Here is a 72,089-nt window from a genome sequence, read left to right as displayed (position 1 = left end):
TATTAGCTGCCTAAAGTTGCCCAAAGAATGAGATGGTATTTAATAGGTAAATAATATTGGGGGGGGGGGGAGTATCTCCAGAGTGGCTGGAGCTGGCAACTCTATGTTGATAGCATAGGGAAGTTGGGCATTATACAGCATTTTTTTAATTTATTCCTTTTTGTTGAGCTCATTTAATAGTCACAGGTTTTTTCTTTGGGGAAATAAGGTTATGCTTTCTGCAAAATGCAGTCTGTCTATAATGGCTCTTTCATATAGTCAGCAAATAAATGTCAACACGCAAGTATTTTTCTAGATAGCTTCTGACTTTCAGATTGTTTTTAAATTGTCTGGGTGATGTGATGTTTCCATTATTGTTTTAACTTGTTTAATGAATAGTTATGTTTTCTCTCTCAATAAGTATTCTTTGATTAATTTGAAATGTACACATTTAGGGGGTGCTTGGCCTCTTTCCTGCGCTGTAATTGAAAATCTTTTATACCTTCTAATTGACAGAATGTCATTAAGTGGACTAGTGATTTTTCTTGCCTCCTGATTTAATCAAAGAGGAGCTGACACTGCTACTTATTTGTAAAGAGCATTGCTTTTAATTTCATCATCTTATCCATTTTCTCAACTTGAAAATACAGTATTATAAGATCCGGGTGGGGTCAGTTGTGTTCCTTCTAAAGCACAACAAATTGTATGTGGTAAAAGCTCCATAATTAGATAAACACATTCCCATTTCCTGTTTGTAATTTTCCCTTCAATTGCAGAGGCACAATATGCATTCAGGGTTTTAAAATACAGGTAGTCCTTACAACCATAATTGAGCCCCAAATTTTTGTTCCTAAGTGAGACATTTGTTAATTGAATTTTGCCCCATTTTACGACCTGGCTTTCCCATTTACTTCGCTTGTCAGAAAGTCGCAGAAATTGATCACATGATCCCAGGAAACTGCAATGATCGTAAATGTGAATCAGTTTCCAAGTCTTAATTTTGATCATGGGGATTGTGCAGTGGTCGTAAGTGTGAAAAACTCATCTTTTTAGTGTCATTGAAATGTCAAACAACTGTTGTAAGTTGAGGACTAACTGTAATCAGAATAATGTGGGGAAAATATAAAAATCAGTTGAATACCAGTTCTATTTAAACATGCTTGCATCTATCTGCTGACATTGCTTATTTTGTGGCCCACTAGTTCTAAAAAGAATTATAACACATTGTGCAAATTCTCAACTTTCCCTCCTTATCTTTGTCTTCTAGTTTTACTTGTCAACACCAGTCATTTCCAAGTCACTCTAACATTCAAGAGGACTGCTTTATTAATTTTAATGGATATATAAAAAGATGAGTTGCAAACTATCTGTAAGCAAAATATGAATGGCTCAAATACTTTCTAACTTTATAGAATCAGTGCAGATTTGCATGGACTTGCTTATTTTATTTACCTATCCTTATTTCACAAATTAAGTTTGCTAAGAAGTGGGGAGTATTTTAGCAAGGGCTGTGGAAAAGGAACAAAATGTTATGTAAAACAAAAAAAATAACATTTTAGAAACTAGAAAAAATGAATAGGATATTCATTTCTCCAGCTTCTTTTCTTTTTCGAGGTTTCCTATTTAGCCCATCAAGAATAGGGTTGAGTTTCTTTTTACTGGCCTACATAAGCTTAACATGTATAATTACCATTGTCAGTAACATTTGCAGTATGGTTCTATTAATGTTTAGATGCAGTGAAAGCAATCCAGTTCAAAGTCTGTGTGCATCACAGAGTTATTGTAATGTAAAATGTACAAAGGTCTTCTGCAGCTGAGCTCAGAAAGCAAATAATTGACTTGCAACTGCGCAGCAGAAAATTAGGCAGGATATAGCAATTCAAAGGGGTCCAGATCCCTAGGGAATATGGTATTTTCTAAGATAGTTACCATAGCATTTTCTAAGATACTTACTCAATAGTTTGAGCCCTACATAACATGAGCCAAAGATAGCCATCTTTGGCCAAATGTTGCATCTTGCTCTGCTTAAAATTTCAAATCCCCCCCACAAAAAACAGGAATAGAAAAAATGGGTGGGATTGTAAGTAAAGACATGTAGATAATTCTGCCTCTAGCCATTGCTAGTCAAATACTTGTCAGAGGTCTAAAGGAGATATAGCAACACTTTAGCAGACAAACAGCACATTTTGTTAGATATCTTAGTAACTTTTACCTCATCCTACCCCCACTTTTTTCTTAAAATTGAAAGTAGCCTATTCTGAGATTATATGTTTTTAAAAGTCTCAATATATTTGATCAAGTAATACAGGTTAGCCTTCTCCACTTCCCTTCCCAGGCCTTCAATAACCTATATGTGTTCCATAATGCCATATGTGGCACCCACATTCTCCCAAGGCACCCATACACTATTTGTCTTTGACTCCTGTGTTTCCTGCTTAATCTGAGGTTATAACAGCAGCTGGGATTGTCATTGCTAAGCGATGTAGTTATGTGATGTCATGCTGTATTATCATATCACCCTAATTGCTATCATAATCTGAGGATTACTTCTAAGGAATATTTTAAGGCCATGTCTGTTCTTTCCCAAGAAAATCAAGGCAGCCTATGTAGTAGACCTTGCCTTAGAATTTTCCCATAACAACTCTGTGGTATAAGCTGGGCTGAGACGGTACACTTAGCCCAAAGATATGCAGTGATTTTTCATTATTATTCATCAAATTTATTGTGGTCATCCATCCCAAATGACTGGACAGCTCATAACATCCAAATATAGACTTAAAATTGTTAAAAACCTGACAGTAAAAAAACAACTAGCTGAGATCCAGCTTTTTGGTGGTTGCCTCAAATCGAAAAAAATTATGTCCAAGCAAGAATATGTTTTCTTTAATAAAATACATTGAGAGATGAAAGAATTAGGGTTACAAACATTTTAGCATTTGTTGCAACTCTTTTCAAATATTTGTACTAATTTCAATTTAGCACTAATACTAAAGCAACCATTTTTAGCTTTTTCCCACCTTGATGCAGCACAGATAGATCTTTTCATTGGTAACAGAAAGGACTGCAGCTAGCTGCTCACAAAATGGTCTTCTGGACTAACCACTGTAGAGGATGGATTTAAACCAGGTTTTTTCCCCCAACCTCATCAAGAATGACTGTATTTTGAATGGTTACATTATATTTAACAATACTTTAAAAAATTTCTTAAATGTTGCTTCTCTAATCTCTTTCAAGGAAGGAGGGCAGCTAATGCCAGTTATAGAGCAGATCCAAAAGGCATTTGCTTTTTGTCCACCCTATCCTACATCACATTTGGTACCGTGCATGCAGACAATTGGATGGAGAACAAATCGAACAGTAGAAAATGAGAAAAGTGCAGACAACAGATACAGCCTGCAGAGAAAAATGAAGACTAGAGGTTGTTTAGACAAGCAGATCTTCAAAGATACCAAATTTTAAGAAAATGTTGCAACTGTAGTCCAAGGGACAATTAGGTACTTGAGGCCAGCTATGGAGGACAACAGTTTGCCCTGGAAAGTGACAGAAAGAGCTCATTCATTCTGTAAGTTTCAGGAAACCAAATAGCAAACTGGAAGTAGGAATGGAAATTCCCGCAAAGACCTTCTGCCTGCAAGAGTCTCTGTTTTTCTTTCCTCAGCAAGCCAGGCATAAAAAAGAATAAAACTGTCTGAAGTCTTCTGGCTGAGCTGAGTGGAAATTTAGTGTGAATTCAAAGAAGAAATAGAAAATGCTTTATGAAAGAGGGAACCTTTCAAACTTCATAGCCTTTAGATTTCCTGAAGCATGACACAAGATCATGTCTCAATCCAGAGAAAGATAAAGCCACAGACATTCACTTATGCCTGTTGTTCGTACCCTTCTATTTGGCAGACCCATGGAGGCAGGCAATGCAATTCCTAAGTCCTAACTTCGCTCGCTGCCTTGCCTGGCTGCGGGACAAATTTGCTCAGCATTCATTTTCAAAGAACTATAAGGTATGGCAAAGCATATACCCTTCTAACATGTGAATATATCTCGATAAAAATGTTGCCTTTCTATGAGTTAGTGTCATACTCTGCATCGATTCTGATGAACCAATCAAAGCAATATTCATAGCGTGTGTTGTTTGGCTATTAAGGTATTTTGTTAATTGTTGGCATCAATCCTATGTATTTAGATTGCTGTAGCCATCATGAATCCTTCAAGGAGCAGTTGCATTTAATCATTGTAATGAATGTTCTTTGCTATCCAAGGAGGAGATAGCTTTTTTGTTTTCCAAAGCATGCTGAAGCTATCACACATTCTAGTATCTATTTGCCATTCCTTGGAAAATGAGTGGAGGAGCAAACTGAAATAAGTGGTTTATGATTTATCCTGTGACTCAACATTATTTTCTCTAGCCCCAGGATGTATGTGCAACAGCACAAACATCTCCACAGGCATAAAGAGGAGAGTCATATTCCTTTGCTGACCTTTGACAAACCTCTCCTTTCAGATTTCTCCCTCCTTCTAGTCTGTCTTTCATTCTAGCTAGTTATAATTCCAGAGAGCGGTTTGGAAGGCTCCACTATTTCAGCTGCTGCAAAGATGAATCAGAAAGTTCTTTTTCTCATGCTCTTTCTAGCCTTTCTAGCAATTTTTGCTTTAGTGTGTATCTTGTTGACCAGAGGCGGGAAGTATGAGAGCTGTGCTTCCCAATCTCGAGCTTTAACTGAGCATCTAAATAACAAATGGAGCTGGCTCTTTGCTGATGTATCACAAGAGGAATTAGTCCATGTAGTACAGTATATGAAATCCAACCTTGGAGCCACGTTGGAAGATGCTTCTCATGCAAAGCCTTCTGATAACTGCATTCATTCTGTTGATTTGGAGTTGCCCTCTAAAGCAGACACTTTGTCATGTCTGGATCAAGGAGGAAGATGCCCACCTAGGCAGGCTTTGGTTGTAGTGTATTTTGGAAATCAGCCAGATCCAAATGTTACTGAATATGTGGTGGGTCCCCTCCCACAGCCTTTGTATCACCGGGATGTGACAGTGCAAAAGTATGGAGGACAGCTGCCATATTATCGCAGACCTTCACTGATTGCTGAACACAAGCAGATGGCCCACTTTCTTCAGAGTACAGTGTTCCCCACAGCCCCAAGCTTCATGCATGAAGTATTGAACTACGATGGAGCCAACCTAGCAGCAATGACTACATCACCAAAGGGAATGAAATCTGGGGATCGTGCAACTTGGTTGATCTTGTACCAGAATGTAACTGGTTTCTTTTTACATCCTGTTGGGCTTGAAGTGCTTATAGACCACAAAAACCTGGATATTACCCATTGGATTGTCAAGAAAGTATTTTATGGTGGCCAATACTATAGGGACATGGCACAATTGGAAAGAGAATTCATAGAGCGGCACGTGCATGTGGAAACGGTGAACAGAGTTCCAGTTGATGGGGGATTCTCCTCAATGAAACCAAGGGTGCATCATGCCAAACTGAGTTCCCTGAATTATGAACCTTTTGGACCACGTTACATTGTGAAAAACAACCAAGTCCACTCTGAATCCTGGAGTTTTGCCTACCGAATGGATTTGCATAGAGGACCACAACTTTTTGACATTAGGTTCAAAAATGAAAGGGTTGTGTATGAGCTCAGTGTGCAAGACGCTATGTCCGTCTATGGCTCCAACAACCCTGGTGGGATGTCTATTAGATACATGGATGGAAGTTTTGGAATTGGAAAGTTCTCATCTCCTCTTATGCGAGGCCTTGACTGCCCTTATTCTGCTACTTATCTTAACGTTACCTTCCTAGCAGAAGTAGAAAGACCTCTCATTATTCGTGATGCTATTTGTGTTTTTGAACAGGATATGGGAGTTCCATTTCGGCGTCACTTTTCCAATTTTCATTCTCTGTATTATGGAGGGCTACGAAGCACAGCATTGGTCTTCCGCTCTGTGTCCACTATTGGCAATTATGACTATATCTGGGACTTTGTATTTAATCCAAATGGAGCAATTGAAAGCAAAGTCCGTGCCACTGGTTATATAAGTTCATCTTACCTCCATAATGATGGTCTAGAATATGGAAACAGAGTTGGAGACTACACTCTGGGAACAATTCATACACACTTTGTTGGCTTCAAGCTGGATCTAGATGTCGCTGGTAAGTATGCAGATTTTCTATTTCCATCAAGTAAATCCTGAATCCTATCTATTTCTATTGTGTGCATTTAGATAGGTCTTTATCTTTGACAGAAATGTGAATGTACAGTATATCCTTTGTTATTTAAGCACACTGGATGAAGATACAGATTGATTCCAAGAGTATCAGCCTCTCTTATGTTTATACTCTCCCTGTAAATGGCAAAAGTAAAGGTTCCCCTCGCACATATGTACTAGTCGTTCCCAACTCTAGGGATGGTGCTCATCTCCGTTTCAAAGCCTAAGAACCAGCACTGTCCGAAAACATCTCCATGATCATGTGGCCAGCATGACTAAATGCCAAAGGCACACGGAACACTGTTACCTTCCTATTTTTCTACTTGCATTTTTACATGCTTTCGAACTGCTAGATTGGCAAAAGCTGGGACAAGTAACGGTAACTCACTTTGTTATGCGGCACTATGGATTCGAACTGCCAACCTTTCTGATCAACAAGTTCAGCGTCTTAGCCACCTCTTCCCTTGGCTCTCCCTGTAGCCTATTAATGATTCGATGTCCTTTTCAGATTCCTATATTAGCAAATCCTCTAAGTTCAGGCTTTGTACTGTTTGTAATTGCAGAGTAAGAAGCAAGGTTCTGCTGAGTATTGGTTCTAACCTACTCCAGAATACTCAGCATACCTTAACCCTATATTTTCAGAAATGATCTCTTATTAATATATAATCCTTTTATGAGATCCCAATGCAATTTGTAATTTGATTTCCAGGTGATAATGCCTTTGTCCTCTGAAGATGGCTTTCTTTTGAGGTTTTTTTGTGTTTAATAAGCAGAAGATACAAACATGTCAGTTTTATCCCAAGTGGCAACCTCAAGTAAATTTTTCTTGATCCTTCTGAGCAAAAAAGCATTATGTCCTTTCAGTCAGATGATCCAAATTCCAAATTATCATTCTCCATTAGACCATTTTAACTTCCTTTTTGGCAAGATGTTGTGAGAGAAAGACAGGATGGTTACCCATCTGTATTCTTCTCTCCCCTTCCTCCTATTATAGCAGTTCAGTGAAAAGCAACCTTGTTTTTCCGAAAGTTGCCTTGAATTTTTATTTACTTGCATGTTTATATTGTTTGCAAGTCTTTTTGAAGGTTTTTTTAATTCCAAAAGGCAGTTTATAAATAATTGTAACATATAAAGAAACAGAATGTAAAAACAGCTAAATCAATGTTGTCACTTAAGTTATTTCTCTCTCTAGGAGCTTCCAGCCAGAAATCTTACAAGCACAAGAAACTGTTATTTACTTATTTGGTTTGGGGAACAGTCATCATCACAGCAGTTTTAGAAGTACTAAAGTTACAAAATATTATTTTATCAGATTGTATTGCATAGTGCAGGCTGGATATTGAAATGGCAGTATTGTTCTCCTTCCCCACTATAATGAGAGTAATAATCAGTAAGGAATTTTTAAAAAACCTACTGCTTTTTCCTTCCTTCCTTCCTTCCTTCCTTCCTTCCTTCCTTCCTTCCTTCCTTCCTTCCTTCCTTCCTTCCTTCCTTCCTTCCTTTCCTCTCTCTCTCCTAGAGGGCTGTCCAAATTCATTAGCACACTACATTAAATACAATAGAAATATATAGAATTTAAAAGAGCCTTACCATCCATCCTAATCCTGGAGGAAAAGCCAGGTTTTCCAAAACTTTTAAAAAGCTTTTGAGGATTGAAACATACAATATGAGAGGAGGATGTTCTAGAAGGCAGGAGCTCTTCCAGAAAAGGCCTATTTTCTGGATCCATGAGATGATATTTAATTAATAGAAACAAGAGTGTGCCCGCTCTATTTGATAATATAGAAAGACAGAAACCATTGGAGAAAGGCAGCCCCTTCAAACAGGCAAAACCTATGCCATGAAGGGAGGTGGTATTCAGCAGGATGGAGATTTTACCGTATCCTTCCCCTGCCACGCCCACCAAATCATGCCACACCCACAGAACCAATAGTAAATAATTTGAACATCACAACTGATGTACAGGTAATAACAATGATCTTGAATTACATCCAGAATCTGTCTTGTAGCCAATGCCATTCATGGAGTAGCAATTATATATGGGCGTACTGAGGAATGCCCATCTCTGCTTCCATTCTCATATTCTGAACTAGTTGTTACTTTCAAGTGGTCTTCAAGGGCTGTCCCATTTAGATGACACTGCAATAGTCCACATGCAAGGTGACTGGGATGGGATTGTTTGCAGAGGGCCCTGGTTCAGTAACAGGTGCATATATTAATATCAGTAAATGTCTTCCTGATTACAGTTGCTGAATATTCTTCAGGCAGGAACTGTGAATCCAGAAAATACTCTCAAATTGCATGCCATTTCTGAATGTGGAAGGGTTATCTCATCTAGGATTTAATATGGAAAAATTCCAGGGCTGGGCAGTCTACCTGCTCAGAGAAATTTAGTCTTGTTGGGGTTTTTACATCATCATGGCTAAATTCCTGACCCATTGGAGTTTTAGCTGGTTTAAACAATTCCATCCCAAACGTTCTGAGTAGCTGGTTAATCTTCTCGGTTTGTGAGATTTTGTATCCTCCCCTGGTTTTATCTATTTGTAAACCAAGATATTGCCTAATTTCACTGAGATGTTTTATATTGAACTGCTCCTTTACAGTGTTATAATCCTCATAGCTTCTTGCTCAGTTTTAGTGATTAATGCTATGTTATCAGTGAACAATAGCAACAATGAAATCACACCATCACTTTCTTTCTTAAACAAACATGGATCAACCATGCCAGCTCTTAGTTCTTTAACTATACATTGATTCCATTCATATCCTGATTGCTTCAAGCCATAAAGACACTCTTTCAACCTCCAGCAATCAGTTTTTCTATCAGTTTTAAATCCCGCAGGCTTCTGTAAATATATAGTATGTTGCAATGGTGCATGCAGATATGCTGTCTCTACATCTAAATGATTAACTATATATTCATTCTTAGCTGCCCACACTAATGCTGCACGTAACCTTATAGCCTTTAAACTAGGCGCAAAGACTTCATCATAGTCATTGGCTGACTGAGCAAACCCTTGTGCAACTAACCTGGCTTTATGAGTTACAGTCCTATCTAAACTATTTTTATGTTTGAAAATCCATTTAAATGCTTACTCTAAATGCATCTTCCAAAGATTTAGAACCATTTTACTTTTTATCTTGTGTGCTATTGATAAGGAAGTCAATAGTTCACCATTTTGAGATTATTTTATTGTTAAATTAAATTAAATCTCTAATTTATATAATTTATTTGACATCCGGCTCTTTTATATCCTTTGCTTCCTTTCTCTCAGGAAAAAGATCAGAACTGCTCAAATAGATCAATAATGGCTTCTGATGGTTTTAGGTCAACTGCTTGCATTGTGTCTCTTCTTCCTGTTCGATACCTTGAATCCAATAGATCAGTAAACATAATAAAATAGATCTTTAAAAGAATTCTGATCCTTAATTAACTATTTATGGGAAGTTAAAATGATACTAAGAAATACTACTGGCATGTTAAGAATTCAGCCTAATAGTTGATGTACTCTTCAAGTGGAGCCCTGTTTCTGCTGACCAGTAGTCCCATCTTTGGCAAAAGTATAGAGATAACTTTTCATTGCCTTCTTCCAAGATATTTCAGCTGTCCAATCTATGTTACAACCTTACTAGTTCTTAGTGGTCTTCTAAGTATGTACTACATTTGGGAGATCAGCCACGAGCAGTTCAATGCTGCCACCTATCTCGGTTAAATGGCCAGTGATCAAAAAGCAAAAGAAAGTAAAGGGTTAAGCAACTCAATGAAAACATAGCATAGAACACAATAATCAAAAACTTCTTTCTCTAGTTGGAAGCACATGGACAAAGTTGCCAAAGATAAATTTGGCTTACTGAGGGGGGTTGGGGCAGTCTCCAGTTTGGCACACTAGTTTGGGAACTTTAATTCTCACAATTTCCAGCAAGATGAGAAGTAGGGACATTTGGAAGGGGATTCAAAATTCTCAAAAATGTTCAAGGACTGATATTTTGGCAGTAGGGCTAATAGAATACCTATAACTGAAAATCAGTTAATGATATCTATTCATTTTATGCTGCAAGGTTTACCACATTTCTGAGTAGACAAGTCTTGATTCTGATCTTTGATGGAGAAAGTCTCTGCAGAATTACTCACTTGAGTTGTGTTTATTCTGGACAGAGAAGAAAATTCCAATAACACAAACATAGATGTGCCTTACAAGAGGAAGTGGTTTTAAGAGAAAGTTGGGGAAAATTGCCTTTACTGTGATTAGTTTTGGAAAACAACAATGAAAAAGGGGTTTCCCTATTCTGCATAGAGTTTTCCATTTCTGGTGACTGCTTTTACCATTAACAAAAGGTCAGTTTTAGGGCACTTTCAGCTGAAATGAATGCTAGATAGATTAACTAATTGTTGCCCATCTTTGCTATTCTTAATTAGCTAGCCTGAACATAGTGAAATGCATGATAAAAATGCAGATCCATGTACACAATAGATTTCCTATATGAATATTTGTGTTTCACACGTGATTTTTTTTTATTGTACAGAAGATAATAACATCTTAATAGAAGAATAAGTAGGGTCTAAACAAGGTAGATGTACATTTGATTGAGCAATAATTTTATCCTACCTAGCAGAAAAATATGCCCAGTCTTAAGTTCCATTGTATGCAGCTGTCACAAACAAAAAATCAGCTTTTTATAACATACAAGAGAAATTGTATGGAAGAAATTATTGCCTAATATTATAAATTAAAGACTTATTTTATTAATAATATCTACAGTTATATTGTCCTGAGAGCTACGCACAGTGCTCCGGGTCAATGCACTGATTCAATTCCCCTAACCTTGGATGTTTAACAAGGATTTCTCTTTGCTCCATTATTAAATTTTGCTAACAATTTTATTGTCTCCTATTTTAATCACTGGTGATTTCATCTGCCTAACTTAACTGAGAGGAATATCCCAATCCACTTTTATGTGGATAAGGTTATCCTTTCACCATTCCTGTGGAGAGCACTTATACATTATTGTGAAGACTGGGAAATATGAACTACCAGAAAACAAATGTCATAATCATCCTAGCATTTTTCTTGCAGGTGAAAAATCTGTTTTTCGGGTCAACAATCATCATCTTACACAATCAAATGCAGCATCTGGGTTTAACACGACATTTTTTATGCCCACATTTATTGTATTTTGCCATCTTCTCTGTTGTCTTCCATGGGGCACTTGCCATCTATATTAAAGTGGAAGGTGATGTAACGCAACTGTGTGAGGTGCTGCTGATTGAACATAGCCATATCACACTAAGTGTTTCTCCTGCATTTTCTCTGATATTGACACAGTGCCCATTTGCTTCTAAACTGTGTGGTGGCTTACAAGGTCAAGGAGAGAAACACCTAAAAACCAAGAAAGTGTGCTCATCTCACCGGCATGTAAAGTACACTCAATTAACATTTGGTCACTGTCCAGCACTCAGCAACATATAGAACTGCTGGGTGCACCATGTTTCATATAACTTTGATTTTATATGGATTGGCATGAGTCAATCATAGAGCACACCAGTGATCGCTTTCCACCGTAACCATACTTTGTTTACTCTTGCACACACTTTGTTTTTGATGCTGCCATCACTTTGTAGATGGGATCCTAGGTGACAAAAGGAGTTGGTCTTCACTAGATTCTCACTGCTGACTTGTATGATGGCATTGCTTGGACTGCTCTCTAAATATTCAGTCTTTCTGATATTGAGGCACAAGCTAAATTGGTTAAGATGGTTGTTCCACATCTGCACTTCTCTAGTGGTAACTACACTTCAACAAGAGAATAATTATGGAAGCTATCGAAATAGAGAAACACCCCCACAACATGAATAAATGTGATGATACCTCCCACCTACCAGACATCTAGAAACCAGCCCTAGTCAACAAACGAGCCCCATTCACCACCCAGGCTGTTACAACAGAAAACAACAACGGACACACAGCCAGCACCAATCAGCATCAATCTACCACTCATGATACAATCACACAGCCAATCAATCCACTTATTGAAACAAAGCCAGCACTCCACACACCCCCACCAAGATTTACAGAAAGACGGCAGCTCCAACCACACTTTAAGCCAAAAACACCAGCCTGAAGTTGGGGAGTCGGACCTCGCTGAAACGTTGCCAAGACAATCTATATATATAACAGTGGGGCAAAAAAGTATTTAGTCAGCCACCAGTTGTGCAAGTTCTCCCACTTAAAAAGATGAGAGAGGCCTGTAATTGACATCAGAGGTAGACCTCAACTATGAGATACAAAATGAGAAAACAAATCCAGACAATCACATCAATCACAAGATTTTTTTTGCAGATTATGGTGGAAAATAAGTATTTGGTCACCTACAAACAAGCAAGATTTCTGGCTCTCACAGACCTGTAACTTCTTCTTTAAGAGGCTCCTCTGTCCTCCACTCATTACCTGTATTAATGGCACCTGTTTTAACTTGTTAGCAGTATAAAAGATACCTGTCCACAACCTCAAACAGTCACACTCCAAACTCCACTATGGTGAAGACCAAAGAGCTGTTGAAGGATACCAGAAACAAAATTGTAGACCTGCACCAGGCTGGGAAGACAAACAGCTTCCATTATCTGTCAATCAGCTCGTCACAAGAGTCCATCACGACAGAAACCCAATATTTTTACTGTTGCCTTTGTTATATTTGTATTTATGCTGATAAATAAATAAAGGGAGACTAGTATAGATCTCTTTCAAGCTATTTAGCTCTCATCAGCTAGCCATACCCTTACTGGGATTCGAACCTGTGCTGATAATGGAAGCAGTTAGCTTCCTCCCATAATTGGGGCATACCAGGGGTTGTGACACTAAATATATACCTTCTTCCCTGGCTTCAGCTGATAAGAAAGAGACCTGTGGCTTAATGGCTAAGACGTTTGCCTAAGATGCAATACAGCACAGGTTTGAATCCCAGTAAGGGTATGGCTAGCTGATGAGAGCTAAATAGCTTGAAATAGATCTATACTAGTCTCCCTTTATTTATCAGCACAAATACAACACACACACGCACACACACGTACATACATACATACATACATAATACATATACATATACATATACATATACATATACATATACATATACATATACATATACATATACATATACATATACATATACATATACATATATATATATATATATATATATATATATATATATATATATATATATATATATATCTCCTGACCACCCAGTCAATTCCCCTCCCCTTGAGCCTCTCCCCCTAGCAACGGCCACTTATCTGCCTGCAGAAAGGGGAGGAGAAGGGAGGAAGGTTTCAAATTCTTAATCTTAATCTGACATTACTCAGGTGTAGCCTTGAGGTGTATAATATTTCTGGGAACTTTCATTTAGGCAGGATGTCAGACTGGAGGCAGTAGAACTAAGATAGCAACCAGCGATGAAGATAACTTAAATCTTACTGGTATGTTTTCTGCCATTCATAGGCATCTAGTTGGAACTGTATAGTAATGAAAACATGATGAAGCATACTTTGAAAAAATCAAGATGGCAGCAAAGACTACCTAATTGAAATCCCACCTTAAACATGTCTGACACATATAAAAAAGGGGAAGTACCTCACATGATTTTGGCCATTATCCTGACTTATTTGACACCCCACCCCACTCCCACCCCATGAGAGCATATCTTAGTCAATCTTCTGGCTAATTAGTTTCCCTCTTCTGCATTGTCAAGTCTCCCAATTTTATTTCTGCCCCACATCCGGTATATTAGCAATTGCCACTTGTGCTGGCTTAGCCATAGATTCTTTTGTGAACTAGTCATCTGGATCTGGTATAGTTTTCTTTATTTTTCCATTAATTCCTTTTTTCCCCGGGGGATTATTTTCCTCTATTTCAGTCACAGAACTATGAGATTAAAAAAAAAACTATGCATGAAATATGCATGGGAGTATGACTCCTGGCCAAATACAGGTAGTCCTCGACTTACAACCACAATTGAGCCCCCAAATTCCTCTTAAGGAAGACAGTTGTTAAGAGAAGTTTACCCCATTTTACAACTTGTTTGTCACAGTTGTTAAGGGAACGACTGCAGTTGTTCAGTTAGTAACATGGTTGTTAAGTGAATCTGGCTTCCACATTGACTTTGCTTGTCAAAAGATCCTGGAGCACTGCAACCGCCATGTATTCAGTTGCCAAGTGTCTGAATTTTGATCCCATGATCACAAGGATATTACAAAGATTGTACGTGTGGAAAACGATCATGTTACTTTTTTAGTGCTGTTGTAACTTCGAACGCCCACCAAACGAACTGTTATAACTTTAGGACTACCCATAATGACAGACTTCCTGGAACATGAATGATCTTTAACAATTACAATTCTAGTACTCAGCAGAAATGCAGCGTTTACAGTAGTTAAGAGCTACTATATGGAAGCCCTCTTCCTTTTTTAAAAAGCCCTTTCACAGACAGATGCTTCCTGACAGCCTTGTTCACATAAAGATAATAGGCTTTTATCTTCATGGAAAATATATTGCATTGCAGTAAAAACCAGAATTTCCTGAACTTCATGTATCATTCTAATCACAAAAATTCCAAGAACATATTTATTCTAACTATCTATTATTATTCTAAGTATGTAGTTATCCTATTGCTGCCTGATACACTCAGTATGTCACAACTATTCTTGCTGCCTGGACAAAGAACTGATGAAAGTTACACTTTCTTTGGCAAATAATGATATAGACTTGTTTGTTCATTTGTTCTCTACACCTTGAAAACTGATTCCTGTAACTGATTAATAAAAATATTCAATCTAAATATCCTAAATCCTTACATTATTATAATATGGTTTTTATCTTCATTTCCTCTGTGCAGTATGCTGAGACAGTCTCAAATCCTTATCTCAAAAAAATTTCCAATTGCTCCAGTAGGAGAAACTTGATTTAGGGTCACAGCAGTCTTAGTAACCTGCCTCCACCACTGCATGGTGTAATGGTACTTTTTCTCCACATATTCTGAATTTCATTACCTTCTATTGCTTGCTTACAATGATTCTAAGGCTGTTTCTTCACTAATGACCTACATCATCTTCAGTGCACTACTCTAAGCTGATGTAAAGCACATCCTCATTAATATAATTTTGACACAGCCATTGCCGAAAGACTACAAAATGCAATAGGTTGCTAGTGCAAAAGTGACCTAAATAATTTATTTCTAACACTGGCTGCAATTTCTCAAGCTGCACCACTTGCAGTTCTCCCATATATTTCATTTGTGCAGCTTTCCTCTAACTTTCTGTGATCAGATAAACTTAATCTCTGAAGATAACGCCAAACTCTACTATTGCAGTCCATCAGCTGTTCTTAGTTATTCTAACTTATGCTACATCCTAAGCATTCTAGTCCAACTTCAGTTCTTTGCAGCAGTAGATCAACTGATCCTCCAATTTACTTCTATGCACTTTTGAGATTTATCTCAGGTTTTATACCAATAACAGTTGTGCTATGTACTTAATAGAGCAACATTACTCTTATTAAGAGTAATACACAGCCTATTAATTTGTTTGGGGAATAGTAAAAATGCATCAATGAGCAATGTAGCAATAGGTTCAGGAATCTTTTCAAAATGAGGTAATCTGTTGTTTTCAATTTAATATTTAGCTCCTTTCCTGTTATCCATAGTCTTTTAGTACATGCATTATTCATTTTTGGCATCCTGAAGAGATTAAAGCTCAGTGAAAGGGCGTTTACTTTTTAACCGAAGCCATGAATTCTAAGCCTCCACTTTTTGGACCCAATCCAGTAAAGTCCCATTTCCTGCAGAAAATAGATAAAGTCTCTTGCCATCTAGCAGCTATTGAATTGTCTTTGGAACTGCCTTCATTTAAACATCTGGTGAGTCTTCAAGGCATATCTTTGCAGCAATGAACCCAAAAGCTCTCCTTGTTCTTCTTATACTTGCTTTGGTTACGATTTTTGCTTTGGTATGTGTGTTGGTGACCAGGAAGGAGAAGTCTAGTCATTGTGGTGCTAAGTCACCTATTTCCTTGGATAGAAGTAAGAAGAACAAGAATATGATATTTGCTGCCCTGTCAGCAGAAGAGATGGTGCAGGTGGTGAAATATCTGCAACTAAGGTTACCCTTGGTAGATGCTTCTCAGGCTGTATCTTCCAATAATTTTATTCATTATGTTGATGTCAATATCCCCCGCAAAGAAGAGGTGTTGAAATTCCTTGATCATGATGGACCACGCCCTCCTCGACAAGCATTGGCTGTGGTGTATTTTGGAAATCAACTAGAACCAAATGTCACTGAGTATGTTGTAGGGCCACTTCCAGTGCCCGCTTATCATTGGGATGTGACGGTGCAAAAATATGGAAAGAAAATATCCTATCATGGCAGGACTCTAATACTAAGTGAATTTGGAGATATTGAAACATTCCTAGTGGAGAAGAAATTTATAGAGGCACCCACTTTTATGGATCAAGTATTTGGACATAATGGAAGCAATTTTGAAGGTATCCTTGCATTACCTGGGGGGTTTCAGTCTGGGGGTCGCTATTCCTGGATTACCTTGTTTCAGAATGTAAAAGGCTTTTTCTTGCATCCATTGGGACTAGAGGTGCTTGTTGACCACAGCAGTTTGAATGTCTCTGATTGGAAAGTTCCAAAAGTATTTTATAATGGCCAATATTTTAACAGTTTTGCAGAACTGGAAGAAGAATTCAAAGCCAAGAGGGTGATTGTAACAAAAGTTAAGCCGGTTTCTTCTGATGGGGGCTTTTCCTCACTTCATCCAAGGACACCCCCTCTAAGATCTGGATCCTTCTATCATGAGTCCTTTGGGCCTCACTACAATGTGAGAAACAACCAAGTAACTACCTCAACCTGGAGTTTTGCCTTTCGGATGGGTGTACATAGAGGACTCCATCTCTATGATATCCGATTCAAGGATCAAAGAATTGTATATGAACTTAGTGTGCAGGATGCCATTTCTATCTATGGCTCTAATAGTCCTGGTGGAATGTTAACCCGATACATGGATGCAAGTTTTGGAATGGGAAGATTTGCACATTCATTAGTTCGTGGAGTTGATTGTCCTTACTCTGCCACTTACCTTGATGCTGTTTATTTAATTGAAAACCTCAAGCCAGAGGTACACAAGAACTCAATCTGTGTGTTTGAGCAGAATACAGGGACCCCTTTCCGACGTCATTTTTCCAATTTTCAGTCTGTCTATTATGGGGGACTCGCTAGCTCTGCACTAGTAATGCGTTTTATAGTTACCATTGGTAACTATGACTATGTCTGGAATTTTATTTTTCATCCAAATGGTGCCATTGAAAGCAAAGTCCAAGCAACTGGATACATAATCTCATCTTTCCTCCATAGTGATGGGCTGGATTATGGTAATAGAGTTGCGGATCACACACTTGGTACAATCCATACTCATGTCATCAACTACAGAGTTGATTTAGATGTTGGAGGTAAGTCCTTGGGAGTCTTAAATAATTTTGATTGTTGCAGTTTTGCACTATTTTCTGCTGCTGTTGGCAACTCTATGCCCTACTGCTTCTTCTTATTGTATCTATCTCAATTTGGGTTTCTTATGGAAAAGCCAAAGAGTGATTTGATGGTTAGTAGAATCAGGGACCAGACTTGGTCAGATAGTTAATATTGATGAGCTGCAGAATTATTTAATATTTCAATATTTCCTACTGAACCTCCAAATTAAAAGTTTGCAACTCAATTTCTAGAGCAAAGTAACTCTGCACCTGAAGAGGGCACCATTTGAACAATGAAAACATTTTCTTTCCTCCCTCCCTCCCCCCTCTCTTTTTCTCCCTCCTTCCTCCCTCTTCAATTGAGCTCAAAATTTGCATTGCTAAGCAAGGCAATTGTTAATAAGTTGTGCCCCATTTTACAACCTTTCTTGCTGCCGTTGTTAATTGAATCATGGCAGTTGTTAAGTTAGCAATATAGTTGTTAAGTGAATCTGGCTTCCCCATTGACTTTGCTTAAAAGAAGGTCGCAAAAGGTGATCATGGGACCCTGGAACACTGGAAACGGCCCAAATATGAGTCAGTTGCCAAGCGGCTGACCTTTGATCATGTGATCATGGGGATACGACGCACAGTCATATGTGTGAAAAATGGTCATAAGTCATTTGTTTCAGTGCCATTGTAATTTCAAACAGTCCCTAAACAAGAAATGGGATATACAAATAGCCTGTTGTAAGTCCAGGACTACCTGTATCTCATTCTTTCAGCTTCAGTCTGTCATAACTTTGTTTGTTCAAGAGCTGAAGGCTCTATGCATAGAGCCTCTTCCTCCATTTCCCTCCTCCCTACCCCAAAAACCCAGTCCTGTGAGGTAGGTTTTCATAATTTGAGGTGAACTTATCTTAAGCTTATTCATCTCTAGTTCAACATTTTAATCACTAAACCACACTAGTTCCATCATTCATTAATATCAAAATAAATCAAACTATTTAGGCTGAATGAAAATAATTTGAATTTCTAAATCCTATATGATTAGTTTTTTCTAGCCTCTTGCCTACTCACACTAATATACAATCTTGTACTGTATAAGCGCACATAGTCCATACTTGTTCTTTAATCCTAAAGTTTAAATATATGTAATGAATGCCTGCATGCATGTATCCTCCCCCCCCCTCTTCCCCAAATTCTTATCTTGCACTGATCAGTTACTACAAGAATAGGAATGTCAATGATAAGCAATCATTTACAATTTATTAGGTTCAGCTTTCTAAAGTCCTTAGGGAAAGAGCAGTTAGGATTAGGTAACAAGTTAGAGAAGTTTCTCAATTTAAGTATATATAAACTTTGTTGTGTCAGTCCTGGATTTAGTGTATTTGGGTGTTTACACATATTCCAACATTTTATAATCATATACACATATCTACCATTTTCGTGGCTGTAAAGCCTAGAGAGGCAATTCAGTTTGTGCCTTCAGCTATGCTTAAAAACCCACAATTTTTATAAAACACAGATGTTTTCTATGATTTATGCCAGTGATTCAGATCACTGTTAGTCATGCCATAGTTGTTCTCCAGGGAGTGATTTGGAAATATAAGAACTTTGCTGGTCCAGATCAAGGTTAATCTAGTCTAACATCTGGTAAAACCTTGAAGCAGGATATTTATGCAATAAGAATTCCTTCCTCCCCCTGTTCCACAACTTGCATATAGAAACATTAATTTTCTTTAATAATTCTTTAGTACCAAAGCAATAGATTATAGCACCACTATAACTATTTTTACAAGTTAATTGCTTTACTGTATTGTGAAATACTAATATAATTTGGGTACATTAAACTGAAACACTAAAATACATTATAGAAAATAACTGAGTTCTGTGATATTTATACAGAAGAAACTGAAAAATGTTAATATAGTAAAGATCAAGATAAACGGAATCTTTAAAGATGAGAAAACAAATTTATATCAAGATTAAAAATTATTTGTAGGGTGTCAATGAACAAAAATTGACATTAATAGAAAGTTGTAAAATGCATTGAAAAATATTTTGATTTTTTTAGTTTAATAAGTAGTACAACTATTATAATATAGCATAATAATGCTATATTCTACTAGTATTTTAACTTTCTCTGATCTTATAGATAATAAGGCTGTAAATGGTTATAGCCTAGTGATGATAGTAATATATAGCCAATTAGCCATTATCTCTGGTAACCATTTTCAGCCTTGTTTTATATAAGCCTGAAAGCTCCTTTTTAAAACCACCCATTTGTTATTATCACTATATCTTTGCATACTTTCCACAGTTTGCTTGTATGCATTATGAGCATCTGTAGAGAAAAGATTTTAGAGGCATCAGAAATAGTGTAATGAGAATTAGTAATGTAAATATATAGCAATAGCACTTAGACTTATACACCACTTTGCATGCTTTGCAGCCCTCTCTAAGCTGTTTACAGAGTCAGCATATTGCCTCCAACAACTTGGGTCCTCATTTTACGCACCTCGGAAAGATGGAAGGCTGAATGAACCAGATTTGAACTGCCAAATTGCAGTCAGCTGGCAGTCAGCAGTAGCCTGCAGTACTGCACTCTAACCACTGTGCCACTGCAGCATATAGTACAATTATGAAATGAATAACCATATATATTGTTTTCATTCTGATTTGTTTTTCCGTGCCCCTTTGATTAAACTGTTGAAATATATACTCAGCTGCAGTTTTTGTACTTAAATATACAAACATTTGTTTAATGACTGTTCAAAGTTACAATAGCACTGAAAAAAGTGACATATGTTTGTTTTTCACATGGCGGTTGCATCATCCCTGTGATCATATGATCAAAATATGAATGTTTGGCAACTGGCATGTATTTAGGTCATGTAATCATCTTTTGCAACCTGATAGGCAAAGTGAATAGGCAAGGTAGATTCATTTAACAACTGCAGTAATTCACTTAACAAAAGTAGTAAGAAAAGTCATAACATTGGGTAAAATTCACTTAACAACTGTCTTGCATAGCAACAGAAATTTTTGGCTCCATTGTGGTTATAAATTGATAACTATCTGTATATATACATATTAAGTATATGTCTGATGGCTATATTCCCTAATCCAACATCCAAATTGTGATGAATTTCTGAGTTTAGTATAAATAAATAGATAGATAAATAAATAGATAGATAGATTAAATAAATAAATAAATAAATAAATAAATAAATAAATAAATAAATAAATAAATAAAGACTTATACAGACTGCATAAGTTTCAAACTTGCCCAAATCGAGTGGCATATACATTTAATAAATAGGTAGATAATACCTGGCCTGTAAAAATTCAGTAATGCTAGTTACTTTGTTGCCCATGATGGTACAGATAGTTTAAGAAAATTAACAACTGTTCAAAGTTACGATGCTGAATAATGGGACTTATGTCTGGTTCTTATAATTGTGACTATCACAGCATCCCAACAGTTATGTGATTACAATTTGGCCCTTGGTAATAGCTTGCAAGTATGATATAGCATTCCGTATTCATGACATCATCATTGGTGACCTTCACTATAGGCTTCCAACAAGGAAAGTCAGTACAGAAGCTGGCAAGAGATCAGAAATGGCAATTGTGTGATATCACACTTAATGACCGCACAGGATTTGCTTAATGAAGGCAGCCGGAAGTGCCGGAATTTCCATTGTAAGTTGGCAAAATCACATGATGTCATCCTTTGCAACTATGTTATTTGCTGATAGAATAACCAGTCCCAATTACCATTATTAATCTATGACTACCTGTACTTACCCTGAGTTTTTTTTTTTTTTTTTTGTAACTGAATCCATATATACCTCTTTTTGTTTATCGATTGAAATCTGTTGCAGTAATTTAATTGTTAAGAAAAATGAAGTAGAAGATTATTGGTTGCTGCAGTGTCATTTCTATCCAATGGTGTTCTGTGACCCAGTGCTTCCCCCTTTTTTGCCCCCTCACATGAATGAGGGATTGCTTAAACAAGCAATCTCTTCCTGAGCCACTTTTTTCCACAGAGCCGCATAACTCTAAAAAATGTTAACAACTGCAAGTTGAACAAACTCAGCTGTATGACCTTAAATTAGTTGATTAAATTCCTCCAGACAGCTGCCTGAAACTGACTAGAACTTCATCAGTCTCACACTGAAGTCTTTTGTTGTCAAGTATCCAAAATTTAGTCCGAAATGCATACATTGGCTGAAAAATAAATTATTTTAATTATCATTTATTACAGTTTTATTTTCAAACGGGCACTAACCAAGGTAGTTGCTAACTGAGGATTAGCTGTATTGATTTTGATAAACCCTATATGAGAAGATTTCTTTGTGATTGAAATATCTCCACAAGTAACAGCTCAAGACTCAGGGCTCTTCCACACAACCACATTAAAGTTCTGTTTGCTATACTAGTCCTTGAACTAGGAGCAAAGTGTGTTGACATTAATTGTGCTCCTATTGCTGATTTCTATTCTACCAACAGAGACTGGCCAATGGTACTGTTTTTACTTACATCATGTAAGTCAATTCCAGGAAAGTAATTAAGGTACTCCCTGGGCATCATTTCTCTTTCTACTAAACTCACCCATTGCAGGGGCAACCACTACCAAATGCTTTCCTTTTTGTCCAGAGTGGAGTGGTGCTAACCTCACTGAAGGGGGTATAATCAGTTGAAGTTGCTTAGGCAAAAGATGCTTGGTGCACTTCCTCCTCTATGTCTGTACCATATCAATGTATTTAGTTTTCTGAAACAGCACTGAAAGTATATTCAAAAATAGCCTGGCTGAAGTTGGTAAGTGAAGCACAAAAGAAGCAACAGTTAATTATGAAGATTTTCCCTTGCTTTACTGAACTGAAAAGGTTGTAAATGCGAGGATTAGTCATACCTGCAAATAGTTATTCTATGAACCGGTTGCTAAATGAGAAGTATTTGTATTTCAAGGAATGGAAGGAAGTGTTAGCAGCAATTGAGAAAAGAATCCAATTCTGGCAGTATTCAAATATAGTTAATGGCCGTACAGAAAGCGCTACTGTGACCATATATAACAGCATTTGTCACCACAGTGCATAATGCTATCAAAGTTAGACTACAGTAAATAAATGGCATCACTCCCCCACCAGGACAGGATAAATAACCATGGTATATCACATAAGCAGTTATAGGAACTGCAGCCCCATGAAACAGAATGAGCATTAGGAGTGGTAAGTTCTAAGGCCAATGTCTATGGAGATTCTCAGCCATCCAGGTCATGGTTGTTCCAAAGGTTGAACATTAGAGTTGAAGAAACATCTTGGATGAGAAGCTAAAAGTCTTCAAAAGAAAAAGCAATTGCCTCTTCTTGAAAAAGCACCTTTGGGATTCTAAGGTTTATGTTCAAGTTTCCTAAAATAATAAAAATGTACTGAAACACTAAACTCTAAAAAAAATGGTCACATAAAACCCTATTGTCAATATCAATATCTATAAATATCTATATATGTCTGTCTGTCTGTCTCTGTCTCTGTCTCTGTCTTTTCATAGATTTTCACGGGTGTAGGTATGCTGGTCTTATTGTATTCGGGTCTTTTCCTATGTGAGATTGAGATTGTCTTGGCAACATTTCAGCGAGGTCTCACTCGCCACCTTCAGGCTGGGTTTGGGGCTTTTGGGTTTATATATCTTTTGGACATATATATGTGTGTGTGTGTATGTATGTATGTGTATGTATATATGTATATATGTATATATATGTGTGTGTGTGTGTGTGTATATATATATATATATATATATATATATATATATATATATATATATATATATATATATATATATATATATAATCATCCAAATGGTGACATGCAGCTTTCAAAAGAGCACTACAGCTATGTTGATAAGGAAACCACAAAAGACCTTGCAAGTGATACGGAAAGCTTTGGATGACTTTTATGTGGGCTGATGCCTCTGTGGAATTCAGGTGTCCCTTCATTATGCATCCCAAGCCAAAATTGGAAAGCATTCAGCAACTGGAGGAAAGGAGCGATGTTTACAGCAGCCTAAAGTACTGTGGTTTATAGAAACTGGACATAACACAATTCCTGAGCGCATCATTTCCTAAATTGTCAATATACTGGGAGGGAAATGTGTTAGGATAAGGAGGAAACTGTCTCAGCTATGGACTGGAGATGGGCTGAAGGAAACATGAGAACAAGGCAAAAATAATTGGTTATTGAAGCATGATTGTATTGTGATTTGGGTAGATGAGAAAAATCCCACATCTCTGCCTCTTGTTTTCTTTTCCCTTTTCTTTCTATCAATAGGTATAAAAAATTCTTTGGTTGCCAATGATATGACTTTTGAGACAGTGAATACTCCCTGGAATCCAAACCATAAGATTCGGAGAATGAAGCTGGTGAAAAAGGTCTTGGATACCGAAGATAAGGCTGCCTTCCGCCATAATGATAAGATGCCAAGATACATATATTTTGCAGCAAACAGTACAAACAAGTGGGGCCATAAGCGTGGCTACCTAATCCAGATGATCAGCTATGCTGGGGATCATCTCCCAGAGGAGGATCCAATGGAGAGAGCTATCAGTTGGGGCAGGTAAGCAGTCCTTTTCTAAGCACCAAAATCCAATGCTTTCATTTATTAATTAATTTGAATAGGCTTCTCCTACAGATTTTAAGGTCTGAGGAGGTGTCTGACAGGAAGAGCAGTTCCTCAGGCAGGCTCTAAATGTCAAAGGATAAAGTTATAACCACTTGGGCCCAATAAACAAGCCTGTCAGGGGAAAAGATACTATTTTTAAAATTTATTTATTTGTATCCTGTCTTCATTACTTTAATAAATATAGGTGGTGAACATTCCTAATACTTCTTCCTCCTCCTATTTTGCCCACAACAGCAATTCTGTGAAGTGACTTGGGCTGGAAGAGTGTGGCTGGCTCATAGTTACTCAGCCAGCCATCATGGTTAAGGAGGGACTTGACCACTAGATTTATTCAGTCTAGCTATGCTGAATGCTTTCAACAAGCTGATGCAGTATTTTCAGAAGAGGCTTTCTTTAAATTTGGTTACATTAAACAATAACCAAAACATTGCCAGTGTTCCCTTTTTAGGGAAGGTTATTGAGAAGCTGTGCTACAGAGCAGCAACAGAGTGTTCTAGATGATGATTATTTAATCCCTTTCTATGCAGAGTTGAAGCCTAGGATAGCTATAAATTGCTCTAGGGCAGTGTTTTTCCAACTTGGCAACTGTAAGGAACCCCCCAGCATCCTTTTATACAGCTGCCAAGACAAAGCAGTCCCATAGGTTCTTTGGGAGTTTATGTCACAGGATTGTTGGGTTAGTGCCAATAGTTACTTATTGTTTTATTACTATAGAGCTATAATTGTTCAAATATAATCTATATTTATCTATATTTATTGCTTTAATGGCTATATTATAAACCACCAATTGAGAGAATTGACAGTTTACAAGTGTAATTAATATATAAATAATGAACTGAGGGTCCTTGAAAAGTCTTAATGGAAAAAGAATTGTTGGGCATTAAGATTAGATTAATTAAATAATAGTATCTAGAGGTTTTTTTTTAAATTTGGCAACATGAAGATGGATGGATTTCAATTGTGGGAACTGAAGCCCACTCATCAAGCTTGAGATACACCGTCTTGTACTCCTTTGTAAAATGGAAAACCATGTGCCAGTGTGTGACGTGTTTTTTCTTTCATATCTTTGTTCTGCTTTTGTCTTCAACTTAATTTTAAATTGTTGGATTGAATCCATTTATTTGTATAATTTTATTCAGTGTTTTATGGACTGACACATTTATTTTATCTTGGCACTAGGGTAATTTTGTTACAGTTTTACAAAACCACAAATGGAACCAGAATTTCAGTTGCTAAATTATGTGGTCAGTAAGTGAATTCAATGTGCAGCATCAGTTTTATCACAATTATTAAGTGAATCATTCAATTACTAAGTGAATCACACAATTCATTTATCATTAAGTGTCTTTAAATAAACCTAGTTTCCCCCATTGACTTTGATTGTTGGAAATCGGCTAGGAAGGTTGCAATCACGTGACTGAAGTAGTAGTGCAACTGTTATAGCAATAGCAATAGCAGTAGACTTATATACCGCTTCATAGGGCTTTCAGCCCTCTCTAAGCGGTTTACAGAGTCAGCATATTGCCCCCAACAACAATCCGGGTCCTCATTTTACCCACCTCGGAAGGATGGAAGGCTGAGTCAACCCTGAGCCGGTGAGATTTGAACCGCTGAACTGCTGATCTAGCAGTCAGCTGAAGTAGCCTGCAGTGCTGCATTTAACCACCGCGCCACCTCGGCTCTTTGAGGACAGGTCGTAAGTCATTGTAACTTTGAACTGTCATTAAACAAAAAGTCGTAAGTCAAGTACTACCTGTACAATAGTTTTAGTAATATGTTTATTGCTATAAGGGGAGCTTGACTTATGACCACAATTAGGACTAGATTTCTGTCACTAAGCTATGTAGTCATTAAGTGAATCATGTCCCATTTTACATCCTTTTTGTAACTCATTAAATTAATCCTACAGTCATTCAGCAAACCCAGCTTCTCAGAAGAACCCTGGAAAGATTGCAAATGGCAATCAAGTGACCCTGAGGCATTGCAGTCGTTAAAATGATTGCCAGCTGCTGAGTGTCTGAATTTTGATCATCTGACTGTTGGGTTGGGTAGGTGCTGCAACAGTTGTAAATGCAAAGTCTGGCTATAAATCATATTTTTCAGCACCCATATAATTTTGAATGGTCATTAAATGAATGGTCATAAGTCAAGGATTATTTGTACATGTGTTACATTGTGAGCAACTGTGGAAAGGCACCTATTCAGATAAGGCACATATTCAGACCATTTAATGACCATTTGCCAATTTTTGTAGAGTATCCATAGTCTTTGGAACTACTATTGCCCATAAGCATTAAAGGTAAAGGTAAAGGTTCCCCTCACACATCTGTGCTACTCATTCCCGACTCTAGGGGGCGGTGTTCATCTCCATTTCAAAGCTGAAGACCCAGCGCTGTCCAAAGATGTCTCCGTGGTCATGTGGCCAGCATGACTAAATGTCGAAGGTGCACGGAATGCTGCTACCTTCCCACCAAAGGTGGTTTTCTATTTTTCTACTTGCATTTTTACATGTAACAAGTAACAGGACCTCACTCCATTATGCCGCACTAGGGATTCAAACTGGCAAACTGCCGACCTTTGTGATCAGCAAGTTCAGTGTCTTAGCCACTGAGCCATCGCATCCCTTTCTATAACCATTAGGGAAACTTATTTCATGCCTACAAAAGTGATGAAATATCCAGCTCAACAATACTTTGTTTCTGTTATTGCAATTCTGCTTCTTAGGTACAAACTGGCTGTCACCAGGAGAAAGGAGGAAGAACCTTGCAGTACCAGCATCTATAATCAGAATGACCCATGGACACCTACTGTTGCCTTTGCAGACTTTATAGACAATGAGACCATTGTTGATGAGGTGAGTTTTTAGATCCTGAGGGAGACAAGAGGGGATATTTCCCCTTTTTTACAAACAAACCCACAGAGAGGTTGGATAGGTGTAAATCCTAACTCTTGGCTGGATACTAGACAAATATATTGTCCCCTCCAGTGGGTGTGGCTAGGGGGGCATGTGACTGAGTGGGTGTGGCCAACTTGATGTCACTCACGTCAGTTGCAGCGGCGCCTCCTCCAGCCGGGTGCATGCCTTTGAGACAAAGCTTTGGGGCTCCCGGAACGGCCCATGTGGCTCAGGCTGTACCCGGGCTGGAGGAACACCCACAACTACCTGCCTATCACCAAGGATACTGCTGGTGCCACCACATCCCTCCAAGCACAGGTGAGCCGTGCTTGGCTGGGTGGGGGCATTGTGAGGCTTCGGGCCCAGAGTCAGCAAGTATGGCCGCCCACCGAGAGGAATGCTTGCCTCTGTTGCCTCCAAAGGCAGTGGGGAATGACAGGCCTGCAGGTGCGAGTGGAAGGTCCTGGAAATTGGGGGGGCAGGCATTCAACCGGCCCTCACAATCATTTTCTGGCAGACGTCGTTGAAGCTTCTTTCCGATTGGCTCCTGCAGGTGTCTTGTGGCATGCACGTGGCGCACTGCCTGGCTCACTTCTCAGCCTCTGTGGACGCCCTAGTTAAGTAGGCTTTCTGCCGCCATCTTCTTGCATGTATATGAGCATGCCTTGGACTTGCAAGTCTAAAGCATGCATATGTGTGAAGATGGCAGCGATGGCAGCTCTTTCTTTTTGCTGCCAAAAAGTGCTTTGTCTTCACATTGTTGTCCAGCTCCTGGAGAGCAAGCTAAGGAATGAGAGAGGCCAGAGAAAGAAAGGAGGCATGTAATAGCAGAGACAAGAGGATGCTTGCCCTTGGTGGTGGAGGCTGCTTTATCATGTGGGTGAAGACTGGCTTCCCTCTGCAACACGTGGGAGGCTCCTTTCTTTCTCCGGCCCCTCTCCTTCCCTAGCTTGCCCTTGTGGCACAAACTGGTTGCCCACATTCAAGCCAGCCTGCCTCCTCTCTCACCGTATCAGCTCTCTTGTCTCTCCCAAGATCAGCTTCTTTCCTGACCTCTTGCAGCATCAGTCCACATCCAGAGGTAGCCAGGGGTTGCTGTTGTTCTCAGGCAACAGCTCCGTTTTCCCCCTCCTCAGGCCCAGCAAGGAAGCCCGCTCCTCCGACCCTCCTGTCAGATCAGTGGTGGGTTCCAGATCCCAGTGCAACCAATATGGTACAACGGGGTTGTGCATCCACCACATGCACACGTGCAGCATGCCCAAGCATACTTACTGCCTGTAACACTCCATGAAGTCTCCACGATGCTCCAGCTGCTCAGCGGAGCGTCGCACAGGCACCGTACGGTCCTGCACAAAAGCCACAATCGGCCCAAATACAGGTGGGCAGGCAGAGCTAGCCCCGATTTTTACTACCAGTTCGTCCAAAACAGGCCAAACTGGTACAATTTCAAGAAATCTTGTTCATTTTGCTGCCTGCTGTAGCATATTTTGAAAATTAAGAATGAATTTGATAACCACGTAAGGATTATATTTAACTTGATTTGATATGTACAGTGAAGCATTTGTTCTGGGTGATTTAAAATTTTCGCATGTGGTTTTCCTCCATATTCCACTTTTAGAAAGTCTATTGTTTATCATTAGGGCTGCTGAAAAACAGGGTTCTTAATTTTTGCTTTTCTAGTCTCTATAGTATTGTTATCTTCTGCTATGTTACCTGCACTGGAAGGAACAAATCTAGAGAACCTCTAATAGTTAAAAATATTTTGTTAGCAAATCAGATTTTTTACATTTTAAAAATGCTGATACAGCAAGAAATCTCTAGTTGCTAAATACATTAAACGGAAATAAGTAAACTCCACAGAATCCCTCTGTGGGTTGTGGGTAAGTATTTTAAATGATAGTGGGTGGGAATTAAGAACAGTCAATTTTTCATGTAGCTAATGTTTGTTCTGGCTAGATTTCCTTTCTGACAAAAATCCTACGTCTGATCACACAGGAAATCTTTCACATTCTACATAGGACCAAAAAAATATATAACTTTCATATCTTTTCAGAGAGAAAATGCACATTATGAAGCAAAACTGTATGTTTTCAGACAATGCACAATAGCAAGAGGTGTATTTTCAAGGCAGAATAAATTTCCTATTATGAACGCCATTCCTTTCCACAATTTTTATATCTTATATCTTAATTTGTTATATTTTATATCTAGTTTTTCCCTGCAATGAGATCCCAGGACTGGAAATATGTAATTTCAGAGAGGAATCTACATTTATGAAAGGGTTAAAGAAACATTTCTGTTCTGCCTGCTTATTTTCCTACATAAATACCTCATTCCTCTCATACAACAGCCTTCTTTGGCTGAATCCAGCACACTTATATGAGCACACTAGATAGCCTCCCCTACTCCACCAAGATCATTAGATGGCTTCCCTAAAGGCATTTGAGCTTTCAGTAGAAATGTCAATGAAGACTCTGATTCATGTGGAAACTAATACAGCTGCTCTTTTACAGAAAAGCAGTGGTAGGATTCAATTTCTTTTACTACTGGTTCTGTGGGCAAGGCTTGGTGGGTGTGGCTTGGTGGTGTGGCAGGGGAAGTATACTACAAAATCTCCATTCCCTCCCTGATGTATAGGATGCCATAGAGTTTGACACTGTCGTCCTTTTTGATTAATATCAGTGATGGGATTCATTTTTTTTTACTACCGGTTCTGTGGGCGTAGCTTGATGGGCATGGCAGAGGAATAAAACTGTAAAATCTCCATTCACTCCCTACTCCAGGGGAAGGTTATTGCAAAATCCCCATTCCCTCCCGATCAGCTGGGACTCGGGAGGCAGAGAATAGATGGGGGCGAGGCCATCCAGAGGTGGTATTTACCGGTTCTCGAAACTACTCAAAATTTCCATTATCAGTTCTCCAGAACTGGTCAGAACCTGCTGAATACCACCTCTGCAGAGAAGCTGCATTAGTTTCTACCGATAGGTAAACTACAGTTATCCTTCAAACATCACACATATTTTCAAATTGAATATAACACTCCTGAAATTCAGTCACTAGAAAGTATCTTTCAAATTTTAAGCGGGCTATGTTCCAAAATAAGAGCATAAAACAAAGCTCATATCTTTTAACTTTTATGTCACAGTCATGAAAATAAGTGGGGTACCAGTAGTAGTTCACAATTAAATGCTACATGCCATGCGACTTACAAAGATAATGAAAAAGTTTGCTTTAAAAGAAAGCGAACAATAGAATCAACAGTTAAGCATGCTTTTTGCAGCCCAGAACTGCCACAGAACTGAGCCAAACAAAAAAGCAAGTAACAGCCATAAATTCATTTCAGTACACCCCACAAACAATGCAACAGCAGAAAAGCAGAAAGGGCATGCTTTTCTGACTAGACAACCTACCTGCAAAAAAACAAAAACAAAAACCACAAAAACTTGACCAAAAGTTTAAGCACACAAATAAAGCTCAGAAGGTTTCTCTTTCTGTACTATTTAACATTCTTTGCAGACAGTAATAGGCCTACAAAACACAGCACAGCTACAGGAACGATCTGTTTATGCACATGAACATTATGTACTTTTGAATTGGCAAGCTTCCTGAAAAAGAAATATTATACACATACACTGCACAAGAACAGCTATGTCACATTTCAACTCATAAAGTACTATCTACACTGCTTAACTAATCAGTATTACAACACTACTGAATTAGATACAGGAAATGAGATAGGAGGAGAGGTGGCCAAATTAATTTGGCAGCTAAACTTCATTAATGTAATCAATTATTTACATTAATGAAAGTAGTGTAAACTGATTGATTATACTAATGAAGTTCAGCTTCCAAATTAATCTGTGATTTCTCATGTATCTTCCTGAAGCAGCAATCCAAAGTATGGATTGAATTGGTTGTTCTTTATCCAGTTGTTCTTCTTTTCCTCTAAATTCTTCTGATCACAATCTTCAAATCTCCATAGCTTGGAAAGAGGGTTGTTTTTTTTTTTTTTTTTTTAAAAAGGACAGTGCAATTTTGAAAATAATAGAGAAAAAGCAGTTTTATTCCAAATTAGGACAAATTCTAGGTGGGGGGAAGCCAGTTCAAACTTGGAACATTTTGAACTCAGAATGATTTGTAGCCAAAATTCAGTGTTTTCCTAGAAAGTTCTATTTCATTAGAACTTTAAAATAATTAAAATTAAATAATTTGACCATAGCTTCTGAAGCGTGTTGTATTATTAGGGAACTGGGAAGACTTCTATTTTATCTCAGGCAACCTATCTTGTGCTGGCTGCCCTATTTCAGACTGAGGAAACGTGTATCATCTTAATTTACGCGGCTCACTCTATCTTCCCAGCATACTCATTCATGCAGTACACGCGTGCACACACACAAAATGTGTTATTTCAGTAACAGAAGAAAATACAGTGTATGGTGTCCACAGTTTTTAAGAAGTTAGAAACAATTCCAGAAGCCATGCTTGGATTTTTTTTCCTACTGAAACATCTGTACAGTAGTCAGGCATGGGGCAAATGGAAAAAAAAGTGCTTTGGAACACAAACAGGAAAGGGTGGGTTTCTCAACATGATGTCTCAATAGTTGCTTTATTCATTTTATGCATTTAGTTGCAGAAATGAATACTCAGTGGGATGTTAAAAAAAAAATGGGGCTGAAAATTCTGTCAGCACAACTACGCTCCAAAAGTGAAGTCAAAAGTGAAGAGAGGGACTAAATTTGATACAATGGGAGAAACTTAAAAAAAAAAAGTGGACTTCCAAAGTGGGCCAGATCAATCTGGGACCTCTGCAGGAAACAAACAAGCAAACAGGAATAATTTCCCCAAAGCTTCCCTTTGTAAAAGGCAGTTGGCAGAGTTTTGGCATATTGCTAAGTGCTCCATTCCTAAGCTCCTTCCCTCCTAATCACAATCGCGTGAGCGATTGTGGGTGCACCTCGGTACACCCACGTTACACCTATCCTCCGCAAGCTGCAATGGCTACCGATCGGTCTCCGGATACGCTTCAAAGTGCTAGTCGTAACTTATAAAGCCCTTCATGGTATTGGACCTGGGTACTTGAGAGACCGCCTGCTGCCAATTACCTCCCAAAGACCCGTCAGATCTCACAGGGTCGGCCTCCTCCGGGTTCTGTCCACCAGCCAATGCCATCTGGCTACTACCCGGGGGAGGGCCTTCTCTGTAGCAGCTCCGGCCCTTTGGAATGAACTCCCCGCGGAGATCCGGACCCTCATCTCTCTCCAGGCCTTCCGGAAAGCCGTCAAAACCTGGCTGTACCGGCAGGCCTGGGGTTGATGAGTTCCCCTCCCCTCTCGACTGGTATGGCTGTGTGATTTTCGTGTATTTTAATTATGTGTACTGTTGTTTATGTTCCCTTTCCCCTTTGAGTTGTTCGCCGCCCTGAGTCCCTCCTGGAGAAGGGTGGCATACAAATAAACCAAATACAATACAATACAATACAATACATGACTGGAGTGACTAAAAAAAAAATGGAAGGGAAATTTTGGAATAATCAGATTACCCTGTTTTCATTTGCCCCTTTCAATAGGATCTGGTTGCTTGGATCACCACTGGATTTCTACATATTCCCCATGCTGAGGATATTCCTAACACCGTGACACTTGCAAATGCTGTTGGTTTCCTTTTAAGACCTTATAATTATTTTGACAATGATCCCTCCATTGACTCGCCTGATAGTGTGTTCTTCACTGACAAGGATGACTTCAACTCCTGTGAGATCAACCATATTGCTTGCCTCCCTAAAACTGCTGCATGTGTACCCAATCTTCCTCCTTTCACTTATGAAGGTTTCCAAAATCTAAGTATCCTCTGATACTGTCCAGGCTTTGAGTCAATGCTGATGTTTATATTTGAGTGAATACAGTTGTGGAAATCAGCCAAGCACAAAATCTGTGTGTAAGATAACAGTCTTGAGACCTTTATTGTTGACTGTGTTTCACCTAAATTTTAGCTGTGTTGGCATTGTACTCACTTGTGTTTGCAACTTATCTGCATCAGCCAGATTGCTTTAGCTTTTTTACCCAACTGCTTCTCCTATTAATTTTTAATTTGTGTGTGTGTGTGTATGTGAGTAAATGAAATAAAATATAAATTTTGAAAGAGAAAATTAAGAAAAAAAAGTGAAAAAAGTACCAAGAAAAGAAAAGGCTTCTGATTTTCTTAATAGTATTTACAAGTACATTTATATTTTATTCTCTACATTTTCTCTATGATCTGATTTTTAAAAAATTTAAAATGCCATGAAACTACGTTTTCCAGGATTCTTTGTCAGAACTCATAATTAAGTTCCTCTGACTGTTAATCAGCAACACAAGCATTTTCTCTTGTTACCACAGGTGACGATAAATATACTGCATCTAGGCAGATCGCAGTGACACCGTAGATACATTGTGTAAAGAAATCTATAAGAAATGTTTGTTTTAATAAACACATGTTATGCTAAGATGTGATTTGTTAAACTATAATTAGTCTTCCAAATGATCATATTAGTTGTTTTGCCAATTTCTAACATTTTTTTCCTGCCTGCTTAGTTGCTATTGTTTTGTATTCCTGGATTCCTTGGAAGCGTATATGTGGCAATAAAAATGAATAAGCAAGCTCTACAAATAAATTATGCGTGGTGTCATCTTTTGCATATAAAATAAAGCTAACTCATGATCACAGTAAAGTCACAGCAAAACTATGAGCTTTTGCCCTAGCACAAGCCACTAGGATATTTAAACCGCTTTTCCAAAACTGGCAACTAGCTAACTTCAGGTTGGATTATGTCCCAATTGTAAACATACCTAGGATTAATCCTAGAGTTAAATATCTCTTACTTAGTGACTGCTGTCCAAACCTAGGAGAGAGATTAACGTTGTTTTCCAGATGGATGTGATAAATGGGAACTTAATAACCCTTCCAGAATAGTCCCTTTTTAAGCTCTCCATATTTTTTACTTTGAATTAGATAATTGGACGACTCTAAATGTTCCCCAAAGATTTTAGTGGCCATTGTAAGGTCTTTATACATTTAAGTTGTCATTCTTTGCTATATTTTTGTTTTAAAAGCTGGAAGTTGTCTCTGTATATGTGGGAAATAAATATATGACATTGCTATACATTTTCCATCATTTCAAACAGGAAATGAAGCTGTATTAAATCTTTTTATAGATTTCAGATTTTTCATCCATTTTAGTCAATGTAATAATTTGGCGTTCTGTGCAAACCATATTAGCAATTGATGGATTCCACCCATCTGTATTTGGGAAACAAGCATCAATTGCTGTTTTTCTCCCATAAGTCTTCAAGAACATGTGCTTTCTACTTTTGTACTAGCCCTTCTCTATGGATTCCTCCTTGTACTCATTATCTTTCCATTTGATTATGTGGAACTATTAAAAACATAGAAATCATCTCATTTTTACCATTATCCTTGTCACATGGGCTACACAATATAGAATCACACTTATCAGCTTTTTTTGTGCTAATGAGTACTTGAGTTGCTGGAAACATAGTTTTGGTCAGTGGTCATGAACTGATTTCCAGTAAAATATCAGCCTCTCCCAAGATTGGGAACAGTCAAATAGTTCTCACTAATTGATGAGAAAAGCATACAAACAATGTTCTGTTAACTCCCTAATTTTTTCCCCCTATTTCTATCATAATGTGGATACATTGTGCTTTAACCACATACACATGCCCATTCTTTGCTCTCATATACTGACTTGAGGGAGATGGCTCATGACCCAGTATTATATGATTTTTCAACTAGGCTCCTATTTAGACCCTTGCTTTATTTTTCACCTTGGCCATGCTCTTAACTGGTGTTAGTGGGCTAGTAGATTTCACTACTTGATATGCAACATTCACCTTTGACTGGTTTCTGGTCTAGTCTGATATCAAACTAGCTCACTCACTGGTTTTCAACATCTAGACCACATCCTTGGAATTGTTTTCTTGCTTTGGTTTGCTATTTTTCTCAGACCATTTGCCTATTTGCCAGGTCACTGGATTCAGGTAGAGTCCTATCAAAACTTTTGTTAGATGCACTCGATTTGTGAAAAAAAACAAGCTCTGCCTTCAGGGAATTTCTTCAAAAGACCAGCTTTTCATGTGTACACTATTGTAATTTTTAAAGAATATCCACAGTTTTTCATCCAATCCAGCAGATCAGATAAAATAGCCATGAAGGAAATAATTAGTGGTCAGAGGGGAGAGAGCACTTCATAGTCTTTTGAAGAGGGGTGGCTTGCCTACCATGAAATATTTAATAGGTGAACTGAAAAAGGAAAGGAAAGAGACCAATATAGAGCCTTAGGACCTCAATTTCCTTTCAGGCAGAGGGATGTGAATCATTGGTGTGTGGTAAAATATAAATACTTGGAGCTAAAGCTGCAAAACCATCACTTCTAAGGTTTATTTGCGTTGAATTTCAAGATCAAAATTATGTACTTTTCAAATTAAAATTCCAGAAATTGAGAACTCAGAATTAGGAATTTAACACAGTTACTTTTTGCACTGATACAGGCCAAGAAAAGCAGTCTAAAAGAGAGGCTTAGATGCCTTACAAATAACCATTTTGCCATGACAAAACCTTGTGTGCTTAGTTAGACTTGAGGAAATATAACCACCCAACACATTAGCTTTCAAATCTGTAATTATTGACATGTCCCGCCAAAATGCTTGCCAGGCCTGGTGACGGGTGCCACCACCAAACTCTCTAGGTTTTAAAAACAAATTTTGAAGGGCCAGAGACAATTGTTGGTATAAGATCTGCCTAAGCCACTCTGATTACTGGCTAAGATTTACGATGTTTTTAATGGTACTTATAAGCAATATCAATTTCTCATTCTTCTTCTAACGTTTTTATAGCCATGCAGAATATTGAAAATTCAACCACAGAAACGACAACAACAAACCACCAATGAGGCACTACCTTGTGGGGCTTGCGTGCTCTGAGAAAGATGAGAGCTATGCCAGAGATTCAACTATACTGGATAGGGCTCATGAGAGGAGTCAGACAAATAGTGTCTCATAAAAAATATGGTGAGACTTAAATTTCAGAAAGTGATACAAAAAACATGGCAATTCATTTGCATGTGCCATCCACACATGCGTGCAGCACAGTGGTGGGTTTCCAAATTTTTTAGAACCTCTTCTGAAGGTGTGGCCTGCTTTGTGGGAGTGGCTTGCCAGCCATGTGACTGAGTGGGAGTGGCTTGGCGCTTAGCAACCAAAATGTTGGCTCAAAAATTCTGGCATTTGAAGCATGCAAGTCTCAAAGCTGTCAAGTTACAAGACCCTTGCACCCCTACTTTAGAAAAGGGTCAAGTTACAAGACCCTTGCACCCCTACTTTAGAAAAAAACCCAGGGGTGTTCAAACTTGAACACTTTAAGACTTGTGGACTTCAACTCACAGAATTCCTCCTCTTGCTCTTCGTCTTGATGATGTGTGGACGGGCAGGGGGAGGGAGCTGAAACCTGTTCTAAACGGCACTGTAGATTTGTAAAGAACTGGTAGGGACCCACTCCTGGTGCAGCATCAAATACACCAGCAATATAGGATGAGATTGTGGCCAGACAAGTAAGTGGGATCACCCGCAGATCACAACCACTGGTTCACCCAAACCATTCTGAACTGGCAGCAGCTCACCACTGGCTACAGGACTCAGGATCTTTGGCTGATTAACCAGGGCCAGAAGCTTCAGAACTACTGGAAGAAAAAGAGTTTACTTGTCACAAATATACAGTGATTGAAAACAAAGAAATAATGATCTTTTATTACAGAGCAAGCCCAACAAGAAGAAAATATTTGAAAATAATGTATCAGTTCTGGAAAGAACAACATCCAGAACCAGAAATAACAGAACAGAGGCTAGCAGATCAACATTGATTTATAAGCAGAATTGGAAGAACTGCAAAGGTTCACCCAGGGCAAAGAAATCAAAACTGTTCTGTCCCGGGCAAAGAGGTCTCATTCGGGCAGCCAGTTAACTCCATGCGTAGGAATCTCTTTCAGATCAAGTTTATTATCAGGCATTCTTAACAGCAAAACTTAAAGTTCAGTGTTAAGATTCTTCTGACTTCTTTAATCTGGTTCCATTACATGGTGTAAAAAGATATTAATTTTCTCTAACCCATGCAGCGATGCAAGCTGCTTTCTTCGGGTAGAGAAAAGACAATTCAGAGATAATTCAGTAATAAATCACTTTTCCCGGGCAGAGTACCCCACTGCCCAATCAGGGAACACAGATGTGGTCACATGTTATGGAACTACATTTCCCACAAGGCAGTTCTGCTTACATTTCCCATAAGGTAGTTACATTTCCCATGAGGTAGTTTCTTAAAGGAGACAGCTCTTAATTCCTACATTAGCTTTATATTGTTGGGACAGCATAATCCCCACCTGGAATTATAAATTCCACTATCAACTAACTTTTAACTAAAGGCAAACAGAGGCATGGCATAACAATGCAAACTTGACTAACTAAGATAACATAAACATAACATCAACATGCAAACCTAGCTAACTAATTAACTGAGTTACACAAAAGCATAGCATCTTGGTTTAAATGTAAACCATGCTTTATATATAATTGTATGTAATTGTATGTATGTAAATTCCACTATCAACTAACTTTTAACTAAAGGCAAACAGAGGCATGGCATAACAATGCAAACTTGACTAACTAAGATAACATAAACATAACATCAACATGCAAACCTAGCTAACTAATTAACTGAGTTACACAAAAGCATAGCATCAAACAGTGCAAACAACGATGTAAACACAAAGCATGCAAAGCTTGAGGGTCAATCTTCTAGTTCAGTCTTTCGTAGCAGCAGTACCAGGTCACTGATTGATCTGGTCTAGAGCTTCTTGGTGGAAGTCTGCTGATTGTGACTCGACTCCAGCAGCTTCACAACTTGAACTTTCACCTAGCGAATTAGTCCATCATTGCTGGGTAGGACTAGGTGCACAAGTCCTATTGGCCATGAGTTCCGAGGCGCATCGTTATCTTTCAGCAAGACAAGGTCTCCTTCTTCAAGGTTGGGTTGTTTGTACTGCCACTTGTGGCGATCTTGCAGGGAGGGTAAGTACTCCTGCTTCCAGCACTTCCATAATGTGTTGGCAAGCAGTTGTACTTGTCTCCATTGTTGGTTATACATGGCCTTGGGAACAAAATTCCCTGCTGGTGGTGGCCACTCGCCTGTCTTCTGGGTCAGTAAGGTTGCTAGGGTGAGAATAATTGGGTTTTCAGGATCCATAAAAACTGTTCCCAAAGGCCGAGAGTTGATAATAGTTTCCACCTCTGCCATCAGGGTGGTAAGGATCTCCTGTGTTAGTGTAGGTGTCTTTGCCAACATTGAGTTCAGAATCCTGCGAGCTATACCTATCATTCGTTCCCAAGCTCCTCCCATATGGGATGTATGGGGAGGATTGAATGTCCATACACAATCACAGGCCTTCAGATAGCCCTCGATTGTTGGGTCTAGGCCAGTGGTGGGTTTCAACCAGTCCGCACAGTTCATGCGAACCGGTTGGTCTGGTGGACCCGGAAGTAAATAACTTCCGGGAACACCGGCAGCAGCCCTGTCGCTCGATCACCCTTGCCATCCCATCGCAGCTCGCTCGCTCCCCTGCCTGTCTGCACTAAACTAGGCTAACCCAGCCCGACATCACTCCCACACAGTCACATGGGTAGCAGGCCACTCCCACATGGTCACATGGCCAGCAATCCACTCCCACCAGGTCACATGGCTGGCAAGCCACTCCCACAAAAAAGCCACGCCCACAGAGTAGGTTCTAAAAAAATTTGAAACCCACCACTGGCCTAGGTGATCGTCTTTACCTATTTTCAATTCCTTGCAGGCTCCTACGAAGTTTGTGCCACAGTCAGATCTAAATGCCTTGATCGGTCCTCTGTGTGCCAGAAACTGCCTTAGGGCATTGATGAAGCATGAACTGTCCATGGATTCAATGATGTCAATGTGGACAACTCGAATGCTGAGACAAGTGAAAAGTACTGCCCAGCATTTGTTGTTAACTTGTCCTCCTCTGGTCTGACAGGCAGACATGGACCACGGGCCAAAAACGTCTACACCTACGTTGGTGAAAGGAAATTCAGTACTAAGACGTTCAGGCAGCAGGTCGGCTAGCAGCTGACATGATGTCGCACCTCGTTGCTTGCGACAGTGCAGACACTGGTGTAAGACAGTAGCAACGAGCCTCTTGGCACCTACGATCCAGAGTCCGGCAGCCCCAATAGCTCCTTCTGTGAAGTGTTTGCCTTGATGTTGAACATTCTCGTAATGCTACTAGACCAGCAGTTTTGACACACGTTGGTGGGCAGAAAGGATGATAGGATGCTCGAGATTAGAAGTTATTTCAGCCTTATCTAAACACCCTCCTGTTATGTTCTGAGCAGCCGCCAAAACAAAGAGTTTAAGCGGGAAGCAATTCGACACCTGATTGGCTGATCGTTTGACAGCTCCCGTATAAATAGGGAGCTGTCCAACGAGCAGCGGCTGCATTCCTGTTCAAAAGCCGGTTCTGAACTGTTAGCTTGTACTTTGAGGGAATAAACTTGTTAGCCCTTTATTCCTGCCTCCGCCTCAGTCATTCTGGCTACCCACAGGTCCTTGGTACACTCCACTGGCGACGAAGGTGGGATTGCCAAACTGAGGTGCGAGAAGCTGAAGTCACTTACTGCTGAAGTCACTCGCTGAGTCACTAGAACCGCGCTTAATTCTACCGCGACGAGACGTCGCTGACTCTGACAGGAATGGCCACGTTAAATTTCGCGCCATTCAACTATGGCTCTGAGACATGGGAGTCTTACACGGCTCGGTTTGAATGTTTTTTGGTCGCACACGACCTCACCGAGCTGACGGACGAGCGAAAATGTGCGTTTTTCTTGTCCGTCTGTGGCACAGACGTTTTCCACACCGCCAGGGCTCTCACAGCTCCTGAGCCTATCAAGGCCGTTCCGTGGCCCGTGCTGCTGGCAAAGCTGACGAGCCATTATGCTCCATCCCCGTCCAAGATAGCCCGCCGGCACGCGTTTCACCAACGGAGCCAAGCTGAAGGAGAGTCTGTCAGCGCGTATGTTGCTGCACTACGATCGGCCGCTCTGCACTGTGAGTTCCGAGATCTCGATGAAGCTCTCCTCGACCGCCTGGTGTGTGGCCTCCGAGACCTCAAGCTACAAAAGCGGTTACTAACAAAAACAGATCTTTCGTTCCAAACCGCCTTTGACGAAGTTCGGGCTTCCGAGATGGCTGCTGCTTCCCTAGCTACCATCGCGAAGGCCCGGTCTGCCACTTCCACGCAGGCTGCCAATGCCTTTAACACAGTGACCGGTCCGCCAGACTCGGAAAGTGAAGATTCCGATGCGGAAACCCACGATGAGGACATTAACCGCCTTGATGAGGCGAACACAAAGAGCTGGCATCGGCGGAAGGGCAACCCTAAATCTGCATGTAGTGGTTGCGGAGGCAATCATGAAAGAGCTGAGTGCAGATTCAGGCAAGCCCTCTGCCAGCGGTGTGGAAGAAAGGGCCACATCACTCGGGTGTGCAGAGCAGCGCAGCCCATGTCCTCTCCAGAATCCCAAGCCGAGCGGTCTCGGCAATATCGAACCCGGACAGAAGGCCCCAAGAAAGCTAGAATGGACTGCCATGCCATTCTCCGCAACTCTAACCACGGTCTCTCTTGCCACCATCTGCAAAAGAAGATCCAACTAACGGTGACGTTAGAAGGGAAGCCCTGCGAGATGGAGCTCGACACCGGTTCCGCAACGTCCATAGTGTCTTGGAGCACAATCAAACGCCTCTTGCCTCAGCTGTCCAAATGCCAATTACAAGACTGTCATCTCACATTAAGAGACTATCAGGGCAACCTGATTCCAGTAATTGGCACCCGTAAAGTCAGAGTGCAGTTCAAGGGGTTTGATGGCCGGTTACCTCTAATCATAGTCGAGGGACGGCTGCCCAGCCTTCTAGGTCTCGACTGGTTCCAGTCCCTAGGTCTGCAAGTCAGCGGAATCCACCACCTCGGCGCAACTGCACTCGATTGCCTGGTCAACGAATTTCCAGCTGTCTTTGATGGCACCTTAGGCAAATATACAGGCACACCTGTTTCTTTTAACCTCGACCCGTCAGTACAGCCGGTGCGAATGAAGCCACGCCGAGTCCCCATTGCACTCAAGCTGAAGGTGGACGCCGAGCTGGACAAACTCGTAGCTCAGGGCGTCCTCAAGCCAGTGGATCATGCACGATGGGAAACACCCATCGTGCTACCGATTAAGCCGGACGGCAGCGTGAGGATCTGCGCAGACTACCGCTGCTCCATCAACCGTGCCCTGCCTTCCAACGCGTACCCAGTGCCAGTGGTCCAGCACCTCCTACACACTCTGGGCGAGGGGTCTATTTTTGCGAAACTCGACCTTGCACAAGCGTATCAACAACTGGTGGTGGACGATGAAGCAGCTGAGGCGCAAACAATCATCACGCACCGGGGCGCATTCCGTTGCCGCAGATTGCAGTTTGGGGTGAGCATTGCCCCTGGACTTTTTCAAAGTTTGATGGAGCGGTTGCTCCAAGGACTCCGGGGCGTCGTCCCCTATTTTGACGACGTCCTCGTATCTGCAACATCCTTAGAAGAACTCATGGCCAGATTGCGGGGGGTTCTTCAGAAATTTCAACAAGTGGGACTCAAAGTCAAAAGAGACAAGTGCCAGGTTGCGGTGTCCCAGATAGAGTTCCTTGGGTTCCTCATTGATGGCAGTGGCATCCACCCCACTGCTGCCAAGACCAAAGCCATCCTTGAGGCCCCTGCACCTACTAATAGAGCTGAACTACAGGCCTTTTTAGGCCTACTCAATTTCTATGCGGTCTTCCTGCCGCATAAAGCCTCTGTCGCTGAGCCACTTCACCGTCTCCTAGACTCGGGGGCTGCCTGGGTCTGGGGCCGACGGGAAGCTTCCGCATTCATAGCTGTTAAACACCTCCTGATCTCCAACGACGTCCTCGTCCAATACAGCGAGCACTTGCCTTTAGTGCTCGCCTGCGACGCTTCACCCTACGGGGTGGGCGCTGTCCTTTCCCACCAGTTGCCTAGTGGGGCAGAGGTGCCTGTTGCCTATTTTTCCCGCACTCTCTCTGCCTCCGAACGCAACTACGCGCAAATTGACAAAGAGGCCCTAGCTATTGTGGCCGGGGTGCGGCGTTTCCATCACTATTTGTACGGCCGCCCCTTCCAAATTGTCACTGACCACAAGCCATTGCTGGGGTTACTCGCCGGCGACCGCCCTGCCCCGCAGGTGCTGTCTCCCCGAATGATGCGTTGGTCTGTGTTCCTCGCCTCGTACGACTACCTGCTCCTGCACCGACCGGGGAAGCAGATCGCTCACGCCGATGCCCTCAGCCGTTGCCCCTTGCCGGACGCTTCTGAAGACCCCGCTGCTGCCGCTCCCGTCTTCCTCATTGATGACCTCAACCTTCCAATTTCTGCCGCCGACATCGCCCGGTTGTCCGCAAGGGATCAGGTAATATCCCGGGCACTAGATTGGGTTAGGCGAGGGTGGCCCAAGGACCCCGTAGATCCCATTTTCCTTCCCTTCAAATCACGGCTGGCGGAGCTCTCCGTCCAGCGCGGCTGTTTGCTGTGGGGCCACCGCGTCGTGGTGCCTGCCTCACTGAGGACTACCGTCCTGCGACAGCTTCACCTAGCACACCCCGGCATTGTCCGAATGAAAGCCCTGGGCAGAAGCTATGTCTGGTGGCCTAAGTTGGACCAGGACATAGCAGCCCATGTTGCCGGGTGCCCGAAATGCCAGGGCGCCCAAGCTTTGCCTCCCAAAGCCGAGCCCCGGACGTGGGAGCCACCATCCTCCCCCTGGTCTCGAATCCACATTGATTTTGCGGGCCCTATTCAGGGCCGCATGCTCTTGATTGTTGTGGATGCCTTCTCGAAGTGGGTCGAGGCCATCCACATGTCCTCCACAACGGCGGACGCGCTTATTGCCACCCTCCGCCACGTATTTGCCACCCATGGGTTACCCGACGTGTTGGTGTCCGATAACGGACCACAACTGACAGCTGCCAAGTTTGAGGCCTTCCTAGCTTCCCAGGGCATCCGACATGCCCTTACCTCTCCCTTTCACCCCTCTAGTAATGGATTGGCGGAGCGCGCCGTGCGGTCCGTCAAGGAGGCCCTCTCCAAAATGGATCACCTGCCCTGGCAAGAACGCATTGATGCCTTCTTGTTGGCTCACCGCTCCACACCTTCCCCAGAATCCAACACCAGCCCGGCCGAGCTCCTTATGGGACGGCGGCTGCGAACGACCCTTGACCGGTTGCACCCTGCCTACTCCACCCCAACGCCTTTGGATTCTCAGGGAGGGACGAGATCCTTCGCCCAGGGGGAGGCAGTGTATGCCCGCAATTATGGAGGGCATCCCTTGTGGCTACCGGGCATAGTAACTGATCAGACCGGGCCCTGCTCCTACAGGGTCAGGCTCCTCGACGGCAGAACGTGGAAACGCCACTGCGACCAGTTGCGGAGCAGGCACCCAGTGCTACCATGCCAGCAGCCACCGACCAACCCATCGAGTCCAACTGCGGCGACCAGCGACGGGGAACCCAGAAACGAGGAGGCCGCCGGAGAGCAGGCAGCCAGTGCTCTAAACCGAAGCGGCGACTTACCTGGTGGGCCAGCACCCTCCTATGTTCTTCCTCGACGACCCGGGCAATCACCATCCTCCGGCGCAGGGTCCTCGGCCGAGCAACCAGAGCCTCCAGACAGGGCAGAAGTGCCCCGGGCATCCGGCCGAATCAGGCGGCGGCCAGCGTACTTGCAAGACTACGCTTGCGCGAACTTAGAGGGGAGGGGTGTTATGTTCTGAGCAGCCGCCAAAACAAAGAGTTTAAGCGGGAAGCAATTCGACACCTGATTGGCTGATCGTTTGACAGCTCCCGTATAAATAGGGAGCTGTCCAACGAGCAGCGGCTGCATTCCTGTTCAAAAGCCGGTTCTGAACTGTTAGCTTGTACTTTGAGGGAATAAACTTGTTAGCCCTTTATTCCTGCCTCCGCCTCAGTCATTCTGGCTACCCACAGGTCCTTGGTACACACCACCTCCTACCCGCAATGAGCCATAGCAGTCAAGAAATGGGCTCAGTTTTAGAAGTGAGCTGGATTTCGGGAGGGGTTTTTTAGCCTATAGGCATTCAAATTCTGCTGGGTATGTGTCTCTTTGCACGCTCAGCAGAATGGATCTCTCTGCTTGGGTGCGGTGAACTGGGGAGCCTGTCTTGTGATGCAGGAAACGGATGATCACCGCCACCCCTGATACAAGAGATCTCCATCTGGAGAAGCGTTCAAAGCGAGATAAGGTGAAGGGGCAGTTAAGGAGCAGTTTTCTTGACTCCATTATCATTGTCGACAAGCATGTGGCCAGCACTATGGGCCTTTGGTCCTGTCTGGGAGACTTGTCGGGTACCTCTGGTCATACGTCGGCATCACTATCTGGGTCTTGAAGCTCATATTGTTCTGGACTCTGCGACATTGGGGTGTCTGGGCAAGCCAGGAACTCTGGGCCCTTCCACCAGGTCGAGTCTGCCAAACAAGATGCATGGATAGAGTGCGTGGCATGATCTGCTGGGTTCTGGTCAGTCGGAACATATCTCCATTGATCTGGGTTACAGGATTTTCTGATCCTGTCTACTCTATTACTGATGTAGAAATAGAAGCACTTGCTTCGATTTTGGATGTAGCCTAGCACCACCTATCTGTGTAGAAGGTGGTGGCTTGCAGCTCAAGTTCATTGCCTTTGTTATCAGGTCTGTGAGCTCTACAGCCAGCACGGCACCGCAGAGTTCCAACCTTGGCACGGTGTGACCTTGTTGCGTTGCTAGTTTCGCCTTCCCCATGACGAAACCGATGTGAACATCATTCTCCCCACCGTAGACTTTGATGTATCCTACGGCTGCTATTGCTTTTGTTGACGCATCTGAGAAGATATGTAGTTCTTTCTTCCTTGCAGCTGTAGGTGAGATTGGAACGTACATGCGCTGTACCTGAGCACTTTGTAGACAACTCAGGGAGTCTTGCCATGTTTCCCACTCTTGTTTCTGCTCTGACGGAAGTGGCTCATCCCAATCATTAGTGTTTTGAGAGAGCATGTGCAGCAGCAGCCTCCCTTGGATTGTTATGGGAACAGCAAACCCTAGGGGGTCAAACAGGCTGTTCATGGTTGACAAGACTCTTCTTCTGGTGAAAGCGGTTTTCTGAGCTGTCGATTTGAAGGTGAAACTATCCTTCTTCAAGTCCCAACAAAGACCGAGACTGCATTGAATAAAGGGGGTATCTGTGCTGAAGTCAGGTTCCTGCAACCTCTTAGCGTGCTCTTCAGGATTGAAGGCTGCTAGCACTTCCTCACTGTTGGATGCAATTTTATGCAGTTTAAGATTGGATGCACCTAGCATCTGGCATGTTATTTTTAATAGGTCTATGGCCTCTGCTGGGGTGGGCACGGATTTTAGGCCATTGTTGACGTAAAAGTTCCGTTCCACAAACTGTCTGGCATCTGCACCCGTATTGGGCCTCACCCACACGAGCAGTGTGTTGCAGGCCATAGTTGGCAATTGATGGGGAAGAGCCATTTCCAAAAACATGCACTTGCATTCTGTACTCCATTATCTGCTGTTCATGTTGTTCATCAGTGAACCACAAGAAATGCAAGTAGTTCCGATGGTCTTACCTGACAAGGAATGAGTAGAACATCTGCTGGATGTTGGCGATGATGGCTATGGCTTTCTTCCTGAAGTGGATGAGCACACCAAGCAGACTGTTGGTGAGGTCAGGTCCTGTGAGGTGGACTTTGTTCAGAGAAAGGCTTTGGAATTGCGCACTGTCATCGAAGACTACTCGGATCTGACCTGGCTTTTGTGGGTGGTACACTCCAAAGAATGGCAGGTACCAGCATTCTTCACCATTTCTCAGAGATGGAAGTTCTGCATGTCCATTCTGGACCATCTTGTTCATGAACTCTACTAAATGAGCTTTCATTGCAGGCTTCTTATTCATGAGTCATCTCAGACTGAAGAGGCGAGAGAGGGCTAGCTCACAGTTGTTTGGAAGCCGTTGCCTTGGTATGCGAAAGAGTAGTAGAGCCAACCAATTCTTGGTAGCATCTTGTTGAAACTCCTTGTCCATGAGCTTTAAGAATTATCTGTCCTCTATCGACAAGGCCAAGTCATTGTTGTCAACGTTCCAAGTATCATGTAGAATTAAATCAGAGTCCAAGGCAAAATGATCCTTAAATTTCCAATTTAATAAATCAGACATCTTAGCACATCTGTGGAATCCCAATTCTGGAAGTTACATCAGATTCCCACCCAGTTGAAAGTTCATGATCTTGTCCCCACACCCACACATCCATCACATGGTCCAATCGTCTTCTTCCACGCTGGCATCTCCACCCAGCTGCTTCTGGTCAGGTGCCGAGGTGCGGAGACAAAAGATGACCTTGGGCTTCTAGAAAAGAATGACAATAACACATTCCACAATACTACTCCTTTCTATTCCCCCTCCCAACTACTGCACTAATGAAACAATATAATGAAATAAGAGAGAATGTGGCAGGCCAAAGATCCCAAAAGGGATATAACTGCAGGCCTGACAATTGTCTTCTTTGCTGGTCTGGAACGCTGTTGCTTCTAACACAGGCTTGATCGATGAGGTCGTGAAACATTCATGGCACGGTTTCAAGTGGGATATTCTCCCATTACTGGGAGTGGAAGTTGTGAAGACATTCACCTGTTTTGAGACCTGCAGCTGATCGACACAAACCGTTCCTGCGATGACCCATCTGAGTTCTGTCTTGAGGGCAAGTGGGGAATATTTTCGGCCTCTGACCATTCCATGGCAAGCGAAAGTGTCAGAGGCATCCATTCCCAACAAGAGCAGGATATTGGCTTCAGGGTCTAGGGCAGGAAAGTGATTAGCTATGTGTCTCAGCTGAGGTATGTTGTTTGCTAACTCTGATGTCGCAATCTGACTGTGATCATCTGGTAGACCATCCCATTCTAGTAATGACGGCAGTGGGAACTGTGCACTCCCATCTAACGCTTCTATGCAGAATCTGTTGACTTCTCTCCCCACCATGTGCTGGGTTCCAATGCACCCTGAAATAGTAAATTCCATCTCTTTGCTTTGGACATCGAAGAGATCGAAGAATGCTGACCTCGCTAACGATCTGGTGCTTTGCCCATCTACTATTACGTACATCTTCACAACTTTTTCTGGGTGAGTGGCAAGGTAGACTTTGGCTAGGCAGATTTTGTGGCATGTGCGAGGTGTTGAAGAACCACCAAATACTGAGGTACATCTGACGCTTATATCTGTGGTAGTTTCGGCATTGTGTGGAGCCTCCTTGTGTGGAGGGGGGTGAGCCGTTGGGCAATGTGTTATCTCAGAATTTGGATGTAGGGCGCTTGGGTTGTTGACACTCTTGCAGAGGTGACATCGCACCTTGGCTGAGCATGTATTGGCTATGTGGTCTGTAGAGGCACAACACTTATAGCAAATTCTGTACTCTTTAATTAGAGCTTTCCTTTCCCCTAGGGGCTTCTTTCCAAACTCCCTACACCTGTTCAAAGAGTGGGAAGACTCATGGAATGGACAGAATGGGTCCTTGTTTGTGGTTTGTGGTCGCACATCTGAATTATTCCTGGTGGAGTTGGAGATTTGTGTCTTGTGTACAGACACAAAGTTTCTTTCCCTTGTGGTCTGCATTGGGCTCTTGATCGCAGCAGCATTATGGGCAGCCCCTTTTGTAACTGGAGAGTCGTTATCCCAGCGACCTTCATTTTGATGGTTGTTGCATCGTTTTACCTGCCAGCAACAACTCTTGGAGTGTAGTGAAGGGAGGATTCTTGTCTTAGTTGTTGTTCCTGTAAGCGTCAAGCAGATCGGTCCATCGATCATTGAACCATCTTGACAGTTTTCTTAGGATGATGTTCTGTGTTCTTTACTCATCAAGACATGCCAAATCCATGGTGTCGGAATCCTCTTTAGCAGCTCACAGTTCCTCTAGAAGGTGAAAAAACTCCCATAAGTTTTCAGGATCATTTGGATGTATATTGGGATACTCGAGGACTTGTTTTAAGAGTGATGATTCCATGAGCATGGACGAGCCGTACCATCGATCGAGTTCTTTCCAAGCTTGTTTGCAGGGCTTGACCAGATCATTTAGATGAACATGGTAGATTCTTGTAACTATTTGGCTAGACTGTGGGCCTAGCCAAGCTTTCATATGCACAATCTCGTTCTTAGGCTCTATCTACTCGGCCCAGATAGCACATTGGAATATCTCCCTCCATACCTGATATTCTCGGCCTGGTTTGTCACAGAACTTCTCTACCTCTCTATATGCCAAGTTCATCTTCCTCTGGTAAGGTTGCCAATCTGCCCCAGGGTTGTATGCCAGGGAGTCGGTGTGCGTGCCCCATGGCCTTTGGAGGATCAAGTGCAATGGCCTCCTGTTGGTTCAAACATGTGCAGTCCATAGGAGTGGGCATGGTGGCCGAGGGCGGCTGGTGTTTTTCTTCCGAAAGGTTCTGTGTAGCTTTATTTTGCCACAGTGTAGCCAAAGGTTGTTTTCGTTGTTGCTCTGCAGGTTGATTGCATTTATAGCTCTGTTCATTCCTGTTCAAGTTGGCTTGAACCATTGGCTGAAATTCTTTTGCTTCAACGCTGAGGTTGCTACTTGCGGCTATTTGTGTCCCTGCTGGCTTAGGATTGTTTGACATTGCTGGGACTTTGTTGTGATTGCCTTGTGTGTCTGGGTTCATCAGAGTAGGCTCTCCAATCCTAAGGGACAGGTCGAGTGATGCAGATTAGCTATCTCGTTAGCTTGTGAGTTTAGTGATTGTTCCTTTTGTGACACGTGTTGATCGTCTACGTAGGCTTTGACACGGATGTCTGGTTTTTCATCTCCTAACTTTGTAGGATCGAGGGTGGGGGAGGCACCATCAGCCTCAGCCTGTAGAGATTTGGCAAAACATTCAGTTCAGTGTTAAGATTCTTCTAACTTCTTTAATCTGGTTCCATTATGTGGTGTGAAAAGACATTAATTTTCTCTAATCCATGCAGCAATGCAAGCTGCTTTCTTCTGGTAGACAAAAGACGATTCAGAGAGTGACCAGTAATAAATCACTTTTCCTGGGCAGAGTACTCCGCTGCCCAATCAGGGAACACACAGATGTGGTCACATGTTATGGAATTATATTTTCCACAAGGCAGTTCTGCCTACATTTCCCATAAGGTAGTTACATTTCCCATGAGGTAGTTTCTTAAAGGAGACAGCTCTTAATTCTTACATTAGCTTTATACTGTTGGGACAGCACAAAAACCCTGCCAGAAATAATTCAGAATGTAGAGGAAAACCAGGGAGAGTTGGTAGTAGAAGAATCCGACAGAGATATATAATTGTTTTCATTTAGAAACCAGACACCCTCTCCTCTGCCTCAGAAAGAACAAAGCCCTGTAATGAAACAAATAAAATAACTGAAACAGAGAATAACTGAGCATCTAGAACAGCACAAAAATGTCAGAATAAGGCTGCTTGTATTGGAGTTTGTTCCAAATAAACAGCTAGTGCAAGCATTAAAAGATGCAAACACTGCAATATCAAGTGTAAGTACCAACTCAGTGTATTAAATAAACCAAGTAATGTACAGCACAGCTTCGGTTATAGCTGAATACAGAATGAACAGAGAGGAAACTAAACAATGCGCCACAAAAATGGAAGATTAAATTTAAAAATAAGATTAACAAGTTGAGACCAGATGCAAGTAACCTAGAACAGATAAAAAGCAAGAAGCTAAAGAACAAGAAGACCAAAGAATACATAATCAAGAAACATCACTTAGAAACAAGGAAGATCAAGAAAGCACTGAAAATAACAAAGCAGCAAATAACAGCAACAGCCAAGACAATTAGCAGATACGAAGCTTGATTTGCAAATTATAGGCAGGACCTCCAATTTCAATCCAATCAGAAATATTTCTATCAACCCATCAACGGAGAAACTACAGTGAATCTGTCATTACCTGATAAGGAATAAACAGTGCAGTTCTGGATGCAGATAAGGGATAACCTAAATAAATACAACAAGGATACAGTTTGGTTAAAAGAGATGAAGAAGAATAAAAAAGAAACTGAAACGAAAGAACTAGTAATAACAGCAGAAATAGTAGAGAAAAGAGCAAAGAAGATCAACAGTTGGTAAGCACCAAGTGAAAATGAACAGCATGGTTTTTGGCCGAAACATCTAACTACTTTATACTTACTCATTGCCAAGCAGTTTAATAACATACTACAAGGAGGTGAAATTGAATAGTGGCTAACATCTGGCAAAACCTACCTGATAATAAATGATCCAGCAAAACGAGCAGCACCAGGCAACTACAGGCCAATTACCTGCTTACCAACAACTTTCAAATTGTTAACTGGTGTGGTAGCTGATGCAATCCAACAGCATCTAGTTGAAAACTATCTTTTTCCACCTGAGCAGAAAGGAAACCGCCCCAATAGCAGAGGAATAAAAGATCAACTCCTAATTGACAAGATGATTTTGGAAACTGCAAGAGAAGGAACATCAACCTGAATGTAGCATGGATTGACTACAAAAAGGCATTTGACTCTCTGCCACATGACTGGATAATCAAGTGCCTAGAAATTGATGATACAATGGAAGACACATTTCAGGACAATGGTGAGAGACAGGGAGAGGAATATCAAGAGAGGAATATTTCAAGGAGATTTACTATCACCACTACTATTTGTCATTGCACTGTTTCCTCTGTCAACAATACTGAAAAACTCAAGCCATGGCTATCAAACATCAAAAACATCTTCCAGACTATCCCACCTCCTTTACATGGAGGATATGAAGCTGTATGGAAAAACACAATCTGCAATAGAATCGCTGCTCAATACTGTTCATATATATCAATTGCAACACAAATGAAACAAGGCAACATTAAAAAAAAGAGCTTTCTGCCTGGATGGCTCCCAGAGTGAGCCAATAGATAGAAAAGGGAAACAGTATGCTCTCTCCCATATTTGGGCATACCAGGGATTGTGACACAATACATACCTATTTCCCTGGCTTAGCTGTTAAAGGAGGAGAGCCTGTGGCTTAGTGGCTAATATAACTGCCTAATATGTAATACAGCCCAGGTTCGATTCCCAGTAAGGGTATGGCTAGCTAATGAGAGCTAAATATTGCAATTTGGACAAATGTGCCACACTCACTATCAAACAAGGAAAAATAGTGACAACTAAAGGAATCAAGATACCCCATGAAAATACCATTAAGAATCTGGATGACGATGATTACTACAAATACTTGTGTCCTTCAAGCTGATTACTTCAAGCACACTGAAGTCAAAAAAAAGATGATGATCAAGATCTAACAGTCCAAACTCAATGGAGAAAATACCATCAAGGCAATCAACACCTGGGCCATACCAATCATTAGATACACAGCTGGAATAGTGAACTGGACTCAAGCAGAATTAAAAGCAATGGACAGGAAGACCAGAAAAATAATGACATCCTCGCAGCGACATTGACAGACTCTATCTACCAAGGCAAATAGGTGGATGTGGAATGTTGCAAGTACATTAGATGGTTGAAGATGCACTGAAGTTAGTAACCCAAGAAGGCTTGTTGACTACTGGAGAGACCAATCTGAGGCATGGAAAGACAAAGCACTACACAGCCAGTATATTTTTAAAAAAGCAGAAAAAGTAGATAATAACAAGACGTGGCAATGGCTAAGAGCAGGAAAGGGATTAATTCTGGTTGCACACAAAACTAAGTCTTAAGGACAAAAGCCAGAATTGAGAAGACAGTAACAGACAGTAAGTGTCACCTATGCAAACAAGCTGAAGAAACAGTGGACCACCTGGTAAGCTGCTGCAAGAAAATCACACAGACTGACTACAGGCAGCGGCATGACAAAATAGCAATAATGGTATATTGGAAGATCTGCAAGAAATACCATTTGCCTGTAAGCAAGAACTGGTGTGACCATAAAATAGAAAAAATCATAGAAAATGAAGAAGTTAAATTGCTCTGGGACTTCAGAATCCAGACAGATAGGCACCTGCCACATAACACCCCAGACTTAACAGTTGTCGACAAGAAAGACAAAAGAGTCTGGATAGTGGATGTGGCAGTGCCTGGAGACAGTAGAATAGAAGAGAAAGAACTGGAGAAGATAACAAAATTCAAAAACCTACAAATAGAAATAAAATGACTATGACAAAGGCAAGCAAGGGTAGTACCAATTGTAATAGGCACCTTGGGTGCAATCCCAAACTAATTGGAGCACCACTGGAACACCATAGGTATTGACAAATTTGCCATCAATCAATTGCAGAAGGCGGCTTTACTTGGAACAGCCTCCATCCTGCAATGATATCTGTAACTCCGTTAAATATGCAGATTTGCCTATCCCAGTTCCTCGGTAAGAACTGGATAGGTAGGCAAAAATGTCAAACCCAGTCTGAACATCTGGCTGACTGTATGATGATCAATAATAATAATATGCTTTCTTATAGACATAAGAATCTTAGTAGATTACAAATCAAAGCATTCCTAGGCTAGATGTCTTAGCTCCCCCAGCCAAAATACCTTATTTTATATTCAAATTCACCATGTCTTTTTCAATCAAACTTTTAAGACAATCAAAGTCTAGGTTTAAGTCTAAGGTACTAGCACAGCTAGATTATAAGTAGAGAGCAGCTGAATCATCAGTATAAGAATTAAATCTGTATTCCTGGGAATAAGCAAGGAAGTAATGGGGACACAATATCCTTAAAATAGCCTGGCTGGATATTTATGTGTGAGTTGGTTCCATCAAGCTTCTTCCCAGTTAGTGGGGCATTCGAAGTGCTCTTGGGAGGCCTCTGTGCACTAATTGTTCTTTGCTTTGACTTTCCTGGACTAAAGCCCAGTACGTTCCCAGAGCACCCTTGATCCAGAACAGCTTATAAGGCTAATATCAAAGCAGATACAGAAAAAAAATGCTGGGAGGAAGGGAAAGAGTGTGGGAGAAAAAGAAACCAAATGGAAATCCGTCTTTTTATGGTCTTTTGTGAAGCCCACAGGGCATCCTTAGCTCAAGTCCCTCCTCTTTCTCTGAATGGAGCAATAATTTTTCTTCCTCTCATTCCCCCCACCCAGACACTTTCCTGTAAGGAAAGCACAGACAGGCTGTGTGCTATCACTGCTGCTTTTACTCTAACATGAACATGAAAGTGTTAGTTGCCATTTTGGTGCTAGCTCTGGCTACAATTTTTGCTCTAGTCTGTGTTTTGCTGACAAAGAAGGAAAAGAAAGCCACCAGTTGTGTCTACTCTGAACTATCAATTTCCTCCGAGGGGCCCAACAGAGAACAAAGTGAAGTCTTTGCTGATCTGACAGCTGATGAAATGACTCAGGTGGTGAAGTATCTCAAGAAGAATCTCGGGGTGTACCTGGAGGATGCATTTCATGCAAAACCACCAGATAATTGCATTTACTATGTGGATGTGTACTTCCCATCTAAAGCAAAAGTTCTGAGCTTCCTTGATCGTGGAAGGGAAGAGCCGCCTCGGCAGGCACTGGCTGTGGTATACTTTGGAAGTCAGTCAGATCCAAACATTACAGAATTTGTAGTAGGTCCACTTCCAAATCCAATGTACCATCGAGATATTACAGTGCGGAAATTTGGCAAGAAGGTCCCTTATTACAGCAGACCCGTGACTGAGAGAGAATATAAAGACATTGACTTGTTCATTTTCCATAAGCTCTTCAACACCTCCAACTTCCTCAAAATGTGCTGCAATTATGAGATGTCTGATTTAGCTACTCTAACCACAGCTCCAAGAGGATTTGAGTCTGGTGAAAGAGCCACTTGGTTTGTCCTCTTCCAGAATGTGATTGGCAGTGGATATTACATACATCCTATTGGCTTGGAGATGCTGGTGGATCACAGCAGTCTGAACATCTCTGAATGGAAGTTGAGGAAAGTATTCTATAATGGGCAATATTACCAGGATATGGCCCATCTGGAAAAAGAGTTCAAGAATGGACAGGTGAAGGAGGCAAGAATCAAGAGTAGTCAGCTGCAGATGGACTATGCTTCCAGGAAGCGATTTGAACCAGTAGCTTTTTCAGGCCCGTTTCAATTTGAGACCCAAGGAAAGCGCTATACTGTAACTGGCAGCCATGTTACCTATCAGTCATGGAAGTTTACCTTTGGGATGAATGTGAACACAGGGCCACGTCTTTTCAATATCAGATTTAATGATAAGAGAATTGTCTATGAGTTGAGTCTGCAAGAAGCTCTTGCGACTTATGGTTCCAATTGTCCTGGAGGAATGGTGACCAGATACATGGATGGTAGCCTTGGAATTGGCAAGTTTTCTTATGAACTAGTCCGGGGTGTGGACTGCCCCTACATGGCCACCTATGTGAATCGGCATTACCTAATAGACTCTGACACTCCCAAACTAAACAAGAACTCCTTCTGCATCTTTGAACATGACATGGGTGTCCCTCTGCGTCGCCATTTTTCCAATGTTGGCTCTTTTTACTATGAGGGGTTACCCAAATATGCTTTGGTCTTAAGGACTGTTTCTACCCTCATTAACTATGACTATGTCTGGGATTTTGTATTCTATCAAAATGGTGCCATAGAAGTCAAGGTCCATGCTACAGGATACATCAGCTCTTCATTTTTTATGGAAGGTGGTACTAAGTATGGAAACAAGGTTGGGGAGTACACACTTGGAACCATGCACAACCATCTGATAAACTACAAAGTTGACTTGGATGTAGAAGGTAGGTTCTTATATTTTCCTAACTCCCACAAACTGCCATTCTATTAAAACATAACAGGTTATATCAGGGCTGGTAGTTTGGTCAGCCTTCTCCTGCTACAGGTCTAGGTTGCCTTGTATGGAACTCCAAATAAATCATGAGCTTTCTGTGACTTAGCATGCAGAAGATACAGTAGATAAACAAGAGGGGGGATTTAGAAATTCAAATTATTTTCATTCAGTCAAAATCATTTTTTAAATTTATTTTGGTATAAGTGATGAATGATCCAACTAATGTGGTTTAGTGGTTAAAAAGTTGAACTGGAAGTGGATAAGCTTAAGCTAAGTTCACCTTAAACTATGAAAGCCTACCTCACAGGGCTGTTTTTTTGGAAGGAGCGGAGGGAAATGGAGGAAGAGGCTCTATTTATACTGTCTTCAGCTCTTGAACAAACAAAGTTATGAGAGACTTAAGCTGAAAGAGTGAAATATAGGTAGCCCTCGACTTATAATATACTACCTGTATATCCCATTTCTCATTTAGCAACCATTTGAAATTACAATGGCATTGAAGCAAATGACTTATGACCATTTTTCACACATATGACTGTTGCAGCATCCCCATGATCACATGATCAAAGGTCACACGCTTAGCAACTGACTCATATTTATGACAGTTGTGGTGTCCCAGGGACACATGAGCACATGATACTTTTGCAAACTTCTTTCAAGCAAAGTCAGATTCACTTAACAACTATATTGCTAACTTAACAAGTAGAGTGATTAACAACTGTGACAAGAAAGGTTTTAAAATGGGGCAAAACTCACTTCACTCTTGCTTAGCAACAGAGATTTTAGGCTCAGTTGGGTTGTCAGTTGAGGACTATCTGTAAAAAAGTTGTTTCTCCTTTACTTTGAAAACTGAGATGTGGAATGGTACTATGCTAAGAATTAAGCAAGAGAGAATAGCCTTCTGGGCCCTGTGGGTATGCCTTTATCATAAAAGCAGATAAGAATCCAAAAGATAATCAAATATGTGGATTCCTTTCTCCAGCAGTTGCTTCTATGCCTCAGTTGCAAGGCCAAATGCCTTTCTCTGAAATACTTAGCGGTGGTCTCAGAAGTTGTCACAGCATTGTAAAAGCTAATTGTGAATAAATAATGCCTTATTCAGTGTTTGGGATGTAATAATATTAATCTTCTGTAAATCATGATTATATTTAAATGGAAATACAATAAAGTCAAATTTAATTTGTGTGAAGCTTATATTGCCTTGGTTCTGCGTATTTGTCTGGAACGAAGGCGGCAGACGATAAAGCCCAGCATGGTCCTCATGAAAATAACTGTGCACCCTTGCTTGGATACCCTTCTGCATACATGTGGCAAGAAGCTACAATGGATTGGTATTCAATGGCTTATGTCATTCAGTACTAAGGAGTTGCTCTGGGGCAGCAAAATGTGTGAAATAAGCAACATAACAAAATAAGCAACAGTGACTAATCTTAACAACTGGATACAGTGAGGAGGAGACAATGCATGTGTCATTATGATATAAGTTTATATGCAGATGGCATAATTCTCAATTAGTTTCATCCTGTAAATGGGAAAATCTTTTGCCTCCAAAAGCTGTATTTCACTATATTCCCTTCTTGTGAGAAGAGATAGTGTTAGTGTGACAATCTCCACAGTTTATTCTTTAAATCTGAGAAAGTTTTACCTTTGTCCTTGACCTGGAAAGAGTAGAATCCAGAGAAAGTATATCTCATCTCTTCTGTTCTTATTCTGTGTGCAGAAAATAACACTGATCAATTCCAGGATTTTCTAAATATAGATCTCCATGGGTGATTAACTGTAGATTGGCAAGAGTTTCTGGGCAAAGCCCAACTAGTGTCCACTTTTAAGCCAAGGACACAGAAATTGGCCAATTTCATTTTGCTCAATTTTGTATTTTTCCATCCTGGAACTCATTACAATCCATTTGTGTAAGTATGTAATTTTAAAAACAAAACCTTCAGAATTGTAACCACTCCTCCTAATACACCATGTTAATCCATAGTTTTACCATGCAGATTTTTGCAAACCATTTTCTTCTGGTAAGTGCATTTGTACATCTTACTTTTTATTAATAAGCATAACACTATATGCACTTTTCCTGGTAATACCCTTTTTGTATTTTTTTATTATTACTGTGCAAGGCCAAAGTATATATTTCCTTAAAATATGAACCAAACTGGTTTCTCTCTTGTTTATCATTATACTTCAAGCTATTAGAACCTATGGCAATTTAAACGCATTTGTACATATGTAACCAGCCCATGGAATAAAAAATATATAATAATACATCCTGCCATGTTACCCAAGAAGAGTTTTGTACCAGTGATGGAATTTATATACCTCATCTGGGTCCCATCAGCTGAAGACTATCCATATCACAATAACCATAGGAGCTATTATAAACGGGACAAAAAGATTGTACAATATAAATAATTATGGTATTTCACATGTTAGGTCACAGAAAACAGATAGACCTCAGTTCTATCATCATTGGGAGAAGGGAATTTCAAAGCGGCCTCTGAAAAGATCTCTCATGTTATCTTTCAAACAGAACAGGTACCTATGACAAAGATTTTATTGGTTGACATTTGTTTGCAAGGAAGAAGGAGATCTATAACGTAGTGTAAGATGTTATAACAATTGTCTGAATTTATCTTCCATTTTAATTGTCTGTGCATTAAAAGCCTCGCTTAGATTACTCAGAAAAAATTCTTTCGTTAACACATCCCCAGCAGGGGGCGTAGGAAGTGGAGGCTGCAGCTTTGTACCAGGCACTGAGGTTGTGCCCCTGGAAGTAGAGGGTGACGACTTCAAGTTAATATTTGGTTTTGAGGCCATTTCAAAATTTGTCTGCCTGCAGTTAATAAAACTCTATTGCCTAAATATACAGCTTTAAGTAAAGAGGCTTTTATTTTGAAATTTAAGGCTTGGCAAAAGTTTCAGTGAGTAAACATTGTAACAAGACCGTTCAACAGATTCATCACCGTTTAACTTCCAAATAAGCAAAGTTAATGAAGGAGTAAAATTCTTCTATTGTGAAACCAAAACATGTGATAAGCTATCTCTTTTGTTTTGAATTCTTTTGAAGTCTTGTGAGAATTAGCAAAAAGTGTTCGTTATTACCGGAGAAACCAGCCTGCTCGGCGCCATTTTAAAAGCCTCTGAGTAAATAATTTTTCGGAGGAGAAAAAAAGAAGAAGCTAAAATGTTGATAAGCAATTATTGTCCTCGCAGTAAACGGATTCAGCTCGTGATAAGATTAAATCAAACAAAACTTAGAGCAGAGTGGGAGATACCTACTTTGTCCTGCACAAGGCAGTTTGAAGTTCCCAGCACGGACAGCCGTTCTGCCTTGGGCTAGCCCCCCTTTCCTTGCAAGCACAAAAGCTGCAAAAATCGAAGAGCATTTGCCAGCAAAACAGTTTCTTCTTTCCCTCTTGCCTGAAGGATAAGAAAACCTGATAAGACGTCAGATGGAAGATCCTCTAATCAGGTACGTAGCCAGGAATTCGGAGGCAGCTGATTTTTTGCTGCTTCCACCAGTAAGCTCCTCCCAGGAATTTAGAGATAATAGAGAGGAGAGAAAAGAGGAAATAAAAGAAATGAAAGAAGAAATTAAAAGTGAAATTAAAAGTGAAATAAAAGGACTTAAACAGGAGTTGTATGAGAAATTTGAGGCTAAGGTTGATAAAATTAGAGACGACATGCTGAGTCTTGTAACTGTATTAACAGAACATATTTCTGGAGTGGAAGATACTCTAGAGGTTCTTAATGATGCCAATGCTAACTTGACATTGAAAACAGAGGTGGTGGAACAAAAAGTGGAAAATGCTGAAAAAGAAATTATTATGATACAGTACCGACAAATGGAGTTCGCATTAAGAGTAAGGGGGCTGCGTGAGGAGAAACAGGAGAACCTGAAACAGATCCTATCGGAAGCTTTTGACCGCCTGATGGGAAGACCAGGGACCAACCAAGGCTGGCAAATTGACAAAGCTTACCGCGTTAACTCCTGGCTGGCAAAGCAGAAGCAGCTTCCTCGAGACATCGTTATATATTTTACTACAAGAGAGTTCAGAAATATGGTACTGCAAGCGTCTTATAACACTAAGCTTCAAATTGGCGGTCAAGACTTGGCTGTTTTGAAAGAGATACCACCTCAAATGTTAAGAGCCAGAAGAGACTACGCTTTTTTGGTCGAAGAACTCAGAAATCGTCAGATACAGTATAGATGGGATGCACCATTTGGCATCATATTTACATTTGATAAGCAAAGGTACCGCCTCAACTCTGTATGGAAAGCCCGAGATTTTTATTATAATATATTGAAGGCCGGACACCCTGCACCATCTGGACCTAGAGAAAGACCACAAGAAGGACAGGATAGACAGCAAACTACACAACCACCAGACAAGATGGAGCATCTCTCTTCTCTAGAAGTGCAAGGTGCTATGGAACCAAGACCTAGCCGCATGACTACTAGACGTATGGAGAAACAAGCTAAGAGGCAACAGCATCAACAATCATCGGCCATCGATCAAGGAACTACAACAACAAATCTGGAAGCAGTGGGAGGAGCTAGACCTAAGGTTAAACAGGCCGTGCAGGAAGCTCTAAAAATGCTTCAACCAACCAAAGATGACAACTAAGATTTTAACATGGAATGTCAATGGACTGAACTCTCCACAGAAGAGGAAGAAAATATTTCATTATCTTAAACAGTTTAAGAACGATGTAATTTGTTTGCAAGAAACTCATATCAAGTCAACTGATCAAAAATATTTGATCAACTCAAAACTTGGTCAACATTTTGCAGCTTCTGCTATGGAAAAGAAGAATGGTATAGTTGTATACTTAAGAAAAGATATGAAAGCTGAATTAATAGAAGCAGATCCCTTCGGAAGATATATTGCTTTAGACTTAATCTTAGAAGGGAAAAAGACATTACTTTTGGGAATTTATGCTCCCAATCAACAGCAAGATAGATTCTATAGAAATCTTCATGCTAAATTAGTACAGTGGGACTATAGTTCCTGTATACTATTGGGTGACTGGAATGGAGTGATAGACACTAAGAGAGATAAGAAGATTTCCCGCCTAAATACCAAGATGCGAGCAAAGTTACCCAAATCTTTCTTTGACATTATGGAGGATTTTGAATTGAGAGATATCTGGCGAGAAAGAAATGCAGAGGAATATGACTTCACTTTCTTCTCGGACAGGCATCAATCCCTTTCAAGGATCGATTTTATTCTAACCACTAATGATTTGCTTTCTAGGGTCAAGAAAACAAAGATTGCAGCTAGAGTCCTTTCGGACCATAACCCAGTTTGGATGGAGTTGGGAAGGGTAGTGCAGGCAAGAAGGTTTTGGAGACTGAATGAAAATTTATTTAGATATGAAAACTATATTAATGATTGTAAAAAATTACTATCTGAATATTTTGTTTTGAATATGAATAAGGGTACATCTATGGAATTTGTATGGGATGCAAGCAAAGCGTATATGAGAGGAGTTTTGATGAATATAAATAAAACACATAGAAATAAGCAAGGGCTAAAACGAACAGAACTGGAAGAGGAAATTAAGAGAAAAGAGCTGGAGTTAACAAGGAAACCAGACGATACAAAGGTTAAGGAAGCTATTAACATATTAAAATCTCAATTTGACATGTTGATCTCTGACCAGGTAGCTACTAATTTATTATATGCAAAACACAATACTTTTTGTAATGCAAACAAACCTGGCAGATGGTTAGCTTATCAGATTAGGAAAAAAAGGAAAACTCGAAATATATCTAAACTGATTTACAGAGGGAAGGAGGTGTTCCAACAGGAAGAGATTCAAAAGGCTTTCTGGGAATTTTTTACAGAACTGTATAAAGGGGATAAAATTAATGGTTTAGACATAGACAAATATTTAGACAAGGAGAAAATACCTTCAGTTAGAGAAGAACACAGGCAAAAATTGAATCAACCAATAACCTCGGGGGAAATCCTGCAGGTAATTAAGCAATTAAAGCCAGGGAAAGCACCAGGTACAGATGGCTTGACAGCGGTTTACTACAAAAACTTACAGTTAGAAATGGTAGAACCTCTTAGAGAATTATTTAATATGATTCAAACGGAAGGTAAAGTCCCTCCATCTTGGAAGACAGCGTTTATATCTTTGATACCCAAAGAAGATCAAGATACTACTCAACCCAAAAATTATAGACCCATTTCATTACTGAATGTAGATTATAAAATTTTTACTAAAATATTAGCAAATAGGTTAATGTTGGTCATTCAACAATTGATACATACGGACCAAACAGGTTTTATACAAGGGAGACAGATGAAAAGTAATGTCAGATTAATTATTAATGCATTAGAATATTTGGGAAAGAACAACCAGATCCCTGCTGCGTTTATATTTTTGGATGCTGAGAAGGCCTTTGATCGAGTTAACTGGCAATTTCTGCTGAAGATATTGCAAAAAATGCAGATAGGAGATAATTTTTTACAGTCAATTAAAGCAATATACCAACAGCAAACAGCACAAATCATAGTCAATGGAAGTTTAACAGACTCTTTTCAAATTGGAAAAGGTACAAGACAGGGTTGTCCTTTGTCCCCATTATTGTTTATTATAACTTTGGAAGTATTGTTGAATAAAATACGGGGCTTGGATGGTTTAAAAGGGATCAAGATTAGGCAGCAAGAATATAGAGTCCGCGCTTTTGCGGATGATTTGGTCATAATATTGGAACAACCGCAGGAATCCAGTATGGTTTTAATGAATACGATTAATCAATATGGTCAAGTGTCTGGCTTTAAAATAAACTTAGGAAAAACCAAAATATTAGCTATAAATATGAATATTAAACAAAAGGAAGAATTAGGAGTGATGCTAGGATGTGAGGTAGTTAAAAAAGTCAAATATCTTGGAGTTAACATTTTAACTTCAAATGGGAAATTATATAAGCATAATTATGAACCACTTTGGTATAGCATACAGACAGAGATGAAAAAATGGGAGAAATTGCACTTATCTTTGCTGGGCAGGATAGCGGCAGTGAAAATGAACATTTTACCAAAATTTTTATTTCTTTTCCAAATGTTACCTATACTTAAAAAAGATGCGAACCTTTTAGAATGGCAGAAGGGTATCAACAAATTTGTGTGGGCAGGAAAGAAGCCGAGGGTAAAGATGAAAATAATGCAAGATGTACGTGAGAGAGGAGGATTGAAACTACCTAATTTAAAACTATATTATGATGCAGTGGCATTATCTGTAATTAGTGATTGGATTCATTTAACCAATGATAGAATATTGAACATTGAGGGACACGATCTGGTATTTGGTTGGCATGCTTACCTGTTATTCAACAAAAAATTGGATAAGAACTTTAAAAGTCATATTTTGAGAAATGCTTTATTGCGGGTTTGGAAGAAATACCAATATAAATTAAATGACAAGATACCCATGTGGGCAATTCCTAGACATGCAATTGAAAATATGAATACAGCACAAAAACAGGATAGATTTACTTACAGACAGCTTCTTACCTCGGAAAGGGGGGTATTACAATTAAAATCTTTAGAGGTATTAAAAGAGGAGAAGGTAGTTCAAACATGGTTCCAGTACGGGCAATTACAGGCTAGGTGGAAAATAGATCAAAAAATTGGCTTTATTCAAGTTGAGGATAATCTGTTTAAACAAATAAGAGATCAAAGCTTAATGCATATAAAGAGGATATATAATGTATTAATACAGATGGATTCGGAAACAGAATTAGTTAAAGATTGTATGATAAAATGGGCTCAAAATATTGAGGAACCAATAATGTTGGATACATGGGAAAGAATTTGGGTAAGAAATGTGAAATTTACACAAGCTCAAAATCTGAGAGAAAATTTTTACAAGATGTTTTATAGATGGCATTTAGATCCTAAAAAGTTGGCTTCTATGTATCCGAATGTACAGCCTAAATGTTGGAGGTGTGGTTCTCTCGATGCTACATATTATCATATATGGTGGACCTGCCAAAAGGTTAAGGCATTTTGGATAAAAATATGGTGGGTCATGCAAAATGTTTTTAAAAAAAGGATAAAGTTTATTCCTCAGTTATTTTTACTAGGTATATGTACTGATTTTACAGTGGTAGAGACCAATTTGATTCTGCACCTGATAACTGCAGCAAGACTGTTGGTGGCGCAATATTGGAAGAAGGAAGACTTGCCTACAATCCAAGAATGGACATTGAAAGTAACAAACTTAGCTGAAATGGCTAAAATATCGGCATATCTCAAAGATCATTCAAATGAGAGATATAAACGAGACTGGAAAAAATGGATTGACTATATACAAAATAAATACGGGACTAAGAAATTCCAGTTAGCCTATGCTTAAGATCAGAAATGATTTAAACTGTTAAAAGTTAGTTCAGTAAGAAGAAGCTAAGTTCAATCTAGAATGTCATTAATTTCTTTATTTCTTTTTTCTCAATAGATTTTAGACTGTGTTAGTTAAAAATCCATACCGTGTACGGGTTCTGGGAAGTCGGGGGGGGAAGGAGGAGGGGGGATGGGGGGGGTGGAGGGAGGGAGGGGTACACACAACAAAAAAAATTGTATTTCAATGTCTTAATGATTGACAAATGATGACATATTTGTGTTTGTTTTTTTTAAAGAAAAATAAAAAAGTTCTCTTAAAACAATTGTCTGAGTAGGCTTCCATTGTTCCCAATGTATAGTTTAGCCACATTTCTTCATTTTTTTTAAAAATAATTTTATTGACATTTATAGGCCGCCCTTTTCCCTAAAGAGACTCAGGGCGGCTTACATTTCATAGGAGGGGAGTGTAAGACAGGACACAAAAGAAATGTGAATAAAGGAAAATAACCAATAAAACACAGATGCTGGAGAAACAGTAATTGAACAAGGCTGTTATGGTGAATTTGCAATAAACTGTCCCAAACATAAGATAAGCCATTCTGTCCACAGTCTCAAATTGACCAGTGTTTGATCCATTGTTTCTAAGTAGGCGTATCCTTAGGCAGGAGTACAAAACAGGAAGTGTTTGTCTCATTCTTTTTTTATTGTTGGTTAGGAGTCAAGAACTCTTTGGTGGATCTTGACATGACATATGAATCTGTGCAGGCCCCTTGGAGCCCAGAGCACATAATCCAGCGACCAATCCTCACTCAGCAAGTCCTGGACACAGAAGAAAAAGCTGCTTTCCCACTTGATGGCAAAATCCCACGGTACCTGCTTTTCAGTTCTAACAATGAAAACCAGTGGGGCCACAAACAGAGCTATCGCATCCAGATCATCAGCTTTGCAGGCAAGCACTTACCACAAAGAAGCCCCATGGAGAAGGCCATCAGCTGGGGCAGGTAGGTCCCTATCATAGTTTTATGTTTGCCTTTCAGATAAATAGCATCTTGTTTAAATTAAAGAATGATGTCAGGGGAAAAGGTGTTGCAATTTATTCATTTGTCTAATGTACATTGATCAGCTGCATAACTCAGATGGCTTACAACAATTTAAAAAGAAAAACCATCAAAACATATTTTTAAAAACTTTTAAAAAGCAATACAATTGAATTAATACAATCCATAAACAGGATCAAATGATCACCATGATCATCTGGTCATACTCATTGTATTATATTTTTTAAAGAATTAAGAAAATTAGAGAATTAGTTTGCACAGCTGAGGAGCACGATAAAATCCTGGTGGGTTTTCCCCCTCCTTTCTTTCTCATTTTTCATTTTCTTTCTCATTTTTCCTATTTTATATTCACTTTAGGTACAAGCTGTCTATCACTAAGCAGAAAGAGGAAGAATTAACAAGCACCTGCATCTATAACCAGAATGATCCATGGGATCCCCTGGTGACCTTTGCAAACTTCATAGATAATGAGACCATAGTCAATGAGGTAAGTGGCGAGATGACCCAACTATGCTTTACATGGAGGAGTTGAAACATGAACAAGAAGAAATCAGCACTACCAAATTTTCAAGAGAAGTGAATCTTGAGATGTGGCCTGTAGTTCAAAAAAATATTGTAAGCAGTAAAAAACAGTGTCCATGAAACTATTATATTCAATTGTTAGAAGAGCTGCCTCTTTAATCACCAGGTCTCCAGTCTCACAGATCAGCCAGTCAAAGTCATGAAGAGATACTTCTATCCAGGGGTGGGTTCCTGCAAGTTGTAACCTCTTCTATAGAAAAAGTTCCACAAATCTACAGTGCCGTTTAAAACCGGTTCCAGATTCCTTCCCCCGCCCATCCACACATCATCAAGATGAAGAGCGAGAGGAGGAATTCTGGGAGTTGAAGTCCACAAGTCTTTTTTTATTGAAAATTTAAAAAGCTTTTACAAATATTTACCTCCCCTCCCCCCTCCCCTCCCGAACCCTCTCCCCCCCACCTCCCCCCCCTGACTTCCGAGAGCAAATACAGGGTATAAATCTTTAACAATCATATTCTAAAGTAAACTAAAAAAAACTTTAGCATCATCCTCACTTGTACTTTAACTCCTCTTTTGTTAAGCTAACTCTAAACAAATTATGCCATTCCTTGCTTCTTCAGTCAAAAGCTATCTGGAGTCCTAGTCCCATATTTATTTTGAATATAATCAATCCATCGTCTCCATTCCAGCTTATATTTCTCATCTGAATGGTCCTTTAGATATGCTGATATTTTAGCCATCTCTGATAAATTTGTTACTTTTAACGTCCATTCTTGAATAGTAGGCAATTCTTCCTTCTTCCAGTACTGTGCCACCAACAGTCTTGCTGCCATTGTTAGGTTCAAAATCAAATTGGTCTCTATAACAGTACAATCAGTAGTTATACCTAACAAGAAAAAATGAGGGGTAAACTTTATCCTCTTTTTAAAAATATTTTGCATAATCCACCATATTTTTATCCAAAATGCTTTGACCTTTTTGCAAGTCCACCATATATGATAATATGTAGCATCAACACAATTACATCTCCAACATTTAGGTTGTAAATTCGGGTACAGAAGTCCACAAGTCTTAAAGCTGTCAAGTTTGAACACCCCTGAAGTTTTTTCTAAAGGTTAGGGGTGCAAGGGTCTTGTAACTTGACAGCTTCAAATGCCAGAGTTTCTGAGCCAACATTATGGTTGCTAAGCAAGAGCGTTGTTAAGTGAGTTTCACCACATTTTACAAGTTGGCCATAGCCACCCAGTCACATGGCTGGCAAGCCACTCCCACAAAGCAGGCCACACCTTCAGAAGAGGTTCTAAAAAAATTTGAAACCCACAACTGCTTCTACCCCACTTCCTTCATTTGCCCCCTTTCTCAGCTTTACCCTCTGAACCAGATTTTGATGGCTCAGCCCTGTTGGCCTGCTGTAAGACCTTCAATACCAATTTGTCCCCTGGGCAAGGGAATTGAATGAACATATGAAATAATTTGGGAATGTTATGTAATTTGGGCTTGACCTTGGTTGTATTGTGTTTTGTTGTGATTTTGTGGCTTTATTTTTATTAGTTCTTTCATTTTGTATTTTTAATCCTCAGTGATTCAAAGTTGTTATTTGCAATTTGGGTAGCCATATACATAGTTAAAATAAGTAAATAATATTGCCAGGCAAGTTAAGGTGAATAGCCATTTCTTCAAGATATCAAGAGTGTATGGGATTAGAGATGATTCTCCCTACACCTACCAGTTATTCTGTTAAATTATAAACAAAACAATACATCCATGTTTAAAATTAAGAAATTAGCCTGGTGGGAAGGAGTTATATAGCAAACCAAGAGGAAGATCTGTTGCATCAGCACCAGCTGATCCTACACCATTTATCTCTTAGTTGAACTGATTTGTCTCTCAAAGCCAGGTTTGGAAACTTTTTTGGGGGTGGGGGGCAGCCAATTAAAACATGAACTTCCCTGAGGCCAAATTATAAAGACTCCAAAGAACAAATAGCAAATTTAGCAACTTAAGAGATAACAAGTCTGCATGAGCTCAAGTAGCCAAAAGAAGTGAGATCAGTCCAGTCACATGGTCAAAACACATGGGTCAGATTAAGAAACAAACTCTATTTTAGCATTGGAAAAGGGAGAGCTATCTTAAAACTGACATCTAAAAGTTATCCTGCTAATAAATGTATCTCAGACTAGGACATCAGCACTATAATACTCCATTGAAGAATTTGCTTAATGTAAAATTTAGGAACATCATTAAGTTCAGCCTAATATGGAAGATGGTAGGCACAGTGTCACGATCGGAAGCCTTGTCCCTCTGTAGGCAATGGGGTAGTGCTACACTACCCCATCTTGCATCTTGCAGCCCCCCCCCCCTCTCTCTCACACACACAGAGAGTTCTATGTGATCAGAAAAACTGCTCAAGGCAAAAAGACTTCTTTTAAAATTTGCACAATGTACAAATGAGAACCAAAAGCTTATTTAAATAAATGGAAAAGTAATACAATTAGTCAAGAAAGGAATCAGATAAGAAGTATACAGTAGAGGAAGTTAAGAAAAATAACAATGTTGTTCTGTTGACAGTGCACTTGTATGTCTGATGCATGAATGAATTACAATCTAGTTGCAGATTATCTGAACAAACAATATGAACTGAACTTCATTTGAGGCAGCCAGTTTTCAAGAAGACCATCATTTGCAAGCAATATAATTACATGAAATGCAACCGTGTTCTATATTATCAGAAAAGTCTCATGGCTAAATGGTTGTTGTTGTTTTTTTGTGCTAATCGTTAATCTTGCTAATTCTTGCTAATTTTTCCTTTTTCCTTTTCTCTTCCTAGGATCTTGTGGCCTGGATCTCAGTTGGATTTTTACATGTGCCACATGCTGAGGACATCCCCACTACTGTAACAGTTGGCAACGGAGTAGGCTTCTTACTTCGTCCTTATAACTATTTTGATGTTGATCCTTCTAGCAGCTCCCTTGACAGCATCTACTTCAGAGAGGACGAAGATGCAGGCAAATGTGATATCAACCAAATTGCTTGCTTGCAACAAACAGTTACATGTTTTCCCAGCCTACCTCCTTTCACTTACAATGGCTTTGAAAACTTGACAAATCCATAACAAGAAGAATCCACATTTATACTCTGGCTTAACTTTTTTTAAAATGCAAAGGCTAAAGAATGACTGGCTTGAGCATGCCTACTTCCACATTTCTATTCTGTCTATTCTATTCCTTACTTTTGGCCACCTCTCACTGTTTTCAAATTGAAGTTGGGAATTTTTTTTAGACTAATTCAATGGAGAATTTCTGCTTTCAACTGACAATCAGATGTTTTACCCAGGCTTTTTACGCATTATGGCTTTGAACCTAATATTCTAAATTTTCTAGTATGTATAGGTTTTCACTTTATGGAAATTAGTGGTGATCTAAATTGAGGTAGGATATTATTTGTTTTGCATATTAGAGAAATAATCCAGCAAGGACTTGCTCAGATAAATAATAATTAGAATGCACTAAATGCTTTCAAATGATCATAGCAATATACTGATTTTTAAAATCTCCAAGTATAGAAAGATCATTAGTTTATTAAACTGTAATTCCAGGCCAAAAGTCTTTATACCTATCATGCATGTGGACACTATTTTCATCCACTTGGAGAAGAAATTCTTTAAATTGGGCAAGGGCTTACTATACCAAAAGTTTTCTCATTCTCCTACCAGCTCCAACCCCAGCAATCTTTTTTAGTATAATACGAAATGCTTGTTTCCTATGATAATGTCAATCCCTGTGAAAGAGCCGAGGTGGCGCAGTGGTTAGAGTGCAGTACTGCAGGCCACTTCAGCTGACTGTTATCTGCAGTTCGGCGGTTCAAATCTCACTGGCTCAGGGTTGACTCAGCCTTCCATCCTTCCGTGGTGGGTAAAATGAGGACCCGGATTGTTGTTGGGGGTGATATGCTGACTCTGTAAACCGCTTAGAGAGGGCTGAAAGCCCTATGAAGCGGTATATAAGTCTAACTGCTATTGCTATTGCGAGAAGCCCAGCCATGATTTGTGTTCTTTTTAACATTGAAATGCTGGATACAAATGAACGGATTGGAGGGTCCATTCTCAAGTAGGAATGCACTGCACATTCAAAAGCCATCTGGTTTTTGCACAGGAATTCCTGACAAATCATGGAATAGTGGCCAGGACACCAGCTGCAGAATCAGCTGACTACAGTTGCTTTCAGAACTTATCACTACTGAAGACTGCTCTTCCGCTGTGGAATTGTAGTTGGCTTCCCATGATATTACAGACATGGCATTTTCCCTAGGTATCCTGTTATGTTCAGAACAATGAAAGGAAATTAGCAATTAGGAGAGGGGGAAATCCAGTAATTTTAAAAAAATCAATTGTTTAATAAAAAATTGTTTAATAAAAAAATTCAATAGGAAAATTAGTATGTATCTCCCTCTCCTCCACACACACACAACACTGATGGAGTTTAGGTCAGCGCACTTTCTTGTATTATTGATAATGGTAGAAAAAATGTTGAAATGAGAACTACCTGTTTGAGACACTTGCTGGTGAATTTAGCCTTTTATGTGAAGTATAACTACAGGTTTTTTTCTTCTTTTTTCCTTCTATTGACTCTTCCATTTTCCATCCCAGGCCATATTTGTTTCCCCTTTCTAACCTTCCTTTTTGCTGTTTCCCTGGAGGAAAGAAGGAAAATAACGCATGAGCCATCTGTCAAAGATAGAGAGAGAAAGAGAGAAGGAAAAAGTTGTGTGTGCAGATAATGGTTCAATTAATTTTATCAACAAGCTGCCTTATTTTAGGCAATTGTTTTTAATTTGTAGGCATTCGTTCTTGCATAAAAACTGTTGGGGGAGAATTTCCAGCATGTCAGTTTGCCAAGGTAGGGATGCTGAGTGGGTATTGCTTAAGATTTTTGACTATTCTGTACATTTATTTCATAACTTCTTTTCCCTTTTTGAGGGAAGAGGAGAGAGGAAGAAAACCATTTCAAATTTAAGACAAGTTTCTTAAATGATGCAGTCAAGTAAATGTAGTAATTGTCATTAAAATGTTCATTTATGCTTCATTGTTTAATATTTGTTTTGTATTTGTATTTGAAAATTTATTATTTTTAAAATAGCTGAAACAGTTGTATTAAATATGCATTGGGAAGAATGTTGCATTTTACTTTCTATTAAAATAAACTGTTGAGTAATTGGGCCTTTCCTAATTGTGGTAATACACTTCTGATTCTTCCAGTACAAAAAAATGTATCAATATTTTTGTTTGCATTAGGAATGTACAAAAATTTCATCAAAATAATCCTCTGAGAGATAACTTGGATATCCTTGCTGAACTTCATGCCATTTTAGCATCAGATTAAATTCACCAGCACCGGTTTCAACCCTAATTAAACAACAATTTGGCAAAAAAAACCTGCTTTAACTTATGCTTATTTGTATTAGAAAAACTACATCAACTACCTTCACATGTGATGGAAACTTCTGGATAACATGCGATAAATGAAATTTTGAGAGATGTTGTGAATGTAAAAAGGGAGGGAGAGTAGGAAGGGAAGGATTTTTTTTAACCCATCTAGGGAAAACTCCAGATTAGAATATCGTTGAATTGAAAGAAATTATAAGAGCAACAATCTTATTTTACACTTATTTTGGGAAGGAAAGGAAAGAAGGAGAAAAAAAGAAAGAAAGCATTTTTTAAAAATCAGGAATGAGCCTTACCACCTATTTTTGATGGTGCATATAATGCATATAATTGATAAAAAGACTGATGTTAATTTACATCTATGGAGAGAATGGTGCTTCTTGTTCATTCTTCCAAAATACATCTGACAGCGTCGAGTATAAAAGGGAGCTGTCAGATGAGAAGCGCGCTGTGCCTATCTCGGAGCCGGTTTCCACTGTTAGCTTGTTATTGTTAAGGAATAAACTTGTTGGCCTTTATTCCTGTCTCTGCCTCAGTTACCTCAGCAATCGCCCACCTTTCTCAGTATAGAACACTGGTGATGAAGGTGGGATCACCAAACTGAGGTATCAGAGTAAGCTGGTCACTACGAGCTGAAGTCACTAGCTGAAGTCACGAATTGAAATCAAGCTCTGTCACTTACGACGAGATATCGCAGCTGGCTCCTGACAGGAATGGCCACCCTAACGTTCGCGCCTTTCAGCCAAAGCTCTGAGACTTGGGAATCGTACATAACATGATTCGAATGCTTCCTGGTCACGCACGATTTCACTGACTTGACAGATGAGAGAAAATGCGTGTTTTTTTGTCAGTCTGTGGCTCACACATCTTCCACACAGCAAGGGCTCTCACAGCTCCAGACCCCATCGGTTCCATGGCAGCTGTTAAGGGCAAAACTCAAGAGCCATTACACCCCGTCGCCATCTAAAATAGCCCGCCGGCACACATTTCACCGCAGAAACCAAGCCGAAGGAGAGTCCATAAACAATTATGTGGCTGCCCTAAGAGCAGCAGCATTCCATTGCGAGTTTAAGGACTTGGACGACGCCTTACTCGACCGGCTGTCTGTGGCATCAGAGACTTGAGACTACAGGGGCGTCTCTTACCTAAGGCTGACTTGTCCTTCCAGTCCACACTAGATGAAGCCCGCACAGCAGAGCTAGCATCCACCTCCCTGGCAGCTGTCAAGCAACATCACCCCTCCGCCACTGCTGACCAACTTGAAACCTCCAGCATGGCTTCAGTTTACCAAGGGGAGGTGAGCAAAGACTCAGAGCCTGAGGAGGCGAACAAAAAGAGCTATTCAAGCGGCAAGGGCACACCTAAATCTGCATGTATGGGTTGCGGAGGCAACCATAAAAGAGCTGAATGCAAATTTAGGCAAGCCCTCTGCAAGCACTGCCGCCAAAAAGGGCACATTGCCAGA

The 72,089-nt window shown here is 40.3% G+C and overlaps 4 protein-coding genes across 4 annotated transcripts; all 4 read left to right on the top strand.

Annotated features, from left to right (window-relative positions):
- Positions 1-4,566: 4,566 nt before the first annotated feature.
- LOC116521211 (membrane primary amine oxidase-like) lies at positions 4,567-7,928 on the top strand. The gene is given in 2 exon segments (XM_032235902.1): positions 4,567-6,136; positions 7,843-7,928. Coding segments are annotated over 2 exon segments (1,656 nt in total).
- Positions 7,929-16,070: 8,142 nt separating this feature from the next.
- LOC116522479 (membrane primary amine oxidase-like) lies at positions 16,071-33,919 on the top strand. The gene is made up of 4 exons (XM_032237401.1): positions 16,071-17,693; positions 24,023-24,308; positions 27,099-27,228; positions 32,837-33,919. Exons 1-4 carry the CDS (start codon positions 16,130-16,132, stop codon positions 33,119-33,121), a joined length of 2,265 nt encoding a protein of 754 aa, XP_032093292.1. The 5' UTR covers positions 16,071-16,129; the 3' UTR covers positions 33,122-33,919.
- Positions 33,920-40,076: 6,157 nt separating this feature from the next.
- Positions 40,077-44,831, top strand: LOC116521210 (uncharacterized protein K02A2.6-like). Its single transcript, XM_032235901.1, has 3 exons — positions 40,077-40,472; positions 41,025-44,143; positions 44,618-44,831. Exons 1-3 carry the CDS (start codon positions 40,077-40,079, stop codon positions 44,829-44,831), a joined length of 3,729 nt encoding a protein of 1,242 aa, XP_032091792.1.
- An 8,725-nt stretch (positions 44,832-53,556) lies between these two features.
- Positions 53,557-69,041, top strand: LOC116522788 (membrane primary amine oxidase-like). The gene is made up of 4 exons (XM_032237825.1): positions 53,557-55,194; positions 64,320-64,605; positions 65,020-65,149; positions 68,012-69,041. Exons 1-4 carry the CDS (start codon positions 53,616-53,618, stop codon positions 68,294-68,296), a joined length of 2,280 nt encoding a protein of 759 aa, XP_032093716.1. The 5' UTR covers positions 53,557-53,615; the 3' UTR covers positions 68,297-69,041.
- The last annotated feature ends 3,048 nt before the right edge of the window (positions 69,042-72,089 follow it).

This window comes from Thamnophis elegans, chromosome Z (assembly GCF_009769535.1).
Source record: "Thamnophis elegans isolate rThaEle1 chromosome Z, rThaEle1.pri, whole genome shotgun sequence".
In the NCBI taxonomy this organism is placed as follows: domain Eukaryota; kingdom Metazoa; phylum Chordata; class Lepidosauria; order Squamata; family Colubridae; genus Thamnophis; species Thamnophis elegans.
Note: the sequence above shows the minus strand (reverse complement) of the source record. Positions and strands in the feature narration are given on the sequence as shown.

Excerpts from the sequence above, each read along its gene's own strand:
- LOC116522479 (XM_032237401.1), top strand. The coding sequence starts at position 16,130 with ATGAACCCAAAAGCTCTCCTTGTTCTTCTTATACTTGCTTTGGTTACG. Across the intron at positions 17,694-24,022 it reads AGTTGATTTAGATGTTGGAG|GTATAAAAAATTCTTTGGTT; the intron begins GTAAGTCCTTGG and ends TTCTATCAATAG. Across the intron at positions 24,309-27,098 it reads AGAGCTATCAGTTGGGGCAG|GTACAAACTGGCTGTCACCA; the intron begins GTAAGCAGTCCT and ends TCTGCTTCTTAG.
- LOC116521210 (XM_032235901.1), top strand. The coding sequence starts at position 40,077 with ATGGCCACGTTAAATTTCGCGCCATTCAACTATGGCTCTGAGACATGG. Across the intron at positions 40,473-41,024 it reads AAGCTCTCCTCGACCGCCTG|AAGATCCAACTAACGGTGAC; the intron begins GTGTGTGGCCTC and ends CATCTGCAAAAG. Across the intron at positions 44,144-44,617 it reads CGAATCAGGCGGCGGCCAGC|GAAACGGATGATCACCGCCA; the intron begins GTACTTGCAAGA and ends CTTGTGATGCAG.
- LOC116522788 (XM_032237825.1), top strand. The coding sequence starts at position 53,616 with ATGAACATGAAAGTGTTAGTTGCCATTTTGGTGCTAGCTCTGGCTACA. Across the intron at positions 55,195-64,319 it reads AGTTGACTTGGATGTAGAAG|GAGTCAAGAACTCTTTGGTG; the intron begins GTAGGTTCTTAT and ends ATTGTTGGTTAG. Across the intron at positions 64,606-65,019 it reads AAGGCCATCAGCTGGGGCAG|GTACAAGCTGTCTATCACTA; the intron begins GTAGGTCCCTAT and ends TATTCACTTTAG.